Below are 72,089 nucleotides of genomic sequence, written 5' to 3'. Positions count from 1 at the left end.
GTTTCACATACTCTTGCGATTTTTTGATCATTATTGGCCACCACAATCTTGCTTGAAAATTTTCTTTGATGTGATGTCTCTTGAAAAATGACCACTAGATATTCCCTAATGTGCGTCCTGTAACACCACATTCTTCATGATCCGGCACACATCGACAAAGTACCTGGTCGATACCACTTTAGTACAATGCTCTAGCTATCATAAAAAATTGTTTACTTTTTAAGGCCAGTCTCCACCTTTGATCTATTTTCATGTTAGGAGGGAACACTCCATCCATCAAGAATCATATAGTCAACGACAATGCAGAAGATCACTCAACATATCCCGAATGATTGCATGGGAGAAGATTATGCCAAACATCAAATATGCCACATTTAGAGAGTGAAACATAGAATCAGGTTGCTCATTGTATATAAACGGAAGGCTAAATATGGAAAGACGACAATTGAAGCTTAGGGCACACTACAAAACATCTAGGAAATATAGTTCTCCTCTTTCAAGAAACATGCATCATTCTTATGCCATATCTTTCTCATTGATCTGATATATCAAAACATATTCCCAAAAGGTGCCAGTTGCACCTAACAATTGGTGTCTCCTCATATCCCTAACTATCATAGGTTTTGATTTTAGATTGGACTCTAGATATTGGCTTACTTATTTTATCCTTATACCACTTGCTACTAAGATGAAGGGCACATGATTTACAACATATGTCTTGTAGAAGCTTGTGTCATGAATGGCACTTATCTTCAGAGCTGGAACCAACCCAAAATTGTAGCATACATGAAATATAGACCAAGTGAATTCATGCATTTAGGGTGAAACCTTGACCAAAAAGTTTGGACCATATTATGCAATTGCATGTCATTGTAAGAGGATCAACTCGTGGGTAGGATCAGGTTATTTTATGGTAACTTTGCATTACAATTCTAGAAAAATGGTCCTAATTTTACAATAGGTTCACATCCTTTGTGCTTTCACAATTTTGAGAGGGCAACCACATGTGGGCTTGCCATGGAAAAACCAAAATTGTATGGAATATTATCAACTTTATTGAATATAGATGTACTGGATTGCCACACGCAAGTGAAGGGAATTACACATAGATATGATCTTATGCCTTTCATAATGATAACATGAAAAGAAATGATCTTACAGAATCTAGTTGGATACCATAGAATGCTTCCATTTATTTTGCTTCTCTAGTTGAAAGCTTTGGAGTAAAGAGCAAGAGTATATATATTTTTGCCTACTTATCATTATTTACTACATCTCAAAATTTTCACTATAATTCTTCATGGTTGATCATACACATGAGGACATTGATGCATTGTTTATTTGATTCCTGAGACACTTAGGGAAAACTATGTACTCACATTTCCTCACTTGATGCAAGCCTTTAATGAATGTGAATGTAGTTATCTATACCATTTGTCATACACAGAGGTCCCAACATCAAGGGGCTTCTTAAAGAGTATGCAAATGATGAAGAAGATTAGGTCATGGATCATTCCAAGCCATTGCAATTTTCTCTCTATCAATGGTATAGAAACATGGAAATATGATACAAATTGTAGACCGCTATAGGACAACAGAAAATTATTCTATCACATGAGTACTAAAATAAAAAGGACTAGTACTATCTAGATTGAGTAAGCGTGTGGAGTATGGAAGGTCTAGAGAAAGGGAAATGATGAGAGATTAGACAAGGCATATAAAACATGGACTGTTCTCATAATTAACTATTGGGACAAATAAATTTCTTGCATGAATATCTGACTATGATTCAAGAACAACTTTTCCATCCATTTTGGTTGAGAGCAACCATGTTGGATAATGCAAATGGTGCCAAAGAAGATCTTGAGCTCTTGGGCATTGATTACCTCGAAAATCGATATGCTAGACCAACCTATGATTCACTAAGAGAGGGATTTTATCCTCTTAAACATACAAATATGAAAAGTTTTGTTTTGGCAAGGCCATGCGATAATATACACCCCACTTGGATGGGTGTTTTTGTAGAGCGAAACACATTTTAAACAAACTATAAGAAAGTGAGCATAGTATTGTGCTTCTATAGGTAGAAGGCAATGCAGTGACATAGTTGGCTACAAGAAATGTTGAGCCAAGCAATGGTAATACAACAAGGAATTTGATCTAGCAAGGTGGAAACTTGTGCATTCAATTGTGTGGAGAGGACAAGAAAAAGCTCCCATTGAGAAGCGCAAGGTCAAAAAACCATGGATTCCTTGCAAGAAAGCACAATCAAACCTCTGACTAGCAAAGCATATAGAAGATGAGAAAGATTGCATTGATATAGATGATATTGTGTAGAGTTGAAATGGTAATTTTGTTGTTGCAATAAATGAATGAAAACAAGTTCTAATTTGGGTCACTAGCATTGTCTCCTTTTTTAACTATTAAAAGACATTTAATGTTATTTTAAAATTTATTATCAGTGTATTTTCATTAAGTTTAAATTAAATTAAATAATATATGAATAAATATTTTTCTTGGTAAAGAAAAATACTCTTTGTAAACAAACATTCAAACCAAAAAGAGGCATATTTTACGATTCCAATGCAATAGTGCATCAAAAGGACCTATCTTTGTAGTTCCACATTGTCATGCATACGCCCACATACAAGAAATAAAATTATATAATAAATTGTGGAAGATGATGAAGAATATCATCCTTCATTTACAACAAGCACTATACATTCAAATTGACCATTTTGGCCTTTTTAAGTTCTACATTGTCATGCATATGTCTATGTTTAAGAAATCAAATCATACAATAAATAGTGGAAGATGATGGATAGTAGCATCCTTCCTATACACGTCTGTAGACCATGAAAACGTAACATGTAACTAAAACACATTTAAAAAAAATGTAAGACTTAAGTTTTCAAACAAAAAACCAACCCTTAACTATTAGAAAAATTTGTGATGAAGGAAGATGAAAACCGCAATGAAGATACAAGTTCAACTATGCAATAATGAGGGAAGATAAAAGAGGTCTATTGATAAGTTGATAATCCCTATGATGGAAAAAATGTAGAAAAGCATTGCATGCACTCCTATCTCTAATATCCCTTTGTGTACACACCAACTACAACATTTATTGATTATTTGCAAAAAGTGTGACATACTGAGACAGTATATAGCAGATGATATCCCTCACCAAAATTGGGTGGTTGAAAGAAAGAATAGGACTATACTAGAATTTGTTTGAGCTTTACTCAAGGTATCCTAGATATGATTCATGAGGAGGCTTTCACTCGAAGGAAACTAGCAATTAAACATCTTAGGATCTTTGGGTGTAAAGCTTTTGCTCATGTTCCAGATGACAAGAAGAGGATTAAACCAGTCAAATGAATCTTTGTTGGTTATGCAAATGAACAGAGAGCATAGGTTATATGATATGCAAGCCAAGAAATTGATGATTAACAAGCATGTTTTTTTATGAATTGGATGATTCTCAACCTGGTATACCATAAAGCAACAACCAATTACTTTGTATATTGAAGAAGAAGAAAGACAATAAGAGGCTCAAAACAACCTAATAAGGGTAAAGGTAAGCTAGTAAAAATAAAAGAACATCTTTGTAAGTGTAAGGAGAAGATGATCGAGGAGGAACCTCCCCTTGCTATTCAAGGAAAGAAGCTTTCAAAATGATACATTGACTTAATAAAAGATTTTGATATACAACTCCAGAATCACTATCAAAGAGGCCTAGAAGATCTCACATGATGGCCTTAATCCTACTTTTATGATCGTGATGGGGGTGGTTTAAGCTACTCGAGTTCTATATTGCATGCATTGTTTTCCCTCAAGTGATCAAAGGAGGTCGCAAACACATCTATACGAAGAGTTGTCAAGATTTAGCTACACAAAAACATAGTTCTTAAGTGTGCATGAATCTCATTGGACTAGCAATTTGGAGCAGGAGGTAGATTGATTAGACAACAGAGGAAGGGGCTGATAATAAGATCCCACTATTTTACCAAGAGATTCTTTTCAAGAAAGGGTCAAATTTTCAAGGTCTAACTATGCAAAAACATAGTTCTAAAGTGTGTAAGGCATGAATCACCTTAGGCTGGTAATTTGGAACAAAGAGATAAATTGATCAAACAATGGAGGAAGGAGGCACTAATAGGTTGGCAACTAATGAGTAGTTGGTGGCTTACCAAGAGATTCTTTTCAAGGAAGAGTCGATTGGTTGCTCTTCTTAAGCTTTAAAATTCCTTGGATCTGGGTATGTGAAGTACTTCCACATTGTGCCATAATCCTCACGCATGTGGCTCACCTTTTCTTGAAGAAGTGTGGTATACATGTTCCAAATGGTGTTTAAATAAAGGTCTTACAGTGAATGAAGAGGCCAATGAATGTTATGTTAAATACAACCTCAAGTGCTTTATGTATTGGCTTCCTAGTATGCAAATTATTTGGTTTTTATTTAAATCCATCGAAACCACAAGACACACCCACTTGAAGCCATTCCACATGATGGTTCTCATCTTTAAATATGCTTGTTTGAATTTTGAATGCATATGTGTAAAATCACACGCATGTGATTCCCTACAAGTTGCATTTCACTATCCATGGCTCTATTTATTGAAAGAACAAGAAAGTAATACCACTCACAATTTTCTTCTTACTTTATTGGGCATTCCAAGTGAAGAATTAGAATTACGAGTGACCTAAAGTCCAAAACCGTGATTGGAACAGATCGACAAATCCAATCCTATGATTTGAGGTCCTCTGAGTATGTGATCACATCCACCTCTATAAGTAGCACCATGACAAGCTTTCAAGCTATCGTCTGACTTCCATGTCACCCAATGAATTGAGCTCCAACGTAGCGAATTCCAAGTTGGAACTCTACAAAGCATATAACTTTTGGGGGTGGAGCGCTCATCATTGTTTTTTTTTTTTTTTAATGCACTCGAAAGTGCCAAGAGCGTCTCATACAAGGTGTCCAAGATAGAATCGTGAGCTGCCCCTAGGCCTTACCAGCATATACAAACGCATACGTGGCTTGGACTCAGGACGCCTGGCATAAACAGAGCCACACTTTTTAGCAACCTAGTCTGAACGCTGTCATCTTTGGCATACATATATGGGAAGACACCTCAAATTGTAATATGACTACCATGAGCGTCCATGAGCGCATGCTCATCTGGTCTACAACTTCTCTATTCTCAAAGTCATTCAACCAGCCCAGCTTGGGCAGTGTGGCAAGCACGAAGCGGTCACGATATGGCAATGCCTTCCTAACCTTGCTGCAGATCTTTAACCACACAGGCAGTGGCCTTCAGAACGAGAACTATCTTATGGTGGCGTTGAGGATCCCTTATTACAGCGCTTGGGCTTGTACCCTGAAGTTCAGAGGAGGTCAAATGGTGGCGTATCTTGGCGGCTCTTGGGATAAAACGTAGCGCTAACTGCTATTACCCACCAAAGTGTTGCAAGTATAGTTTGTATTTTGCACCGCATGTATGTTCAGGTGAAGCGGGCCGGTAGGACAATTGGAAAGATGCAGCACCGATCAGGAATGAGGATGCAAGATCCGACGGAGAGATTGATAGAAATATTTGACGTTTTAGATAGACCAGGCAATGGGGCGGACTATAAAGATGTCCTGCAGGGATGCATCAACATGAAATCACCAGCAGAAGAAAAGCAAGTACATGCCCATATGCCAAAAGATTGCTGGAACACCCTTCTGAATATTTATGCCAAGTGCGGCAGTTTGGTCAAGGCCCGCCAAGTATTTGACGAAATGCCAAAACGGACTGTGGTCTCGTGGACTGCGATGATAGCAGCATATGGACGACATGGGCATGGAGAGGAAGCGTTAATACTCTTTTGGGAAATGCTGGCACAGGAAGGTGTGAAACCTAATGAGGTCACGTTCATTTGTGCGCTCAACGCATGCATTACTTTAGCAGCTCTGAAGCAGGGCAAGCAGGTCCATAGCTACTTCATAAAAGATGGGCTTGAATCAGATCTTCTCTCGGGCAACATGCTGGTGAAAATGTACTCTAAATGTGGAAGTTTGGAGGATGCAAAGCAAGTATTTGCTAATATGCATGAACGAGATATTGTATCATGGAGTGCGATGATTTCAGGGTATGCAGAGCATCAACAAGGTGTAGAGGCTATAAAACTCTTTCAGCGAATGCAGCAAAATGGTGTGGATCCAGATAATGTTATATTTGCCTGCGTCCTCAAGGCATGTGCCAGCGTGGCAGCTGCAGATTTTGGCAAGGAGATCCATAGGCACATTAAAAGAAGTGCATTTCAGTCGGATGTATTTGTGAGCAACAATCTGATTAACATGTATACAAAGTGTGGGAGTATAGCAGAAGCACGCCAAGTTTTTGACCAAATGCCTAAACGAGATCTGGCCTCATGGAATACGATGATTGCAGGGTATAACAAGCATGGGCTTGGCGAGGAAGCCTTGGAAATCTTCTGCAAAATGCAATGGGAAGGTTTCAAACCAAATAGTGTAACTTTAACCATGATGCTCAATGCATGTGGCAACCTTGGAAACCTGGAAAAGGGCAGGGAGATCCATTCTTGCATCATCAAACGTGGATTTGAATATAATATTGGAGTGGCGAATACTGTTCTCGACATGTACATCAAATGTAGGGCAGTAAAGGTAGCAAGGCAAGTGTTTGACAGACTGCCTAAACTAGATACAGTTTCTTGGAATGCAATGATTGTGGGATACACTCAGCATGGTCATGGTGAGCAAGCTTTAGGACTTTTTGGGCTGATGCAAGAACAAGGTTTGAAACCAAATGAGATTACTTTTACTAGCCTCCTTAATGCATGTGCTGGACTTCCTGCTTTAGAGCAGGGCAAGCAGATTCACAAACATATAGTCAAAAGTGGATATGAATCGAATCTGTTTGTAGGCAGTGCTCTTGTTGACATGTATGCCAAATGTGGCAGTATAGAGCATGCATATGAAGTGTTTGACAAAATGCCCAGACGAGATGTGGTCTCATGGAATGCAATGGTTACCGGCTTTGCACAGCTTGGGCATAATGAGGAGGCTCTGCAATTATTCTGGAGATTGCAGCAGGAAGACTTGAAACTAAGTAAAGTGACGTTTGTCAGTGCTCTCAATGCATGTGCCAACCTAGGAGCCGTCAAGCATGGTAAAGAGATCCATGTGGATGTTGTGGGACATGGATTTGAGAATGATTTGGTTGTTGCAAGCGCCCTAGTGGACATGTATGCTAAATGTGGGAGCCTAGATCATGCATTGCAAGTCTTCAACAAAATGCAGAGCAAAGGTGTAGTTCCATGGACCTCCATAATTGTTGGATATGCCCGGCATGGGCAGGGTGAGGAAGCCGTAAATCTGTTTCAATGCATGTTGAAAGGAAGTGTGAAACCGAATAAAGTTACATATATTGGTGTACTTATTGCATGTAGCCATGCAGGTCTAGTGGATGAAGGCCGGCAGTACTTCAATTCCATGAAAACCGAGCATGACATCACTCCAATTGCAGACCACTATGCTTGTATGGTGGATCTTCTTGGACGTGCAGGTTGCCTAGACGAGGCAGAAAATCTTATCCTGAAAATGCCATGTGAAGCGAACCCTACACTTTGGATGTCCTTACTGGGTGCCTCCAGGATTCATGGTAATTTGGAGCTAGCTAAACGTACTGCAGAAAGGATTCTCAAATTGGAACCGCATAATGCAGCAGCTGTTGTGCAATTGTCAAACTCTTATGCTGTGGCTGGTAGGTGGGATGATAAGGTGCAAGTGCGAAAATTGATTCAAGGATAGATTGCATGGGCGAAGATGCCTGGTAAAAAATTTTATTATTAGCAAGAGGCTTGAGTTGTGCTTCATGTGACATGGCTTCCCCCATTCCCGTACCCATTCAAAGATACGTTCCCATTCTTTCATATGCCACCTCTGTCAGGTGAATGAGTGGCATGCTAAGGGGTAGAGCGCGTACCTCTTGGTTGTGAGCCCCAATTGTGGGATAGTTGGACGGTTGTCGCAATTAGGATGTTGAGGTTGGAAGGTCAGGTGTTGCAGCATGGCGAGTCCTTAGGCAGCCGAACCAGCAGCCAGCAGTGCTGCCACACAAGTTGCTGTGCAACTGAGTTGCCATGTAGGCAGATGCGCTACTGTATGGCCACCACAGCAGAAGAGCAGCATTTTAGCAAGCAATCACCTAGCAGGTGACATGGCAGAAGGCACAAAAGGTAGCACCTGCAGCAGTTTGGAGCAGCCACATGGCAGCACTGCCATTTGGCATAGGGAAGACCACTGTTGGTGGAGTCATCTGGGAAGAGTCTGAACAGCCACAGCATGGAGGCAAGTCAGCCAAGAGGGGCCTGGCCATGTCAGCAAGGTCAGTTCTCCAGTCCGCCAACTTAAGAAGTATATATAACAGCCCCCTATGCCTATTGGGTTTGGGGATCAGAGGAGCACACCAAAATGCTCACCCTAGGAAAACCTTCTAACTGAGGAAAAAGTGTCCCAAGGGTGAGTTCACACCACATTAATAATCACACAAGTTCCTCTTGTAGCGGCAGTGTGAACAAGTACAAAGAAATCACCAAAAGGAAATAAATCTAAATGTCTATAGAAAGCTTTGAACTTGTCTTTGGGTAGTGCCTTGGTGTACAGATCAACAACATTGTCATGTATAGAGTAGTATGTCAATGTGATCTTCCTTGCATGAAGTCTTTCTTTGACATAATGATAGTGAATCTCAAGGTATGGCATGAAAAACCTACCGCGGCCATAACCCTCTTGACTATCAGTGAGAATGGAAGTGGGTATTTGTTAACACTCACAATGATCTACAAGTAACCTCATTAGTCGTACACAATGTACCATTGCAATGGAAGCTATCATGTACTCAGCCTTATAAGTAGAGGTGGCAACAATGAATTGACTTCTAACCAAGATATGTATGACTTGCCAAGGAAAAAACAATTGCCATTGGTCAACTATGGGGTATCATAATCACCTACCCAATCTGAATCACTGCATATAATTGCAAGTTGGCTGATGAATGGATTGGGACTACTCACCCTTAAAAACACCAACAAAGGTGGGTTGCTTAGAGCACACGTCACAGGCCTCTAGCTCTAGGAGGGCTTTGTTCTCCTTCCCTCAATCCTTCCCAGAGTTGGATTGTGGTGAGTTAGAATGTGCATGGTTTTCATGACCGAGTGCATCAAGCCCCAACAACTTATCGCTCTTTCTTCTACATCGTTGTACTCGGGATCATTTGCATTTTAAGTTTGTTCTTACCATTTTGTATTGTAATCATAGACAAACCCCAATCTTGCTTCACTCTGGCAGCTTTAAACCAAGGCCTACTCAACAACATGCGATAGCACACATCTTCTTCCTCCATCTGCAGGACTACGAAATTTTTGCGGAACATCGTGCCTTGCATACAAATTAACTGATTAAAGATTATGTCAATTGGCTTAATTCTCCTTTGATCTGCCATGTGAACTTGAAACGGGATAGGCTCCAAACCGGAAAGTCCCAATCTCTTGAACATGTACCACGGTAAGATGTTCGAGCAACACTCTTGCCAAGTTCTGGCCCTGGTATATCAAGAGATGTAATTTGCCCACTCTTACAAGGTGGTCTTGAGATTTAGTTCCTAGTAGGGTGTAAGTTTTGGCCCTGGTACATCAGGAGATGCAATTTGCCTACTCTTACAAGGTGGCCTTGAGATTTAGTTCCTAGTAGGGTGCAATTGTGGAATCTGCATCTCAATGGGATAATCCTTGGCTTTGGAGGTTTTTGACTAGGGAGACCTTATGGGGGCATCGCGGTGTGGATGGGTGTTTGGGTAGGGGATCCTTGTATTGGGATCCTTAACATTTATGCATTGACGTGTTACCAGCAAAGAGACTCTTTTTGGAAGTGGATTCTGAGATAATTAGACGAGACTTCAACAATTATGCCAGGGGGGCATCTTCGCTCAGATAGCTAGAAGATTATGAGTTGTGCACCATTTTCTACAATTAGCTTTTCCAAGCAAAGGAGGAGACTGTGCTTCTACAAGTAGCAACGTGTGGGTCTGCATTCCTTCAATGGTCTCTTTGCATGTGATGAGGTCCCTTGATACAGAAGTGCCTAAGGGAAATGGTCTCTCCCCACTCTTCTTCCGCACCTTTTGGGAGCATGTGGCCACCAACCTTTTAGGAGATTTTTGATTGAGGCCAGCTGCCTTAATCTGTCGCTTGCGGATGGATTTGTTTCATCCCAAAGGGAGGCGATTATCAGTGGTGCCCGCCTCTCTTAGACACTGCATACAACATCTTGGTGAGGGTCTTGAGTTTGTGGTTGCACCCATACTTGCCAAACATCATTCGCGCCACACAGACAGGCTTAGATTACATATTTGCTTTCTTGGAAGCACAAAGTGCAATGTCAGGAGGCTCAACGACTCGCGATTGTACTCTTAGACTTCAAGAACAAGGTGAATTTGACTTTTTTGGAGGGGACTAGGAGTGTGTGTGTGTGTGTGTGTGTGCGTGCGTGCACTCTCACACACGTACGTGCATATTAACACCTACACACGCATGCACATGCACACATACATACACGTGAGGGAAGAAGCTTTATGCACAACGACCTAATTGTCTCGTAACTCCATCTTCTGCAAAATAAAGACATTGCCATGAAGTGTAAGAAGAGAACAGAAGGATGTATCTCACAAATGTACAATGTTCTAAATTAAGCAAAGAGAAACAATATATACATTTGGGAACATTGGATGTGTTGTTTTACAGTTATCTATTGTGGCCAAAGCCTATATCCAATGGTTGATGTCACTTTGTGATCCTTAGATGTTGGTCTTGCGATTGACACTATCTCCTCGATGGGAAATGGATGGACTATGTGCACCATGTTGCAACATGATGCTCTACTAGGGATATTGAGACAGTTATGGTTATGAGTTTTATTTTCGGTTTTGATTTACATGTGTTTATTAGGGCACCTATAACTTTCATTATAGTTTTTTATCTTTGATAGTCTGCTCAACAACTTTGGTGATGATGGCAAGATAAATGGTACTTTATGGGAGTTTGATGAGTCCCATGTGTGATGAAATAATTAAGCATGATATCTATGTTACTTTAAGCTCCATACTCTACATGAAGGTAATGAAACTATTTCATGGATGGAGAGTTGATATCCTATTGGCATTTGGTTCTACGATGTCGGCCTAGCAAGCAATACTATTGCCGTGATGATTGCAATACTAATTTCACATTTTCACACACTTATTGACTACACTACTAATGGACCGGAGATATGATAAAATTCTAATTGCACCTACAATATCAACTCAACATTGTTTGTGCTACCTTATATGTATGGCAGAGAGCTATTTCCTTGATAGAGGATTGATACATGGAATACCTCAAGCACTAAGATCATACTCTACATGATGTTAAGGCAAAATGTCATTCCTTGGAATTTTGGTAGGTGATGATCAATATCCCTATATTGGATTGTCAATTTGCTTGTATAATATACTTTACAATGTTCCTTTTCTACTCTAATGTATTGGAAGCAATATAGGATCGGTGTAAAATGTTTATCGAACTTGACACTTCCTTGGTAACATTGCTAATCAGACGTTATACTGCCATTATGTTAGTATACCTTTACTCTCAGTAGCCATTAATTTCTTCTTTTATTTGGCTTAACCATAGTACTCTTCTACAAATATATGTTAATGAGGGGTGGTTGCAAAGCACCTCCTCAACCCTTCTTACCTTTTAATTAGCGTTTTGGTGAATTTATACCTTTAATTGTGGTTATCCTTAATCAATTTGTTATGTATGGATTCTTTTTAGTTTAAAATAGTTAATGGGACTTCCTAAGTAATTTTCTTAGCTGTTATTTGCTCTCTTAATGGTATTTATGAATTTCCATGAGTTCTTTTTTGTTTATGATACTATCTCTATCCACTTTAAGCATTGGATTGGCAAGTAATTAATGCATTTTATTTCGTCAGCGTAATTGCTTGCATTCTTGTTATGCATTTCTTCTATGTGAATGTAACTAATGCAATAATGTCATCTTTTAGCTTTTGTTAATATTGGAATCTTTCTTCCCATGGTTCTATTATTGTCTGTATGATATCATTTATACATGTCAAAAAATAATTAAGTTAAATGTAGGTTTGGGTTAGCATATGGTGGCCCTTAGAAAATTTTATTCATGAAGGGATTTCCCTACCATGATTTTGTTTTCAGAAGTATGGTAATCCGTACTCAAATAGACGTGCAGCATCGTACACACTTCACCTCCAACTTTTGAATCTAGAAGGAGGTTTGGTTCTTTGGTAAAAGCGACCTTGGCTTGTTTGTTTTACCTAGGAACATGCATAACCTTCTAGTTTCTAATGCATAAAAAGACTACTATCTGAAACCATTCATGGAGCATGTACTAGAGATAATTGCACGAAAAGAATCCTATATCTTTCTTGATGGATTCTCTGGTTAACAAGGTATCCATAGCCCTAGCGGATCAACATAAGATGGAATTTGCCATGGTATGGGGAGTCTATGCGTCAAGATTGATGCTCTTTGGACTCACTAATGCTCCCGCAACATTTCAAAGCTAATGATCACATCTTTACCACACCACATGTTGTCTCATCTTGGAAATACGTGAGGATTTCTAGATCCTTTCTCTACATCAATCCTCCCTTGAGTTGTTGGCTTAGTTGATTCAAAATTTTGGTGGCCAACTCTTCCATGTGTACGTCCTTCATAAGTAGAGTTATCTCCTTGGCTTCACCTATACTAGCAGTTGTAATGGTACTTTGGAACACTTTTAATGAAGCCCCATGGGGTTTCGAGTATACTAGTCTTGCTACACATCTCAAACAACCTACGGTTCATGGCAAATAGAAGGTCATGGAGTTTGGAGTCCCACAACCCTATAAGGAAACATGGCAAGAGTTGCACATCGCTCATCATTTTGTGTGGCTCGCACTGTGAATTTAGGGGCAATGTAGTCAGGGAAGGGACTCAATATCGTTATGCTTAAGTTCATATAATTGGTTATTAGGGCTCTATTTGGGACCACTGGGGAAAAACCCCACTATGAATGATCTTCATAGTGTGTCCCAATGAATTTTCTTATTAGGGTTTAGAGCCCTATACCATCGACTTGCCTTGCCATCAAGGCTCAACCCAAAGGTATTAACCTTATCTAGGTCTCCAATGTGCCCAAAGGTTTCACAAATTTACTCAAATCTTTCCATGTGGGACACTAGGTCTCCTTCATGTAAGAATTTGGTGATGAGTTTGGAGATTGTGATTGGTTTACTCGTAGAGGAGTTGGTGTCCCTCCCAATGAAGGTTGGTGGCATGGCCCCCGTTCCTAGTGCTTGCACTAGGATCCTCATGGCTTCATTAATATAAGCACCATTTGTGGGATAGGAGGACTTATTGGTGGGGAGGGTATTGTCCCATGGGCTATACTAGAGGTGGATTATAAATGGATGTTGGTTGGACAAAAGTGGGATTGGTGGCTCCTAACCCACTGGGTCTTAGGACTGGCATTCGAGGCAGGCTTGGATGTATCGGCTACACTGGTGGTGTCCTAGGCATAGGCACAATTAAATTGGGCATCAGTTTGTAGAGAGCAGTTGTCGGATAGATTTCGCCTATTCACCCATTTGTGCCATGGGATTTTGCGATCGATATCTATTTGGCATCCTTGGTTCAAAAGTGCTACTAAATGAGGGTTCTCCCTCATAGAAGCACGTATATGGTGCCATAGTGCTCATTTGTATGGTGGGTATCAGGGCACTCTACATGACTCCAGGCATAGTTGATGATGGTGGGCCCTGCAGCTCCACTGGCACATTGGTTTGCCTTGTGAATGGGTTTACCATGTTGGAGTCAGACCGCCCAAACCTCCCCATCATGTTGGAAATTTTTTCTTTGAGCCGTGAGGCATAGCTAGACTATGGTCTAGGGCATAAGAATGCTTAGCACACAAGAAGCCGCCTGAATACAATTAAAAGGAAATGGAAGAGGCTAATCAATTGCTTCATCTCATCATGGACATGGCAGATGATTCACATGGGCTAGTTAAATTAAGGTTGGAGTACATCCATGAATTTGCCTATGTAAACTTTGATGCCATTGACTTTGGGGAATCACATATACACTCCAACTCACAAATTTTAGATGGTAGGCATGCATAGAAATAAGCAAATCACTTTCTATTGTATTGTATCTCCAAGTGCATAGAACAATGCATAGCATTGATGCCATCAAGGCAAGTTTTGATTTCCCCATAATGACCGAACCATTTGTAAATGTGCACTACTTAGAGCCAAAGATTTCACCTTTGGTTGACTAGGATGGCCACAAGTAGAAGGGAGGAATTCCAAGCCTTCGTCAAACTGGCCCGAGTACTCCACTTTTTGACAAACGTGGATATGATCGACCACCATAATGTTGTCATGCCCAACCTACTATGCCTTCGACTAGATCCAGTGCAATACTACACAAATTGGGTAGATTATTTTAGAAAGAGCTCCATCTGCAGTGCCAAAAGCCAATGCAAAAAATTGGCAACCCAATGCTCTGTATGCGGATCACAAAACACATTTTGAAAGCAAAGTGGCCTACAAATTAGTACAGTATCACATATCACAACCCTTGTTGCCTCCAACCAACTCTAGTCATAGTTCCATCCCTCTCCACAATAGAAGAGCAAGCAGAGTACTGGCAGCAGCAAGAAATATTTCGAGCTACCTCTTGATAGGCCGAACATGTAGTGGAATGAGCTAAAGAGAAAGCAGTAAACGGCAGCCTGAAAAGGATTAACAATATCTCTCATTGCCACTCAAGTGGTCACCTCTCCTATCATGTCCACTCAAGTCTTGGACCAATAGCAGCAACAGTAGTAGACGAATCAATCAAGGCCAAACTCTACAATGATTTTCTTTTTGCCTTAAATGATCTTGATGGTCCCACTACTCAGACTTTGCTTCTTGACATCTCAAAGTAGATGGAGTCATTGCTCTCTTCATTCAAGGCCCCCATTCTTAAATCTATAGGTCCCTCTATGTAAGTTGGATAGATGTCTAGGAAGTACTCAGACACTGCACATCTCCCGCCTACAACTTGCTGACAATCAAAAAACTTAGGGAGTAAGAATTGGACAAAGTCGAGCTGATGGAGGATCAATTCATGGAGTTTTTCATGCAAGGCACAAAGATGGCCCACAATAACTTCAAGTAGCACCACGAGACACTCGTAGAGGTGGGCACCAAATACTCTCAAACTCGACAAAGAATTGAACAGCTCACTCAAGAGCTCAAGCTCAAGAAGGCAAAAGTAGCCAGTCTCCAAGCAATTGGAGAAGCATTCAAAGAAATAGTAAGAAAGGGGTGCTTATTTTTTGCGAGCTTTTTCATTTTTTTGCGAGCTTTTCTTGGGCTAAGCTCAAGGGACTTGATTCTTTTGGTCATTTTTAAGAACATTATATAACTAAACTCTTGGGGGACTTCACATAATATAAGACTCACATATGTTGAGCAACACTTATAACACAACCCTTGATCCGTGATCACTTGAGAAAGAAGGTTACTTGGCAACGTTCTAGGACATAGATTTAGAGGAGTGTGAGAGCTCAAGAAAAGAAGGTAAGGATTTCAAATGATAGATTATTGTGTGGTTTCATATTAAGAGTATTCTAAACATGCATTAATATTTGAAGTAATGTAGTGACTGGAAGCATTTGACTGATTGGACGCATGCACATCTTCAAAGCAATGCAATGATTGGAAGGATGTATTTTTTAATTAAAGGTAATCATTTCAAATTTGCATTTTTGAAAAAAACTTCAAATATTTGATCTTCAAACCAATGCAATGTCTAATTATAAGCATGCCTTCAAAGCATCTTTTTGGTCATGCATGAAAATTATCACGTATTTGAAGGCAAGCATTTGAAACTTGCATTCCATGCACGCACTACAACCAAGGCACACACATCAATAATATAATAGATCCTACTCTTAAAGACCTTTCATGTCTCTTTAATCACCAGTGTTGATGAGTGATAATATATGTAATCCTCAAACCATGTAACAAGAAAATCATGAAGATACTATTTGGGTCTCTTAAGGTCAATGAAAGATTTTACGCCAACAAGGTGTCCTAGCCCCACCTAGCTCTTTGGGCTCTCTGAATCATGACAATTATAACGATACTCTTTGAGGTCTCTATGGCCAATAAGGCCTCCTACTTCTAGTTAAAAGCTGCCAATTATAAGTGTTCAATAAAGAAGTTAAACAAAAACTTTTTAATTATATTGAACTTTGACACTCTAACACAAGAAATGGCTTTATTCATATCACACCGATCGTTTCGACTACAAACATGACCATGTTTGGAGTCATATTGACCAAGTTATAGCCAAAGTAAGACTGGCTGTCCAAGCCCCCCAAGCACTTGAAGGGCTGCGCTAGTGTAGCCCTTGGCCTTGCTTGGGAGGCTTGGACAGCCAGTCTTATTTTGGCCATAACTTGGTCACCAAACATGGTCATGTTTGTAGTCAAAATGATCGGTGTAATATGAGCAAATCCATTTATTATGTTATAGTGTCTAGATTCTACATCTTTAAAAAGTTTTTGTTGAAAATTCTTTGTTTCATAAGAGCTTGAACTTATCATGCTACACATGGACATAATGTTTTGGCAACCATCATTGTATATTAATAGTTTGAACATGTATACTTAGTGGTTATTAACAATGAATAATTTCAACAAGATCATAATCAATGATACTAAAAGGGCATCCTTTTAGCTTCATGTGAAGGGGAAGTTTGTCTTAAACAAAGACTAAAATGAGGATCACTAGAGCTTGGCCAAGGGCAATGCCAACACAATCCCTAGCTGAGCTCTAGGGTTTCCATCACACAAGTTCATGGTGACATGAATGTGATCCATAATTGATGTGCATAATTGGTGATCCATGCACAAAGTTCTTACTTTGAGGCTCAAATAAAGATAGTAAGAAAACCCTTAAGCTCACAAAGGTGTATGCTTTTAGTATTCCCTTTCATGTCTTTTCCATTCACAACTCAAAAAAAGCTCACAAAAAAATGAAAAAGCTCACATGCAAAGCTCGCAAAAAAATACCCCCCGTAAGAAAGGACTGGCGAGCTGCGGCCACATCCTTGCAAACAGATCATGGCTCTACAGCAAGATCTATCAGCAAAAACGGCATGCGTCGACAAGCTAGAGAATCAAAAGGGTAGAGGCCAACCAAAGTCTTGGGTAGTATTGAGCAACCACTGAGAAGCCCCAAGTTGCTTAGTAGAGGCAAAAAGACGCCCTCATCCTGGTAGCCAAAAGAGCTAGAAATGGAAAGCCAGTGAGAGGAAGAATACAGCAAGTCCTAGAGGCCCTAAGACCTAAGCACACACGATCTTAAACAGTGCACACTAGAAGACACCTTCCACTTCCACTATATTATTTTGAAAATTGCCTCCATCCAATACCATTTAGACCGCACTAACCCTCTCCACCCACCTACATATTTGAGCCGTTCTCCATGTCCACCCCATCCTATCCATGGATTCTTTTAGTAGAGACTTAAGATGTTTAGAGGACCAACTCCCACTTTACCCCATAATCCTCAATATTAGAAGTTGGTGTAGATGTATCATGGAGTCCTCTCTTTTTCTCGATGATATAAAAATCTTTCTGATAGTGCTATCGCTATTTCTCCCTCATACATATGAGCTTTTTGGTAATTCGTTCTCAACCTTGGTTGCTTTTTAAGCACTTTAATGGGCTATACACATGAAATGCCAAATTGGTATGGACCTTGTCAATACTTGTGTAACCATATATCTTTTTACATCGTCTTTTGTTCGTATGATGCGTAGATACATTGCTCTATGGTTAGAGTTGGGAGTCTCCCCTCCAATCTTGAGGTACTCAAGCATGTGAGGAGTTCTGCAAGCACATCCCTCCGTTTCTTTGAAATATTAAGTACCATTGAAACTTTTCGACCCAAAGCATTCACATAGGGTGAGGAGCTACCTTCCCATTTGGATGATTCCCCAGCATCCCTTGATGTTCTTTTCAAGCCCTTTCTTTCTTTATCATCCTCTTCTATTTCTTCCATCCATATGGGGTCTCTCCCCTCCATTGTAATGATGCCTTGTGTTGAGCCCATTCTCGCATTGAAGCCCCCTACCAAGATAATTGCATGCTCTTTGCAACACCTAGCTATGTCCTCCCCCCACTACATAAAAGGGTCTTCCTATGATAGATGACTATTGTGTATGTAGATTGGTGATCACCATGTTGCCATCCTGACGTTTCCCTCTTTTGCTGTTATTTCCAACCACATATATGCTTATATGTGTCTTCTTTGATGACCTTTGCTATTTTTTCGATTGCCATGTAGCATACTGTCGCACCAAATCCTCTCCCTCCTATGTGTGTTTTTTGTGTTCCATATTGAAGTTTTCAAAAATGCCTTTATTTTTGGAGATTCATCCCCCTAATATCCCCATGATTCCAAAATTATAAGTATATATGTTTTCGATATTTCATCTTTTAATGCTATGACCTTGTCTAAGTTCTGACCTCCCACATCCCATACTTCGATCCTGAGGGTCTCGAATCCCTATTTATGCTTCCCTTTTCCCTTTCTCTTTGGTGTAATTACTCCTTTCCCATCCTTCATGTATGCATTTTTCCCTTTGTATTTTTTATTATTTCTAGTTCTTTGGGCTTTTGGGAGTATTGATTCTATGTCAAATCTTCATTGACTCATATGGAGTGCTCCTTGAGATGATGCTTATGATTCACTTTGAGATGGGACTAGTTGTCTAGACTTTGACAATGATTTTCCTTAGTTCGTCCCCCTTTCTTCCACTCTAAAGGCCTCCTACCATTTAGTGGCTGAGATGTGCATTGTTTTTCAAAAAGACATTGGTTAGAACCTTTTCTATATGCTCATCCTCTCTCTTTTACTCCCACAATCCAAAGATTAATTTGCCTTGTCCAACTCCTCCTACTCAAAGTGAATGTGTTTCATCCATTTTACTTTTCACTATATCTTCAATAGTGTTGATGTCTTATGTTTGTTGCATCTAAGAGCCTTACATTTAGTCCTTCCCTTGCCCTTTCTAAACTTGTTTTTTTTTCTCCATTTGTTCCATGTTGATAACCTTAGCTTACCCTTTTAACATTTGATGTCCATTATCTATTCTATTTGACATATCCCTATCCTATTTTGCTATCCGTATCTAGCATTTTATGTGCCATCTCATTCATATTATCCTGTAATTGCTTGACCTCTTGTATTAGCATGTTGTTTCATTTTGCATCATGGCATTGCCTCGTACATTTGTCTTTTGGAGGTCTTGTAGAAATTGGAATAGGGAGGCAAAATGCTTACAAAATTAATGCTCAAAAGTATTTAATAGGTGAACATTTCTACAGATGTGCTTCTTCCATAGTTCACTCATTGTGTCAATGATGCTTCTTTTAGTCTCTAAGTCACCTGCTCAATCATTGTGTGAGGGATGCTTCTTTTAGTTTCTAAATTCACCTTTTTTTATAGTAATAGATGATCCTCTGATTGGTGTAATCATCTTAACATTGTACGCTTCTATTGACAGCCTTGGTGTGCCACATGAAGTGCATTGGTAGGCACCTAACCATCACACTTAAATAGTAGCTTTTGTGTTGCTTTTGGTCATGAATTTAGTGACAAGTTTTCTACTACCTATCAGATTTTTCCTTGTGTGCTACAATTGAACGAACAATAAAGGCATCCACTTTATCCAATCACCCGCTCTACTTTGCAAAGGTGCTATCCTCATCTAACAGGGACATGTCATTAAATTTGAGAGCCACAGATGCATGATGCAGAGAGGCATGGAATTTACGATAAGGAAACTTTGGGTGTGATTTCTTCCCTAAGAGTGTGGAAACATTATGTTTGAGGGGCTGAATTCACAATCAAAATAGACAAAGTTTGACATACTTTCTTACGATAAGCATATGCATATGGCAAATTTTCTATAAATTAACCTCAAGTGATGACTTCTCTGTGATTCCCTAGAGGCAAAGGCAATAATACCCAAATATTCAATAATCAAGCCAAGGGAAACACTTCTCATAGCCATGGCAAATAATCTTCATCCTCTTCAGGTCACCAAAACTAATACCGTGGTCTTACTACTCAAAGGGAAACATGGAGTTCTAAAGGTAGAGGGAAACCTGTGGAAGAGAAGGAAACCAATCTAGTACTCCTAAGAGAACACGTAACTATAAGTACTGTCATATCCCATGCCTTTGAGAACCAGAATGCAAGAAGAAACACAAAGACTATGCCAATGGCAAGAATTACAGAGCATTAGGCTATCGACATAGACGATCTACACATTATGTCTATGATCAAGGTGACTCACCATTACTATTAGCACAAGGTTCGCATCCCTTTATATGCTCTTTAAGAGAAGCCAACTACTCAGAGTCACAAGATGAGGAAGGAATAGGTCTTCATAAATCTTCTCTAACAAAAATCCTCAAGAGCAACATTGTAATATGTGATTGCACACCTCACTAAGATAGAATAAATTGGAAACATATCTCTACATAGTGATGTAGGCACTTCGGAGAGCATATGGTATGCATTCTACATCATTGCCAAAGGTGCCAAGATTGGTTGTATGCTCAAACTATCTTAAGCAGTCCCAATTTAGAGAGCCCTAGCATCTCATCATCAAATCAAGATGCATATCTAAGTAAATGCCAATTATTTGTGCTTGTCATGAGGCATTGCATCAAGAAATGTACCCTTAGCCAAATAATCTATCACTCGGCATATTCATGCTCACAAAAGTAAACTACAAAGAGTTCAACATTTCAAAGTTCAACGGTAACTCCCTGGGGGCATATCCCACCACAAGATAGCAAAATACTAACATTACTATTTCTTTTTTATCATCATATGTATAGATAAGTCCAAATACTTACATGGAAGTTAGTAACTACAAGGGCAATGCCTATGCATAGAGTCGCAACTATTTTTATTCATATTTAGATGATGTTGGAAGTGTTTCTAGTATTCCAAAGTTTTGAATGTCTAAAGTTATTTGTTTATCTATCCTAATGTTACTATTTCAAGATCTGTTGGTGTGCTTAGCCACTTCATGCAAAACCCCAAGAAGACTCACCACATTGAAGCAAAAAAGAGTACTCAGATACCTGCATGGTATCAGATTATGGGCTGCACTATACCAAGTCATCCGACTTACAAATCCATGGATATATCAATACCAATTGGACTGGTAGTATAAATGACACAAGATCCACCAAAATGGATACACCTTCAATCTTGACTCTGCATCTTTATCATGGCAAAATAAGAAGCAACCAAGAGTGGCCTTGTCTTCACTAAAGCAAAGTACACAAGATACACCAATGTAACATGTGAAGCAATTTGGTTCAAAAGACTTCTATAAAAGATTGAGATTACGCTATGGCATTCTATTCTAACAATATGAGCACCATTCAATTGACAAAGAACCATGTATTTCATGCCAAAGCACAACACATTGAAATGCATCATTACTTCATTTGTGAAAAAGTCCTCGTTGAAGACAGCCCTGGCTCATTGTCCAACACAACAGATTGAAAATTATATTGACCAAACCACTTTCCCTTGTCAAGTTCTAACACTCATTAGTTTGATCTTTGCCAATTGCAACTTAAGAGGAAGTAGTGCGGAATAAGTTGTATAAGATGTATTCCACCTAAAAACTTATGTTGTATAGTCACTTTGTCCAACACATTCTACTCTGGTCTTTTCGGCTTTTTTCTTTTTCAGCTTTGGTTGCTATCATATGCACCAAAAAGATACCTTGTACATGCACCCTCTAATTATGTAGTGCAATTTAAGAGGAGGTGTAAATTGCAATATCCTAGAGAGGATTAAAAGGTCATATGGACATAAGAGCAATTCATAACCCTAACCCTAAGAGAAAAAGATGTATGCATTCATCATGTATAGTTACATACCATGTACACTCCTCTTTCCCCTACTTTCTCCACAATTAATACAAGAAGTTGATTAATACTAGCTAGAGCAAAACTAACACCTACACATACTTGTAGCAAAGTAACTCATGCATACTAACTTACAACAACATGTAGGTCTTTACATTCCTTGTACCATGTAATAGGCCCATATATAGTCATCTACAACTTCTAAAAGCCTTTTAAGCAATGCATTTGGATTTTTGTTTAGAGATCTATTTCATGATAGTTGCTCATGATTTTAAAGTGTAGTGCACTATGTGCCAAGAGATTGAACTTGTTTATTTGATTTTAGCTCATTTTTAAGGATCTGCATGGCCCTATAAGTGCCTATATTAGTTAGTACTTGTTCCAGCTAGTATAGTCAAATATAGAATCTTAGTATTTGTTAGTTTAAATATATGGAATATTATTAGTGTGGGATCTTAGTATTTGTATAAGCTAGTTACTACTAACTATGTAAGGACCAATATGGCCCCTTCGCATACAATGAATTATGACTGAGGCCTGTACTTTATATGATTCAAAAAATAAAGTGACTCAGTTATGATAACTGCAAAAGAAGCTTAAATTCAATTAGGTGCAGAAGAAATAGCTTGATCCAGATCTGCAATCAAATCATCAATATCTTCAATGCCAACCTGGAAAAAGTAATAGGACGATCTGTAAGCCCAAGCATGAACTTTACAAACCATGTCAAGAGTAAAAGGCTCAACTTCCATTGACAATTTCCCAAGAGTTACTTACTGATAGGCGTATCAAATCTTCATTCAGCCCACGAGCCCGTCTTACATCAGCTGGTATACTTGCATGAGACATGAAGCATGGCAAACTTATCAAAGAGTTCACACTCCCTGCAGGCAACATGGAGTAAATATTGAGGATATGCCCGCTACTCCAGATAAGAATAACATGGTAATCTGGTTCCCAATAGACATTTCGTCATACAGCAAGGCACATGATAGATGCCAAAAATATTTAAACATTTTAACATGTTCTCAGCTTTTGATTCTGTGGAATCAATCGTCAATGCATATTGTCAAGAAGACTTTCTGTCATAAGTTTATGTTAATTTTTACTCCAAGTTATGTGAAACACACTAATTCTTGGTAGATCTGGTACACATGCTACGAATAATTACCTCTGGTGCAAAAAATGTTCCCTTGGTAGCATCATGAACATGCATAAGAATCAAAGAAGAGCATTGCCCTGATGGATAATGCATTAATCCTAATGATGAGAGCCAATATATCCACATTAAATCCTCTAGAAGACAATTTTGGACAAACTTTCTCAAAGTCTACATATTCTCCAATCCTGAACGAAATTTTTTATTGAAACAACAGGATGCAATTGTCTTGACTTCAAGATAAATACAATGATATGACTTTAACCATGGTATAAATCCATATCATATACTTTTCTTCTACTCTTGGACATGGATCAATCCAAAGCACAGCCCACGAAGAAACACACGACATAGCCTCCCTTATATATACCTTCATAAGAATAGGATATTAAAAATCATATACCTAGATGAGTCCAGAAATATATCTTTGTAAGAATAGGATATATAAAATCATACAAATTAAACCTCTTTGGAAAGAATGAAAGAAGAATGAGAGAGAGAGAGAGAGAGACTTGGGGGAAGGGGGGAGAGAAAGAGATACAAAGCGAAGGTGGGACACTAAACAAATTGAAAATAGAATGAAAAAGCAAAGCTATGCTCAATAACCCAAGCATAAGCTAGCAGACCACCTTTAAACCGTTTTCCAAAGTGTATGCGCATGCACCACAGAGACGAAAAGAGAGTTTATGGTTAAAGAAATGTAGACACCAGATTGGGTCCCTGTACCCACTGAGCGAGCCCTTCCCCAAACAGGAAAGAATTTTCTTTATACTACGAGAACTGTGAAATAAAAATAACACTTCTTTAAAGAGCACCGAATGCAGCTCCAAGGTTGACCCTTTGACACTGAGAGCTGACCCACGAATGCCTGAGAAACAACCCAATCTCGACCAAGGCCAATGCTGCCCACACCATCAATGTAGACCACTATGCAAGGCTACAGAAGAGGCATGCAGCAGAGCTGTGTGAGTGAGAGGTATGAAGGGAGGACGGAAATCTGAGAGCTATGGAGCTTGAGAGAACTGTGTGAAAGCTGAGAGATGTGGAGCTAAAGAGAGCTGAGAAAGAGCTATAAAAGAGCTGCAACTGGAAAAGAAAGCTACTCAAACAAAACCCCAAACCTCTAATCCGAGCCCGGGCTATGGTGCTGCATAGGCACCCTCCTGGAATCACAAAAGGGCTGCTGAGTTTGCTGCTGTCCTGCAGGGGATTTTTGGAGGGGCTAGAGGCTGCTCTGGTGTAGGAGGCTGAACTCTGAGGGTAGCTGGATGAGATATGAGGGCAGCAAGCCCCCCTTTATACAGGGGTGCTGGAGGGCCTAGTTGGCTGGCCCCAACCAGCACAAAACAGGCGACCAGCCAGTCAACCAGTTGGCTGGCTGGTTGGGCCTTAAATGTCAGCCCTACTAGCTGCCAAGGGAGGGGAGAAGGGCAGCCTATAAAAGATGCCCTCCCCATCCTTTCTCCTATGCTTGGAGCTTCCTCAGAGGGCCCTTCTTGGGCTTCTACCTTGGCAGCTCCTGTCCCCTTCTCTTGGTCCAGCCCTTTGGGGCTCTTCTGGGCTCCTACCCTAAGCTGAGACCCAGACTTAGCTAAACCCTAAGATGGACACTAACGTACTATTCTCCAGTGGGTACTAGTGAACATGGACTTGAATTCTAACTTGACTTAAGGCTGAGAGATTGACCTACGTAGCTCATGCCTAATTGTCCCTGGACTAGGGCTCACAATGGGGTCAAGGCATACGACAAAATAAACCTAGAATAGGGATCTACTTCCACTTGTCGAGGTAGCCAGTTGTCACCTTGCACCCAAGTGCACGGGTGCATGTGGCATTCCCTCCTTAACTTGGCGTTAATTGCATGGCCTCCAAGTAGTCCATCAATATCTGTGGGAACTGCTGGAAAAAACTTTTATCTAGCCAAACCACTTCATGGGTCCCTTGATCTCGAAACTTCGTGTGAATTCGTGGATACTACTTCAACCACGCGACGTGAAAGACGTTATGTATTGTCCAACTGTCTGGTGACCCCAACTTCATAGAGACGTCATTGATCTTCTTAATGATGGGGAATGGTTCAAAACTTCTGAAGGAGAGCTTGGGGCATCACTTGCCCGCGTGCTTTAACCTTTTCTTAATAATCATTAGATAAATCCAATCACCCTCTTTATAGTTGACATCTTGACTGGACTTAATGGCTTGGCACATGTATGCTGCTTGTGCTTTGGCGAGGCAGTCTTTAACTAACTCCGTAATATATGCCATGGATTCTGTATTTATCGGCTTCGAGAGACGGAGATATCATCCTCGTGAGGAGTGAACCAAACCTCCTGCCAAAAGCTGCTTCATATTGTGTACGACCCACACTCGATGACTATGTATCGCTCAATATGGCCTATACGAGTGAAAGATATTGCTCCGACTTTGACTGCGCATCATGACAATAAGAATTTAGTACGTCAAATGCCAATTGATTATATACCTCTGATTGCCCGTCAGTTTGCGGATGAAATGCAATGGACATCTGGAGCTTGGTGCCAAAGTTTTGGAGTAGAGCCCTCCAGAGATGCGAGGTGAATTTGGAATCCCTATCCATGGTAATGGTCCGTGGCAATCCTCCAATCGGGTACCAATACTTGATAAATAAGCGGGTTTTGTCTCCTCCACTAGCAGTCTTCTTGTTGGGAATAAGCATGCAAAATTTGCTAAAACGATCAACAGTGGTTAGACATTCAATGTTTCTCATACCTGCACATGCAAGAAGGGGTCCCACGAAATCCATCGTGTTGTCCTGAAAAGGACCTTTTGGGATCAATAAGGACTGAAGCATCCTACCGTTTTCTAATGGGACACTTCTACTTTTTGGCAAATTTGGCATCTCTACACATAACTAACACATCCTTCTGCATTTTTAGCCAGTAAAAATAGCCCTCTAGTTTCTCCAATGTACTATTGATGCCTCTATGGCCCCCTGTGAGGGCATCGTGGGCATCATGGAGCAGAGCCTGCCACTTGTCTTTGAGCACACAAAGTTTATGCTTATAGAATAGCCATAGATATTAGATTGAATAATGGCTGGAAGCGAGAATCAAAGCGAACTGATATTGAGTGCCAAACTCTATTGAATCCACATACTGTGTTTTCATAGAGTCAAGGTCTTAGCACATTGGCCCTTTCTATTGTCTGAACTGCTTAGAGCATCGACGATGGGGTTATTCTTTCTTAGGACATATTCGATCATGCCCCTGAAATATTTGACTCCATCGGGATTATTGATCGAGTTGGGCATTGTCTGAAGCCACTTTAAGGCTTCACAGTCTGTTCCACTATGAAGGTCCATTCATAGAGGAACAGCTTCTAGGGCTTTAATGCTTGGATCACGTCAAATAATTCTCTAGCATAGATCAAGTAATTCTTTTCGGCATCATTGAGCTTTTTGCTATAGTACACCATGGGTCTTTCTTCTTGCTGTAAAACTACCTCAATGCTGCATTGCTTGCATCTATAATGATCAGGAATGAATCATTCCAAGATGCTATTTCCGTAACAGGAGCAGAAGTGGTCGATTGTTGTAACATAGTTTCCACGAGTCTCGAAAACAAAGAAAATGGAATACGGCAGCAAACGGCATTTCATAGTTTCGGCCATAGGAAGAAACGATGGAAATGGAGAACACACACACACATGTTTAAAGCAAGGGCTGAGAGGAGAACAAGGAGGAGAGGAGGGCAAGGGCTGAGGAGAGCAAGGAGAAGAGGGCAAGGACTGAAGAGAGAAAGGAGAGGAGAGGGCAAGGGCTGAGGAGAGCAAGAAGGAGAGGAGAGGAGAGCAAGGAGGAGAGGTTGGAGAGGAAAGCAAGGAGGAGAGGAGAGGGACAAGGCTGAGGAGAGCAAAGAGGAGAGGAGAGGGCAAGGAGGAGAGGAGAGGAGAGGAGAGCAAGGAGGAGAGGTTGGAGACGAGAGCAAGGAGGAGGGCTGAGAGGGGGGTTGTAGGCTAAGCAGAGCAAGGAGGAGAGGTTGGAGGCTGAGAGGGTGAGGAGGCAAAATTGCCCTGCCCAAAATGCTGTTTCGTGTTTCGAAAACACTGCCGTAACGGAGAATCTTTTCAGGTGCCCAGAAACGCCGTTTCTAAATACTATGCGCTGTAAGTCGTGGAAGCCTTGCCCATACCGGAAATCTTTTGTTGGCGTGTCTTAACTCTTTTTAGCAGATCTGTTAAGGGTGTTGAAATGGCAGAGAATCCGAGCATGTGAGAGCTATAGGCTTGGCAAAGCCCTACAAAGGATCGGATCTCCTAAGCCATTGTGGGGCAGCCCAACTTGTCATTTGCTTCAAGCAAATGCCATCTGCACTCATGATATAACCCAGATATTGGATTTCCATCAGACTGAACTCACTCTTTTTGGCATTTAGATATAACTGACCATCGCACAAAAGCTAGAGAGCTTTCCCAACATCCTGTAAGTGTTGCTCCACTGTGACTGAGAAGATCAAGATAACATTTAAAAATATGAACAGACACTCTCCTATATGCTCAGCGAACACCCACGACATCATTTTATTGACGCTGATGGTGCATTTTTAAGACTGAGCAGCATGACTATGAACTCATAATGAGCTCGCTCTATCCTAAACGTTGTCTTTGGGATGTCAAATGCGGACGTGATGATAACCACTCTTAAGATCTATCTTAGAAAAATATTTGGCACTGTTCAAGCGCTCTAAGATGTACTCTATGTGGGACATGCTTCTGCCCCTGCAGATAATGGCCAGCTCGAGTAGTCCTTTGACAATTGAGAAGGAATCATGTCGCCAATCCGGCACAGGTGGCTATTCTCGAAACCACTCGATCCCTAGTATCATGTCGCATCCTAATAATGGTGTGAAGATGGAGTCCCGCTGAAAAGACGCCTTCTAAACTATGAAAGAAATTTTTTTGGCCTCGTGTGTGATCTGAGTGCATAGCTTGGATGTGAATCCATCGACCGCAAGCTCATGAGATACTAAAGTGCACCCATCTTTTTGGCAATCCGAGGGGATATAGCATCTTCTAAACTCCCCATGTCAAACAAGACAGCAAACCATTGCCCTTTAGCTGTGCCGTAGACTCTGATGACGGCCTTCTTTTGCTCGTCGAGCATGCCCTCCTCCTTACCTTCAACGACCACTTATGGAACGGTGTTCAAAGCAGGTAGAATTGCGTTTTTAGCTGAGGTGGTCGGCACTCACAAAGCCAAATCAATGGCGACAGTAGCTTTTGCAAGCTTTTCGGCTAACCACTTTGGACAATTTTTCTTTCCATGCCTGGCAATATGGTGGGAATGGGAACATCGATGCTCCACATGGTACCACTTCTATAACGTGGGGTTGTAAGTAACTTCCCGTGATGCACGCTTAAGCTCTTTCATCCGGAGTCGTCTTGGGCTTAGACTCCTTCTAACCAGCAGACTGTTGGTTGTCTTTCTTCTGGAAGCTATTGTCCTTTTGCAGAGGGCCTTTACCATGCTGGGGTTGAAGACTGTTGTGGGGCTTTGGCTCCTGGTTGGACCTAGCTTTCCCCCGTTCAGCATCATTTCTTGATTTTGAGCCAAGGTAAGTGCATGTCCGTAGGTAAGCGAGTCAAAGTTTCGAACATGGAAGCGATTATTGGAGTCCAACCCCCTAATGAATTGTTTTAGCTTATTGGTATAGGTTAATATACCAGCAGACCGTTCTCGGCTAGACGAGAAAATTCATCTTCTAGATTCACCGAATACTGAGGTGGTAGAAATCGAGCTTTGAGGTTGGACACAAACGTATTTCATTTGAAACTCGTGACATGCGTGGTTGGGTCCGTATAAATACTGGACCAATGCTACCACAAGGTGCCCACCTCACAGGTCAGATGAGGGATGTCTAGATAAATTGTCTTATTTGTCCTAAATGCATGCTAACAAAAAGCGAGCAGCAAACTGACGAACGAATTGCAACATAGCTGAGTGGTCGCACTTACTGTCATATTTCACGAAGTTTGGTGTGGACCGAGTAAGTGGAGTAATCTTTGCTTATGTAGAACCCGGTGCAGAAGCGGTGCTCATGCTAGCCTGCATAGTGGCCAACATCTATTGTGTGCTGGAGCAATATGGCTTCCCGCTAGAGTCGGTACTACTCCGCTTCGGCCATCTCATCACGTTGAAGTGCCACCTCTTGTTTGCGTTCCTCGTGCATCAACAAGAGCAGTTTTTCAAAAATCTAAGATTCCCTTGCTTTCTTCAAGTTTTTCTTCCTTTGTTCTTTTACACTTCGATCTTTTTTGTCTCTCCTCCAGCTGCTTGCCTTTTTCACCCAGCAGCCATGAAGTTTCTTCGAGCTGGGCTAGGAAGATTCGATTATGTTCCATGAGCTTCTCTAACATTTCTTGAGTGTTGGGCAAAAGCATACTTTCTTTGTCTTCTTGGTAGTGAGACCTTTAAACCATTTTGCGAAGCATATGCGTATGCACCACAAAGAGGAAGATTCAAGAGAAAGAAAGAAAGTTGTATTAACGTCTTCGGGAGGCCTCACGGGCCTATGAGACAAAGTACAATCAACAAAATATCTCATACAAGCCGCCATGGGCTGAAGCAAAGGGCTTGCTAAGGCCCTTGCTGAGTGCTAAACTAAGCTGATAATCTCAAAACGCAGAAACACACTTAATGCTCTCAAAAGACTCCGGTGGGAGTACAATCAACAAAATATCTCATACAAGCCGCCATGGGCTGAAGCAAAGGGCTCGCTAAGGCCCTTGCTGAGTGCTAAACTAAGCTGATAATCTCAAAACGTAGAAACACACTTTCAAGAGACTCCGGTGGGTAGTGCGAAAGCTTCGAGGACATATCCCAAGAGTCGTGGTCTCTCTCCGATAGGAAGCAAAGATGTCACGTATCTATAGCTATCGAGCCGCCTACTGCCGTGGCGGGGGTCCTGGTCTTCGGCATCTCTGTATCCAATGGGCAGCATCAAGGTGACACCTCGGGTCGGTTGGTCTCCTCTAAGCAAGGTGGCAATGGGTAGAACCTCAATCATGCGTGCTCTGGTCCTCCTCCATGGCGCCATCTCCTCTACCCTATGTCGTCTCTGCCCACTAATCCAATCTGCTCTCATGTCGGCTATCTCCTAATCCTCTACTCCAATGTGTCCCGGGGCTGACTCAAAGGCATAAAAATCAGAGAGAGAGAGAGAGAGAGATTAGGATTAGAAAAATGTAGACGACACTAGATTGGGCCCATGTACCAGCTGAGGGCCCGGGCCCATGTACCAGCTGAGGGCCCCCTTCTCCAAATAGGGAAGAATTTGCTTTATGCTTCCAGAACTGCGAAATAAAAATAACACTCCTTCAAAAAGAAAGAAAGAAAGAAAGTCAATTTAACGTCCACGGAAGACCAAGAGGTCTATGGGACAGCACAGAATCAACTAATACATCAGTTTAGGGAGGGCACATGGCAGCTCCCATAGAGTGCAACTCTAAGAAACCCTTTGACACTAAGAGCTGACCCACGAACGCCTGAGAAACAACCCAATCTCGCCACCAAGGCCGACGCTGCCCACACCGTTGATGTAGACGACTATGCACAGCTATAGAGGCTTGTGCTGTCCCCGGGCATGTAGCGGAGCTGCGTGAGTAAGAAAGGTGACGGGAGGATGGAAATCTGAGAGCTATGGAGCTTGAGAGAACTGTGTGAAAGCTAAAGAGAGCTGAGAAAGAGCGAAGAAAAAAGCTGAAAACTGGAAAAGAAGCTAGTGAAACAAAACCCCAAACCTCTACTCCGAGCCGGGGCTATAGTGCTGCGTAGGCACCCTCCTGGAATCACCAAAGGGTTGCCGAGTTTGCTGCTGTCCTGCAGAGGATTTTTGGAGGTGCCAGAGGCTGCTCTGGGGGCTGAACTGTGCTGGAGGGCCTGGTTGGCTGGCCCAAACCAGCACAAAACAGCCGACCAGCCAGTCGGCTGGTTGGCTGGCTGGTTGGGCCTTTAATGCCAGCCCTACTAGATGCCTAGGGAGGGGAGAAGGGAAGCCTATAAAAGATGCCCTCCCCATCCCTTTCTCCTATGCTTGGAGCTGCCTCAGAGGGCCCTTCTGGGGCTCCTACCTTGGTGCTCCTGTCTCCTTCTCTTGGTCCAGCCCTTGGGGGGCCTTTTGGGCTCGCTCCTACCCTAGGCTGAAACCTAGACCTAGCTAAATCCTAAGATGGAAACACTAACCTACTGTTGGCCAGTGGGTACTACTGAACATGGACTTGAATTTTGACTTGACCTAAGGCTGAGAGACTGACCTACATAGCTCGTGCGTGACTGTCCCTGGTCTAGGGCTCACAATGGGGTCACGGCATACGACAAAAAAAACCTAGATTAGTGATCTACTTGCACTTGTCGATGTAGACAGTTGTCGACTTGCACTCAAGTGGAGGGGTGCATGTGACATTTGTGCTACACAAAAATCATTCATTATCTCCCCACCTGATAGTACAATTCTTACAAGCATCCCTGTAGAATTTTCCAAAAGGCCCTTTACTACACAATAAATATCAGGTCCTGGAAATCCTCAGTTTAGAGTCTTCACTATCTTGATTACCTCTTCTCAGAGACCATCTCAACAAGTCCTCTTACCAGAATGGATATCAGATCCTGTTACTCTTTGTGCCCAACCCAAATCTAGTTCCTATAAAGCTGAGCTTGCACTTGCTTAAGATCATTCTCCAGGATAATTGCAGTAGATGGCCATTCCAAGCGCAGGCACATATAGTGCTTCACGATCCATCAACCTATCTCAATAAAATTAGCTTTCCTGTCAATAAGCAGACCCTTAGGAGATTACGTGACTTCTATAAAGTAGCATATAATGATACCAAGATATGTTTAATGATTCCATATGTTGCTCTTATTATATGCCAAACTAAGAACAAGTTGGGTGTATTGGTACTTGAGCCATGGTTGCTTACCTTTTCAAATCCTGTGAATTCCTAACCTAAACTCTAACACCTGTTGAACAACCTCCAAACTGATCTCATTGATTGACAGTCCTTGAACAAGTGACCTTCAGCTCTTATGCACAAAGTGCAAATCCATGATGATCACATAGCAGCCCTACCTTGGGTGTTCACATGGAGCACAACTGCCCAGCTCACGACAAGGCTTCCCAATTTAAGCCCGGAATCACCTCTCCCGCCCACATCATAAGGCCTATCATACAGCATGAAAAAGCATGAGTCATGCCAGTACCTACGTGGTATTTCTCTCTCTTACCTGAGGCTGAGGTTTGGAACATGGTGGCTAGCATCACAGCCTTGCCTGTTGGAGCCTCGTGACAGCCAGCCTGCAGATCCTTGCAGCAACCACCTTTGGTAGCATCTGGTTGGACATCATGTATACCCTGCGATTGATATGGCAGCAGCAGCAGGAGGAGGGTTCGTGACAGACTTTTGACTGCCACGCATACTTCGGCAAGGCCTGGCTTGCATGAACTTTCTAAATTCTTGTAGATGGAGGGACTGTCAGCTGTATAGTCCCCCTAACTGGCTATTAGCATCTGCTCCAGGGTTACCTCTAGGCAGTGAATCTTGGAAAGGCAAAACGCAAAGAGCTCATCTTTCTCACAGCACTCTGAAGCATAGCTGATCCTGTATCATTTTCAAGCATAATATGAGTGATTGGATCCTTCTAACGATAGAGCGACCAGGGGGCGGGGAAGAGAGGAGATGATAGTTTGACCGATTGCATCCCAGATGTACATTCTCATGGTCATCCTAAAGACCTCTTACAGACCAGCTTAGTCTTGGAGCTATATCTGTATTTTAACAAGACCACTCTTACATATACCAATGTTTCTTGTTTGTGGTAACTATTATTCATATAAAACAGGTCTCCAGTACACATTATAACCTATATTAGATAAGCCCTACTCTATGAAATCTTTATCCTCAAAACTCATGTAAATAGCACTATAGCACTTATACCTAGATGAATCCAGGAACATTCCCAAACTCATCCTCTATGCTCTCACACATACAAATCCACACACCCACACATACTTGAGCATCCATTTATACATAGTCTTCGTACTGAATTTCTGTCGGCACTCCGGAGGTGAAGGGCAAACTCAGCCATGACGAAGGCTAGCACTGCTTCGCATGCTCCCACAATGCCTGATTTTCCTCATCGGGCCTCATCAAACACAAAGAGAGAGTCTGTTACAAGGGGCAATATGTACCAAAGCTTACGGTGATGCTGAAGAGTTTTGTCTTCTCTGTGATATGCTTGGAGACTGCCAAAGATCCTGTTGTAAAACTTAGAACAGAACCTGCTCCTTTAGCCTGCCAAAAAACCACCACCTGTCAACAAGTTCCCTGACAGGGTGAATGTGAGCTCAACCCTATATGACCCTTTCTTTAAATCTTAATATCACCATATAACCTTAATCCTATATTCCATTGTCCGCTACCTCTTCATAACAGTACTCCGAACACAATCCATGATATCAATTCACTTGCCTGTGATAAATGTAAATCCCGGCCAGGATGCCCAGGAAGTCCAGCGTAGTTCACTCTCTCTACCCGAGGATGAGAAGAGAGGTATTCTGCAATTTTTTGTGCATTGGACTGGAGAAAATCATAATTCAAGGTAAAGATAGCCCTACTATCAATTAACCAGAGACAGACAACTCCTTCATTAGAAATGAAAAAAATGTTACAGCTAATAGAATTAGAACATATCAGAAAAAGGTATGCCTCCCTCAGCATTGACTTTTTACGCAGAGATGCCTCCACAGTCTGCTGACAATTAATCTATCAAGCCACTGTTTTCCTACAATAGAATGCTGCATGCCTAAAAGACACCATTATACAATGAAAGCAGATCCAGACTTACGAATTGAGAAAGAGAGGGCCAGGAAGAGGGGAGTTTTTGGGTGGAGGCTGGGGGAGGGAGAGTGGTCCCTTAAAGGTAGAGCCAACCGGTCTTTTAAAAAATGCTTGCCTCTCATACATGGATAACAACATCAGGCATCTCTTCTTGTTGGACTTAGAAGACATACCTGCTGCTTTTCAATTCGAAGAGCCATGGTTTTGACTCCACGCAAACAAAGCCAGCAATCAAAGGGAGCTAAGCCAGTACCCTCTGCATTTTGCAAAAAGTATATGTCCTTTGCCAAGCTGCATTATGTACACCAAGGACACCATAGCCAAACTCACAAATATTTTCCTTCCCTTTAGTGCAATCAATTAAACTTTGAGTTTGCAATTATCAAAATGAAATATGATAGAAGCTGAACTTGGAACTATCTATCCATTTAAAAAAATCAACCTTTCCCCCTTGACTGCCAGGACTCCAGCCATCAGATCACTGTGTCCTGAAATGAACTTAGTTGCAGAATGCATCACAATATCTGACCGATGCAAAAAATTAAAACAAGGCTCATGACGGAGCTGACTAAAACATAATACTTTAAACAGGTGTGACACCTATGGAAACAACCAGCTTTGCCTGACAGCCAAACTTGCCATCAAGAATCAAAACAACTTACCTGCCCCTAGTTCAAGAGGCCTTGAAAGGACTGGAGACATTATGCTGTTATCAACCATCACCAGGGCACCATATTCATGAGCAATTCTTGATATTTCCTGAAATTAATCATTTTTTAGAAACACCTCTGCACAGCTTTCAAAACTTCTTGGAACCAGATATGAACAGATTTTGCCCCTACATCAATGGGCCTTGAAAGGATTATGCTGTTATCAACCGTCACCAGGGCACCATATTCATGAGCAATTGTTAATATTTCCTGAAATTAATCACCTTCAGAACAAATCTGCATAGCTTTCAGAACATATTGGAACCAGATACAAGCACATTTGTTGCCAAAAGAATAGCAGATCCATTTATTTGATTTCTATGGACTAACTTCTAGGACACCAGTCAAAGCGGTGTTCAAAGTGAGGAAAGGAGAGAAGAAGGGATGCTTTGTAGAAAGACTTTGAAAGAAAGGAGGCAGAGGTCTCAAGGTAGTCTAATGAGTACAGTGCTCACTTGTGTAATCTCGGCTCTTGATGCTAGATATAGTCTGTTAAAGGTTAGTGCTTGGTTAAACTCGTACTGACCAAATCTGATGGTGGCTGCCATCGATATCTGTGTTAAAAGTAATATTGTTCAATCTCGGTAGTCGATACACAACCAATGGTATCATCTTTCTTTTTCTTCAATATTACTGAAGGCAAAGAAAAAGGCGAGAAACTGGGTTGAATCTGCCCCAGCAAGAGTATTCTTCCAATTACCTACACTCCTCAACTTCTTCTGTAAAGCTCAGCCTCTCAGACAGTCTATTCACAGGTTCTGCCGTTGGAATAAGTTCAATCTTATGTTGAACATTTCTTTCCAAAAGTAGTCTCTAAAATAATCAGAAAACCCACTGAGTATCTAATACGCTAATAAGGCAATCTCCCCATCTTGGGTAGCCAAGGAATCTGTCCATGCATCCATGCATGACTCCACACATGCACAACAAATAAATAAAACCTCACCTAGTGTTTTATGAACCTCCATAGTTGAGATCAAAGCACCCCGAGGAAGTTCTTGCCTTGAAGAATATAGAACAAACCATCAAAATTACATTTCTAGATGTGCTTCTATCAATCCACCTACAAGATTTTTCTTCATGTGCCACGCCCATTCCAACTTCTACATCTACGTGAGCAAGCCTAGTAATTTCAAAATCCAGCTTCTCCACACAGTCTTGGATGCGTAGCTCCAACTGACCCTCTGCTCCCACGCCTCAGTTGGACTCCCATCCTCCATCCGAACTGCATAAGCATAGTCATATGGACACGTTTTCAGCTTCAGCCTCTTTACCAGTTTGAAATTATTAACATTGTGCAGCGAACAACACAGTAACATCGTGCTCAGCAACTTGCCCCTTCATCTCTAAAAATTCCATACCGGCAAAATATGAGTACCCCAGGCTACAAGTTTTCACAAGATGTTATTCGGTGCATTCTTAATCGTTTTAGCAGCAGAAACACATAATAAGTCCCTTTCTAACCTGAGAGAAGGTCCAACTAGCTGAATCTGTTTTTTGTCAGCCTTGAGATTCTCCTCCATTTTCGTATCGCATTCTAAGACCCTCATCTCAGCCATGCGACAATTCTTGGTCTTCAAGCAGTCCTTCCACAAATGTGGCAGAAGGCACCCGAAACATAGTCCTTTGTTCCTTTTGCTCAAAGTCAAGGAGGACTTTGACTGCCATAGGGGATACGTTTCCTTTCACCCCTATGGTGGTACTTGGTCGTGATGTACTGCCAATTATCTTAGCCTACTTGGCTTGATTACTAGCTTGTGGCACTATAACTCTTCTCACAAACTTTCTCTCGAAAGTCAACTTTTTCGAGAACTCATAGTGAGTTCTAAGGCATGCAAAACCACCCCTTGCATCCTCTTAGTTCAATGCAATTGCTATTTGCGTCATCCAACGTTTTATCGTACTTTCCTCTGACTTCCATTTCGATAATGTCGTAAAATATATAATCTTTGACTTGAGCAAACTACACTAACGGTATTTTCATCACAATTTCTCAGTATACTCCGCTACTGAAAATTTTCTCCTACCCAAGCTCTAGAAGCTTCGTCGGGGTAGAAACCGTTTCCTGAACTCCCGTTTAAAGCTTTTTCAAGTAACTAGAGCTACATTATCTTTTCTTTTTTGGTTTCATCCCACCACCTATCTGTAGCTTCTGTGAAATCCTTAATTTCTTCCCCTTTCTCTTCCCTCAAGAGTCTACCTGCCCGAGTATGAATGGCTTTGCATAATTCTTCATGCCCATCATTGGCATACAACTGTTGTAAGGCATCCTCTAGATTTCCAATCCTAACATTCAATGGGCAGAGGTTCGCGTGCAATGGGATGCTATACTTGCTGTATCGAGGAAGCTCTCAATGCTACGGGATTCACACAAGAGATATCGTCCTCTATAGACCATTTATACTCTATAGACCATTTATAGGTGGTCATTCCCTTCCATATCCACCGGGTTGTGGCTTTTCTTGTGTTGGCTGGTTGGTTGGGTTGGGTTTTTTTTTGTGCTAAAACCAAAACCTCATTTCTTTCCCCTATTCCAGGGGAACCAGTGCAAACTTTCAAAGCTGAAAATCAACAAACTAAAAACTAGTGCCCTAAAATACAACTGAATAAACTGCAACCCTAAAACAAAATATACTAGAACGCAACCAAAGTTGAATTCACAGAGAAAAGAAAACTCCTTGGTCAAAACATCCCATACACAGCCTCCATGTCACCAAACTAGTTGCGGGTTACTCACAAGTCTTTGACTCTTTGCTCTGTGACCAGTTGTCCAACTGTGAATCTCTCCTTTTCAACCAAAATATTCACAAATCGTGAAACTATGTATTCACCAACGTGACTATCCTCCCAATGCCAATGAAGATAATAGAGGCTGCTGCCCAAATGTGTAGACATCGGTCCTTTGTCTTCTAAGCTGAACAAACATAGCACATAACAGTTCTAGCCGGTCTACCCTTTTAGAATTTTGACAGAGGCAACGTGGATTCCACACAAACTCTTTGAACAGTCAATGAGCCAATTGTGCCTTTGTTGCAGTAAGCCTTTGTTGCAATATTTGTCATTGCAGTACCAGCGATATTCAACAATATCAATTAGTCACAAGCCCCAGGTGCACTTGCATGACACCGAACGCCTCACTATGCCACATCCATCTGTGCCAATCTACACCATACTCCTTCCAAAACCTAATGCACCAAATCCTCCAAACCTACACGAAGGAGTGGCGCCACTCCTGATGACTCCCAGACCAATTTCCCCTTGCATCACTCAGTTCAAATTCCCTTGTGCACAACCAGTTTCACAAATCCCAAACTCATCGGAGCATTAGCTATCCGTCAACCTGTTCATCAAAATCTCCAATTTTGATATTATTACTGGTAATCTGCCCCGAACATCAAACAGGCGCACACCCTTGGAGAAATTCACTACCCTGCTACATCACTTCTCGCATCACTTCAATTGGAGTATACAAACATTAAATTAATTGCGATCTTCTGCGCACGTAGTCGTCAGAACGGAACCTGCAAATTCCCTCAATCTTCGTCATCATTGTAAAATCCTTTTGTTCTTTGTGCGTCTATCATTTGAAATTTCTATAACTAAAAGTCCTTCACATATCAACGCTTGTAGACCTTCTTCACACTTTTCACTCCACTCTAATACCAAATGTTATATTCTAATTTTCACTTAGCCTACATAGAAGACTTGCAAGACTCTAAGACTAGAATCTCCACTCAGCCCAAATACATAGAGCGTCAACACAATTGCTGATACACCTTGGGTGTTCTCATTTTAATTATCCATATCCTAACTATTTGCCTCGTAGCATGTAGACCCAATATGCCCCCATCTCCCTTGAAAGCCCCTTACTATTCCTAGCCTTTGATAGGTTCTAACCCTTGTAACCACTTAAGCCCCTTTGGGTCTCTAACTAATATTCTTGCCCCTAGGTACTTTGTCCCTACTTGGCAAACGAGCTAACCGGCATTAATGTGCATGAAGGTCTCAGGGACTTCTAGTCGTCCCAGAGTCCGATCATCAAAGACCTTAACAGTGACAACTAAATCATTGATCAATCCCTTTTAATACAATTAAGCCACTTTATATTTACATTTATGTACATTACCATTGGTCTCTCTAAGGACTTTCTATCACCTACTTATCCAAGGTCATGGTACATCATCCTTATGATCCACAAGCTTCACCTCCACTCCTGGTTATCTCCCTCCCGCAATGCACGTGCAAACGAGTAAATCTTCCAAATCTAATAGTTGTCACCATCGAATAATTTTTTCGTGCCAAAATTTGGAATGGGCATGCGGAACACCATGACGTACTATGAGATTTATTGTTAAGAGAACTCCCTCTTACAAGCACACTGACCTTCCTATCACACCTTCACTAAGAAAAGGTCGACTTACTCTTTCAGGTGTTAAAGTCGATCTCTGAATGGATGGCTTGATCACCAAGGAATACACCTCCTAGCTTCAAATCTCACCTTCCTTTGGAAGCCTAGCTCTTAGATCTTTCTTCCATGCACACCACTATGTCTCTATGACACAACAGCAATCCAAATAGACAGCATACCATGTTAGAGATATCTAGTCGGCTATTGTATATGCAAAAGAATCTCAAGAACCAAAGGAAACACTGTAGTCCAACTTCAAATAATATGTGTGCACAAGTAGATGGAAGCACTTCATATCTAAAGAAAGTACACACATATGTACAGCCAAAAGAGACATATAAAAGGTGACAATTGCAAGTATAAAACCTGCCTAGAGCTGTACCAACACCTGCCGCATAAATGCACTAAGGGAGGCCCCAAATCTGGCACTATTTACTGTTGCATCACTTATTATAGCTCCTTCGAGACCACCATGTGCCTCCCACAAGCTTCCGTAGCTGCTCCAAGATGAGTGCTCCTGCTCACTATGCTCTCCAACTCACTGTTCCCATGCACTCTAGTGTACCCTCAGAGCTGTCTTTGGCTGACAGCTAAGACCAATTGCAAAATGGACTAATTTGCCTCTCCCCACCTCCCTCTACAGAATGCCAACTAGGCAGCCTCTGCTTCCTAAAAATGCACTACATCGCAGGTGCCTTGTGCCAATTGTAACCCAGCCCATCTGCGCATCATATGGGAGCTGCCCTCCACTGAGCATCACACTATCATTGCATTCTAACCTTGGTTGGCATTAGCATCCTCTATGGCATTGGCAGCTCAAGATGATCAGAGATGTTGGTATGCACACACATGCAGATGGTTTGAGAGATTGGGCTTCCATATAAACAGGCTGTCTCCCTTTTAGTACATCATTGATGCCCCATCTCTCCCATTTCGGGGCAACGAGTTCAACCCGATCATCCGAGAGGATCTCTTACAGCTACACACATTCAAAACCATAGCTTCTTGTGAAGCTCAACTTCTCTAGAGACCACTACCTGCACATTTCTGAGAAGGGTTTCATTATCCCACCAGGGTACACCTAGATTCATCTACCACACTCACTCAGGATCACTTTGTGATCAGCATGAGGTGGAATCAGAGGAGCATTCCATCTTTTGTTGCCCAGTCTACTATGACATCCATGACGATACCACTGCCTTCAGAAACGGATTCGAGGGCCTATAAATTTGTTTTTCTACCTCCTCTATTTCTATCATGTCCATCCGGTACGGGGCTCTACATGGAGGAGAAGCTCCTGGCTCTAAGTCTATGGCATGATCATCTTTTCTCTCCATAGGCAATTCAAATGAGTCATCTCTTGAAAATCAATCCTCATAAGCTCTAAGGAATTCATTTATCTCATGATCTTCTTTTGAGATATGAAGATCTCGTGAGTCCCGTATATACAAGATTACAATCTATCCCTCTTTTTACCAATCTTTTTGCTTGGATAGGAGTAATCAATGGAATTGTATGCACGCCTCGATCCCCTATGATCCTTATGTTTTCATCCTTATGTACAAAGCAACAATGATGAGTATGAGGATGAATAGCAAGGTTAAAATCATAACGCCATGGTTTACCTAGAATCATGTCAACGTCTTGTAAAGGATCTACTAGAAAATCCCTTCGATCTCTATATTTTTGTATACGAAAAGGAATATTCCGTACTATGGATGTGTCTGCTTCATTATGTCTCCTAAAAGCTCTCGAGACTCACATGTTTTTTATAGGTTATGGTTTAAGATGGAGTAATTTTACCAATCTATCACTCACTAAGTCATAATTACATCCATCGTCTAGGAGAACCACTATTCTATGTCCATTCACGAATCCATAAACCTTAAAAAGATCATGAGGCCCAAAGGTATTGGCATTCACTATTGGCTCAATAGTCATGGTAGATTTCGAGGGTGACAAGTTAGAAGCCTCACCCTCCTGCTTGGATGCCTTGGCTTTCCCTTTTACTGAATTCATCTTGGCAATTTTAGCCAAGAGAACGGGACACTCATGACATATGTGCCCTGGCTTATGTTTCTTACACCCGAAACATTTTCCTTCCTTAATCAACTTCTTCTTCTCTTCATCCGTCATAGAAGTAAATGGCACCCATCTAGGACGTGATTGGCTGTTCACATTCCTTACAAGAGCTTTACCCTTCCCTTTATTAGTCTTAAACTGGTTTGGTTTCCTAAAAGTGGATATGTTGTTGGTCTTAGATTTTGACCCACTCTCCTTATTGAAGCGTTTATGAGGATTCAATTTCCTCTCGGCTATTTCAGCCAGCTTAGTGAGGTCCTTAAGTGTGACCGGCTTAAACATTTCAACCTCGTATCTTACTTTTGGGCTTAAGGCTGCTAAATACTTCTTTCTCCTATCTTCCTCACTCTTTTCAGGTAAATCTAGAGACGATTTCCAAAACCTGGCTGTAAAATCTGCATTACTCTCATTATCGAACTGCCTAAATCTCTCCCAACGCAAGGTTAGGTTCTCTTCATGCCTCAGTGGCATGAAAGTGGCTTCAGTTGCTCCACAAACTTAGCCCATTCATAAATAGGCTCTTTTCATGTTTGTGACAAAGACCACCACATTAGAGCATCCTTTTGCAGATGCAATGTGGCAAGAGCAAGCTTCTCTTACTCGGTCTTGTCTTAATGGGCAAACTATAGCTCAAAATAGCGAATCCAATTAAGGATTTTGTCAACCTCTCTTGCCCCATCATATTTAAGGAACTCGATTCTCTCTCGGGGTTGGAATGGGATCTCTTAGAAGGGGTACTCAACTCTTCATCCTCAAAGTTAAGAGCCCTCTTAGTCCCTAATCTTGTCATAATGGACTGTTCAATCATATTGCTAAGCTGAAAATCAGCTTATCCACAAGAGTCTCCTCTCTTCCTCTTGCACTTGGATTACAATCCATGTGTGTTGGATTTCAAGTTGAAGGCCTATACAAGAGAGAAAATGACTTGCTGTAATTCCAGAAAAGGGGTTTATTTTACAGCAAAAGTGAAGTGTTGTAAAGTTGGTGGTACTTATCCGACTCCCGCTTTGCTTGTGTCCAAGAACCACTTTAAATGACCTCTTCTTCCCTCTCTTTTAGGCTTTTGTTCTTGTATTTCTGCTGTAAACTGGTACACTCCGTTTGGGCTAATTATTTTGAGTGGATTGGAGCTCTAGATACCGTTATAGGGGGTATTTGGTGGGTGGATCACCCCCTTCAAATCTTGTTCCAATCCGACTTTCCGTTTGGGAGAACGGGGGGGGGTCTCTTTTCCTCACGGTTTAACGATTTTAAGGGTGCATTCACTGGGCCGGGGGGGGGGGGTTCACCCTGTTAGGACACCCCGTTCCTCGTCCAAGAGCTACAAATTTCAAAGAGAGCCCTTACCCTCAGAACCTCTGAATTTCAGACTTTGGAGGACAGAAGAGTTTGTTTGTAGCGCAATGTGCGAGCCTTCCTAGAAAGACAGTTTGCAAGAAGGAAAGGCTGCTTGCAGGAAATACATATCAGAGAGCATTTCTTCCCTGATTCGTCGCACCATCACGTTTTCAGATTGCTGTCACTAGTCGTCGCTTGTCGTTGTGTCGTCGCACGCCGTGCCTTCTTCCACGCGTGTCTTTCCGCCTTCCCATTCGTCGACCTTTGTCATGCCGCACTCTCCTCCGTCGTGCCGGCCTTTGCCCTCCTCTCTTCTTGCTCGTCCCAATCGTGGACTGTCACCGCTTTGATACCAAATGTGAAGAACCAGACTTTTTGAGAATGCAAATGTGTGCAATGCATGCAGAATTTGAATGCCAATTGGCCCTCCAATGGGGAAGAGCGCCCTTGTGAGAGTACTTGTTTCTATTTCGACCTACATGCAAGGTGGGAGAGAGAAGGCTACGTGAGATTCACAATGAAGGGTGATGCCCTTTCATTAATGTCCCTTGAAATCACTTAAGTTACATCTTCCCATTTACACCTATCCTTATCCTACGACCCATGCACCTACCATTCAATGCACTCTGATGCACCCTTCCCTTTCCTATTGCCCCTAGGACCTAGACACGTGTGTGCACATCTTTATTACTAATCATTGGCCAACGTTACATAGTTTGGCGGTACTATTTACACCGCTTGATCGATCATAAATACAAACATATAACCGCACCATCAAATTGGCGCCTAACAATAATAAGGTTCTAATGACTATTAATCAACTAAATAATCATTTCTCTTGTCATGACAAGATTGATGCAGCATCTCCCTACAAGATATTCTCCTTCTTGGCCTACGCAGCCAGTCATGCCAAATGAGGCCACATCTGGAGCCTATAGTGGATACCCACCCAAAGAACACACTAGGAGACTTGTATCATCACATTATCAGCCTCCGCCCAAGGAAGATTTCATACTTCTTCATTCTGATGGCCCACAGCTGGAGCAAATGAGGAGAGATGGGACCATTCATTATTGCCAATCGGAGACCTAGAGACAATAGCTCACTGCCTGTGGAGCTGGCCCCTAGCCCAAAGGATTTGATCATGCTCTCTCAAGATTGTAACTAGGATGCACAGGTTTCCACCAAGTTTTCACCTTACGTATGGTGGCTTGGGTGGGGAGGCAAGCTTCTTTCATAGAGATGATTCGTTGGCATATTTGATAGATGAAGAGCAAGTAATCAACCAAAATTCTTAAACTCGTTGGATTCCTAAACTCGCACCAGAGGAAAACGTTTGGGGCAATTGCCATCCTAGACTATCTCGATGTGGCCTTGTGATGGGAAGGCAGCAGATTCGACCTGCACGTACCTCGTCAACAGCGGAAGCATTTTTGCAAGACGACATGGCTTGTAGACATTTTCCACATTTTCATGAATCGAGATATCCACTGGTTGAATAACCCCCTACATTGATTGTTGGCACCTACTTCCAGGGTACCTTAGGAGCGGTGTGCTGGGACCTTGACAGGCAAGTTGCAGAAAAACCAGTTTTCCTGCTTCAGCGCCTCATGGATTGCTTATATTTTGTATCAATTTCAAAGCTTCTAATAGACGACCGGGCCGGGGGGGGGGCCCACCACACCACCCCCCCCCCCCCCAAAAAAAAGGAGTTGGAAGAGTTGAATGTGGGATGAACAGAGGGCAGGAGCTGAGTATTGCAAGGACCTTTGTGTTAGCCTCTTCCTGAGCAAAAGGGTTGTGAACTGATTGCTCAAAGCCAAGATGGCAACTTCTGGCAGAGGGAGTCGGTTGCTCCATAAGATACTAAGCGGAACTCCACATAAGTCAACCTTCTTAATTTAAGTGCAGCCTCCATATATGAAGGTACATTGGTTTGAGTAATATTGACCTTGGAATATTTACAAAAATATTAAAATTTTGGTGGCTTCTAAATAGAACTATACCAACATCCATCCTTGAGAGTCAAGAAAGAGGGAGCCACCATGAAAATCGTAGGTCACAATGCTGCATTTCTTTTCCCCCACTTCTACACACAAAGAGATGGACCTTTCAATACATCCATTAAGTAATTTGGATCCACATTACACAACATACCATGACATCAATCTCTTGGCTCTTCAAAAGAAACATGCAATGATAATACTCTTTAACTACATTTCATGCTAGTAATTTGGACCTTTCAATACATCCACCAAGTAATTTGGATCCACATTACACAACATACCATGACATCAATCTCTTGGCTCTTCAAAAGAAACATGCAATGATAATACTCTTTAACTACATTTCATGCTAGAGATTGTGCTGGAACAGTCATCTTGGGATCCAAAGATTCACAATAGGCTGCCCACACTTTGTATTATGGTCCATTTGTGTTAACATTCCAATTACCTCCAACAAACCCAACAACAGAGAGGCCAAAAGAAACTCAAAATCTCCAACACTTGAAAAAACAATGACAATAACAAGGCCCCGTATGCAACTCACCCTTATGTCAGATATCATGAGGCGAGGATTAGTAGGGCTTTCCAGCCATACTATTTTAGTTTTAGGACCAATAGCAGTTCGGACCTCCTGCAAATTAGTGGTATCAACACGTCTGCATTCAAAATGTGAAGCACTTGTCAGACATTGTGAGCAAAAGATACAAAGTTTTATCTCTATTAAGAGGATTCTCCCACCCATCCATTAAAACTTTCTATCCACCCACTCAGAGCATGAAACCATATGCTATGAAACCACCAATAACATGAAAATTCTAATGCCAATATGCTATGAAACCATAACATGAAAAAACAAAATAACACAAAAACTTAAGATTCCACACTCACGATAAGAGCATGGAACATGGTAAAACATACGATGGCACAATGGAACACTATATAACAAAGGCATGCAGACAATCATGTAGACGTCCCATATAATGAAGATACTTTCACGTGTAAAGCATGAATTCCATTGCAGATACCTTGTTAAAGCCATCAACTAAGTGTTGTGTAGGCCCAAACTTGCTAAACAGATCATCCTTTGTTAAGAATGACATTCAAAGGGACCTATTTTGTAACACATACCAACTTATGTAACATGAGCCTTAGTGTGTCTTAAGGCTTTATGAGGTCATTTGTTTTTTGTTAAAAAAGGATTGGCTTGATACCCTCATTATGAAGGTCTAGTCAACCTCTAACATACAAACGACTATTCTCTTTTGGCTCCTTCTCTTCATTTGTAGGTAAGTACACCTAGGCATTCAGCTCAAATATAAGATGTGGGACCTCTTGGAGTTGGTACTTATGACTTCCATGCTACATAATAGAACATGGATCTATCCACACTCAGAATTTTTCATCTTTGCTTTGCCCAAGACTATGATGGTCTAGTTGTAGCACTATCTTTAGTATTTGTTAGAGCTATTTATATTTCCTAAGGCAGTGCCAAATGTTATGTAATAGGGGGACACGGCCACATTTCCCTTTATTAAGGTTTTTTATCCCTAACCTCAGTTAGAGGTTGGAGTTAGTCTTTTGACCCAGTTAGGGTCCATCCTAGGGTTTTATCTCTATGACTACCCTAGCTTTGTACTTCATTTGTGTTGCTGCAATTTCATTCCAGCATGCTTCAACTCCATCCTCTTGCATTCTCTCTTTTCCATTTCCAACAATTAGTATCAGAGCAAAGTGTCCTTCGCTCCCGTATCACTCCCCCTGCTTCCGATTCTGCTGTGGACTTCGATTTCATCGCAAAAACTTGCAGCGGCCAGGCTGTCTTCAACTTCAGCAACACCAAGAGCACATCTAGAGAGGGGTGACTTGTCATGGAACCAAGTTGCCTTATCTCGGGGCTGTTTTGAGTTAAGACGACCTGTCTGGAGCTGATTTCGGAGCTGGTCGTCCCATTTCACTGCTGTTCTTCCTTGTTTTGGAGCTTTTGGTGAACTTGCCTTGCTCCTGGAAGGCTCTTGAAGCTGGGTGAATACTTTTGTGTACCTGGGGCAAACTAGGAGCATTTCAACTTGTATTTTGTACGTTTTTGGACTGATTTTTACAAAATAATGATAAAGCCAGAATTAAAGCGTGGAGAATGATTTTCAACCTGCTGATCAGCTTTGTAGGTGGCTCATTTGCTATATTCAGTAGTTTTTTCTATATTCACTAGTTTTGGCAGTGAATCCCACTATTGGTAGAACCATACAACCAAAAGCCACTCCCACCCTTACTTCATCATGCATCAGGCCAGCTCCCATCTTGCGTTTACATCCTTGAGAGACCATTGGGCTTTGTAATAGGGTGTTTAGTTTGGACCAGAGGTGATTTCCGGTTGGGTGTATGCCATTATTTTATGCCTTGTTGAGCCAAGCATTAGCTAATTTTTTAGAGAATTCTGGAATTGCAATACATATACCAGCACAGGACTTTTCTGGCAGATTTCAGGTGCATCCTCAAGCCTAATATAGTAGGCTTGGGCAGTGATTTTTCTTGCTTGAGCAGAGTGTTCACAGCAAGCGAGCTTTGCTGAGATTTTTTTGCCTCTTTTTGGTTGCTCAATGGCACCCCAAAATTCAAATAATGCCTTTCAGATTCTTGCCCAAAAGGATAGGTTGGATGGCACCAACTTTTCTCTCTGGAGTTTTATGGTGTGGAATCTTTTGGTTGTCAAGAATTTATGTGACTATGTCAAAGGTGTGAAGCCTGTCCTCATCAGATTGCCCCAGCCTCCACAGGGGGTCAAGGTCGTGTTGGTGGTGCATGGGGGAGGCAATAAGGGCAACAACAAGCTGCTCCCATTGCCCAAGCACAAGCACCTAGCGATGTTACTCCTGAGCAAAAGAGGTGGAATACTCGTGATGCCCAAGCGTTATCTTTGATTTCACCAAATGTGAAGAGGTTCGTATCCCTCACATCAGAACCTGCTAGGCTTCTAAAGCTGCCTGGGATATTTTGGAGAATATGTATCAAGCTCGTAATGTGGCTAGAGTCTCATACTTGCGTAGACAGCTCGATAGCATGCACATGGATGAGTATGCAGGATCATATCACACCAAGATTCAAGATTTGGGAGAGCAACTCTTGAACATTCATGAAGTCAGTCTAGACTCACAACTTGTTACCATTACTTTGAACTCCTTGCCGAAGTCTTATCTTTTTTTTCATACATCTCTCAACCTTTCAATGCGAGGGAATCAAAATCGCCTCACTTTTCAAGAGTTGGTAGCACTCTTGTGGTGGCAAGAGGAGCAAATGCAAAAGGATATGGCTTCACATTGTCATACTAGGGAACATACTTTTTCAGCAAAGGAGAAGGTCAAAAAGAAAGTTCAGCCACGTCATGCCTCTATCAATGGTCCCTTTTTTTTTTTTGCAAAGAAAGGAGCCTTCTATTAATGCTTGAACAACTTCATACAAAACAGCAGCCCCCAAGGTTCTGAGTATGGGAAAAAATGATAAAGGCTGAAAGAAGAAACCAGCCTATTCTAGAGAAACCCAACTCACTGCCTCGGGAATCTCTGGTACAAGGGCTAACAGCCAAGTGGGGGACTATACAACCAGCGAATCTCTCGCAAAATGAATATGTAGAAAACACCTGCAGGCCAAGCCTTGCAGAAACATGTGTGCCTCACAATAATCACCCTAGAGCCCGGGGTCCCACGCTCCCAGATGGACCGCATGGTGTAGATGATATCTACCAGATGGCGACCAAGGTAGCCGAGGGTGGAACCGGATGCTCACCCATCACCAGACTACAGCGAGCAACCCAAATGTTCCACACCATGATACAAGCAACGTCCTTCCACACGCTATCCTCCAGAGGGGAATGAGGATTTGGGCTAGCAGGAGGAACCGCCTCATGGAGCCCTATCCTTTGAATGCTCTGACCCTGTGTCCGGTAAGCTAGAGAGACCACATCAATTTGGAACGCGTGACCTCCCTCAGTCAACCATTCTACCATCCCCCACGTGTAGTCCCTCTGAAGGCTCTGCATGCGGGTCATAGTCCTGAGGGCTCCCATCCAGATCCTTGCTACACTACAACATCCCCAAAGATAGTGAGGGATCGTCTCTAAAACTCCAACAGAGCAGTAGTGACACTCATCTACTCCAACCACGAGCCTATGGGCAAGCCTCCTTGGGCAGCTAGCTAGAAGTAGTAGGAGATCTTCCTCAACCGCCAACTAGACCATAGACATGTCCAAAACCTGGAACGAACCTCCTGGGGCACCCTCTGGGCCACCCAGTGCCTATCTCTCGAAGGGGTCAATGTCAAATAGTCCATCTCAAGACTCCTGCCAATCCATGTGGTATAGGAAAAGAAGGACACCTCATCCACCTGCTCCGTGAGGCCGACCCTGGAAAGCCAAAACCACTCTCCCGGATCCCACTGGACCTCCCTAAGGGGCCTACCTTCCCAAAGCCAAAGGCACCATCTGGAGCATCCTGCTCTAGAATACTAGGGGGATCAACGTGCCACTCCTTCCCCAATCAGCCCACAACTCTACTCATATGCCAATGAATCCCATCCAGACTCCCGTCCATCTGTGGGTCTCTCTCAGTGAGTGCCTGAAGCAAGCCTCTGAGCCCTACATGGAAAAAACCGTGCTTGTTGCCTTGCTGGATCATCATTCTCAAGGTGACCCTAGCCCAAGAAAATCGACCCAACCAACTCCTGTCCATCCACATGCGGAGTCCCTCCCACCAAGACTCGAGGATGCAAGGTCAATCTGCCTCATCCGCTATCCTTCCCCTCGCATATGCGCTATGGCTCCAAACCCCGCCTCTGCCTCCATGGGTAATCTATTACATCTGCCAAAGAAGCAAGCCGAGCCACTATCCCACTCTGCCCATCCAATGTGAGTCCGTTGTTCGAGCATACGTCCATCCTGATCCCTCATCTCCGGGTGCCAAATGAGGGGCTCACGCTCGAACTCCTCTCTACAAAAAGGCTAAGCTCAGATGAGGCCACCTGCTAATCTTTGCCAAACCCTATGTAGGCTCCTCATCATGGGGAAACCCTTCCCCGTAAGGGGGACCTCTGAGAAGATCCATCTGTGTGATTGCAGCCACTGCCCCCCCCCCCCCCCCCGTGCGTGGGGTGTTCTTGAGAATCCCTCGCTGTAAGAGGAGCTTCCAGGGCTCTGCACCAGGGGTGAGGTCGTACACAACCACCTTGCCCAAGAGGACTCTGCTCTGCATCTCCGGATGAATGATACCCAAGCCTCCCAATGCCTGGGGCATGATCACTGTCTGCCAAGCGACCCGGTCTATGGTATTCCTTGTGCCGTCTGATCCTGCCCAAAGGAAATTCCGAACCAAACGTCGGAGCTGTCCAATGCACCCTGTGTGAAAGCACCAGTAGGAGGCAATGTACCAAGCCGTGGCAAGAAGGACCTAGTTTGCTACTAAGGCACGGCCTACTAGGGAGAGTTTCGAGCTCCAGTAGAGAAGCTTGCGCCAAACACTCTCAAGAACAGAGGCAATCTGCTGCTCTGCTGTAATATCAACACCCACCTGGCACCCGAGGTATCTTGCTGTTTGGCCCCGCAGTATCCAACAGAAGCCAAAGGCACTCCCCCACTCTCGAATCTTATGTGTCTCCTCGAATCCTATGAAGAAACTGATGGATCTTGTCTGGTTGATCTGTGCACCTAAGGCCTCATAGTAAATAGCCAAGGCTCCCCGGACTCTCTCCAAGCTCATTGGGGTACCCTTTACATATAGGACTGTGTCATCTGCAAACTCGGAATCTAGTAGCTCCTCCTGTCTGATTGGGAGCGTCAACCCCGTGAGGCCCGTCACCTGCGATCTCAAGTAGTAGCCCAATGCCTTTGCCACAAAAATGAAAAGAAAGGGAGCTAGGGGACAGCCTTGGCAGACTGAGCGAGAGAGAGCAAAGGCCTCGCCCATGTGTCCACCAATAAGCATCTGACTAGAGCTCCCTGCATAAAGCGCCGAGACTCCTCTAATCCATCTGTGTGAGAAACCCAACCTCTGTACAGTGCCCTCCGGGAAAGACCACTCCACCCCTGTCGTAAGCCTTCTCAAAATCCAAGAGAAGGATGGCCAAAGGCTGTGACTTCTCCCTGGCCCAATCAACTGCCTCCCAGAATGTGAAAATGTTGTCCAGGATGCTACGCTCCTGTACAAAGCTAATCTGTGTATCATGGATGATGTCGGTGAGATAAGGTCGCAACCACAAACTCAAGACCTTAGCGAGGATCTTGTATGCGGTGTCAAGCAGGGTAATTAGTCTCCACTGCTGGATGTCTAACCTATCTCCCCCTTTTGGGATCAACAAATCCACCCTTGCTCAGGGACTGAGGAAGGGAGCCCGCGTAGAAGATCTCCTGGCAGGCTGAGCAAAAAGGGGTAGAAATGATCTCCCAGAAGTTACGAAAGAAGGCCAGAGTCAAGCCATCTTCGCCAGGACACTTCTGGGTCGGAAGGACCTTGAGGGCTTCCCATAGCTCCTTATCTGTGAAAGGAACCGTAACGGCTGTGGGATTCAAGGGTGCTGCCATAGAGCCCCTCTGGCCAGACCAAGGGTCACCACCAAGATTTTCTTTCTCCAAACAAGCAAAAAAACTCCTGCTGCGAAGAAGGGGAAAAGAAAAAGGAAAAAGCCACTTGGAAGGTGGGCAAGAAAGCTGCCTCACCCCCAAGAAAGGTTAGGAGCCCTTAAAAAAGAGGCACCTCGAAGAAGCCCCTGCGACCCAAACCCGAACACACCCAAGGCCCGAGGGTCGATGGAGGAGATGAGAAAGGGCTGAAGGGCTGCAATGAGGTCCTTTGAAAACAAAGTGGGAGGAGAGAGGAGGAGGGAACGGGGGAGAGGAAGGCGGTGAAAGAGCCGGAGAAGGGGCCAAGAAGGAGGCGGGGGAGGAGGCGGAAGGAGAGGCGGAGAAGGAGGCGGAGAAAGGGGAAGGAGAAGGGGAAGGAGGCGGGGGAGGAAGTGGAAGGAAAGGCGACAGAAGGGGAGTCGGGGAGGGAGACGGAGAGAGGGCGGGATGGACGCAGGGAAGGAGGCGGAGGGGGAGGCGGAGATGGAGACAGGGAAGGAAGTGGAGGTGGAAGCGAGGAGGGAGGCAAAGGTGGAGGTGGGATGGAGGCGGAGAGGAGGCGGGGATGGAGGTGGGAGATGCTGGGGGAGGAAGGAGGCGGAGGGGGGCTGGAGGGAGGAGGGAGACGGCGTGTAGGGCAGGTAGCGAGAGCAGCACTCTCCTCCTCCTCTACTATATCACTGGTCCTGCACATGCACATGTAGGTGGGAAAGATAAAAAGGATGCCTCAAAGCCTTTCAAGAAAGGCAAGTGCCATTATTGCAAAAAGCATGTTCATCACATCAGTGAATGCCCCAAGAGGCTTGCAAAAGAGAACAAGAAAAAGTCTGGTATGGCAGTTTCAGGCTCAGCTCATCATGCAGGTTCCGATGATGATTGGGCCTTCTTTACTTAGGCTATGATTTTTCTTGGGAGTCACGCATTATCAATGTGAATGAGACGGCAAAGACATGATACTTTGATTGCGGTGTTTCCCGCCATATGACCTCACATAAATATATCTTTGCTAAGTTATCCAGTGCACCAATTGGCACGTCCTTGTGCCAACGATTCTTCTTATCCAACTAAAGGGATTGACTCACAACCGTGGATGGTTCAGATCCTTGCATCCATGATGTTTTATAGGTCCCTGGGATCTCAAAGAGCTTACCAAGTCCTCTTTGAAGATGACCAATGTATGGTCCGAGACAAGGAGGGAGACTATGCCTTGGTTTTCACAAGCACATTCTATCACAGGTTATTCCAGCTTGATGCATATGAGGAAAAAGCATGGGTGCTCCGATTGTGCTCTCAATCCAATCTGATAGGCCTCCAGGGGCACGTACTCAACATATCCTTTCGTGAGAACTCACAAATAGGATCCGCATGACATAGGGCATGTTTGGGAAAATTGCTAGCACCATCAAGCATAGATCCAGTTGTTTCCTACACTTTTAGAACTTAACATCGATGAGCAGCATCCTCCATGATACTTTAGGTGGGGACGGCACAAATAGCTGTCCCCATCATGATATATGCAACTGATCTAATACTAATGTCCCAAGGTCAGCAAGACTCAGCTGAAGTATTAGTTGAGTCCAGTGTTTACATTCTAAAGCCAGCCTATGGGTGTGACTAGACGTATTATTCCCTTGCTGTGGAGCATTATTAAAGCCCCACAAATAAAAGCATGCCGTCTTTAGGGACACTACTACGTGGCCTGCCAAATCAATGCTCTCCCCTTGTACAAGGCATTACATAATAATCCATCTACCTTTCCGATCATTAAGAGCCACAACAAGCTGAAGAGCATGTTTCACTAGAACAACTACACCAAAGAATGAGCGATCTCCTGCATTAAAAAACTCCTAGCTAGTAGCAAAACAAGAAGGGAAGTGGAATGCCTATAGAGTTGGCAAAGTGATTATTTTAAAGAGAGCAAAAAGGGCAAAAAGGGAAGACAAGGATGTGGACAACACACGACAGTGTTGGGCCTATGGGACGGGGCATGACCCAAGGGGTTTCTGAGAGACTTACACTGACAAAAATGTGGTTTTCTATACCAAGACACATGTGAACCCAGAGAAAGGGCTTAGCCACAGTGACAAGATAACTTGGGAGTAGGCTCACAAGAAAATGAGGAGAGACACTGGGATCCAAGGCTTAGAAGGCTGCTCTTTTGAGCTCACACCTGAGACTCCTCATATCTATGACACAAAAGGAGGAGCATGCACGACAGATGACACGAAAGGAGGAGCATGCACGACAGATGTGGATACAAGTTCAATTGCTTGACACATGGTCGATTTTCATTGCATTATGCTACTTCCCCCACATACATCATCCTATGCTCACCACAAAGAGTCACAACCTATACGAGACGATATATGGTAATATCATGGAGTTTTCTAGGCAAGGGGTGATCCTCCTCTGAGGTGATTTCAATGTGTGTATGAGGACCAGAAGGGTGGGTCTACTGCCTTTGGATTAAACCCCCTTAGAGTACCAAAGATAGACCCAGCAATGCTTGGGATAGTGAGGCACTTAGAGGATGCACCACATGTGATAAGAGTATGACACTTATACAAGATGGGAGCAGTACGTGACTTGATCATATATAACAGTCTTTAGAGATGGCCGTTATCCAAAGGGCTCACTTGTTTCCCACATGAGGGGAAACAAGTACCATAGACTACTTAATGGGTTTCCCGGCCTTTGTGTCACGAGTACATGACTTTATTGTCCCTCCCCCCTAACTCGCCGCTAATCATTCCTATCTGACATTCAGCATCTACGAGTACCATGCTAGCCGTAGAATGGGACCCTCCTACCCCCACCCATGTCCAAATATACTTTGACCATGCACTTGGTGCGGTCTATATGAGCCACTTGTCTCATGAGCTACCGATCTATGGTGCCGACCTCGATACTCTTGCATCAAAGGTTCGGGATGTCGCCAATAGATCCTTACCCATGACTTGATCCGCAAACGCGTCCCCAACTGGGAAGATGCCCCAGAACCCATGATTTGATGATGAGTGCCGAGAGAAGATCTATACCAACAATTGGACTGTGGTAACAGATGGCATATAGTACCACTACCAGACCAGAGGAGTATACCTAGCACATGTGGCCTGGGAGCAACAGTTCCAAGTTTCCAGTGATCGCACTAAGGCGGTTCGCATCAAGAGGGGGCTTCTTCGACAGTACCTGTGGCGCTCTTGAGCGATGGAGTATCACACGATGGATTCCTCCAGTTGCTCCAACGGCACACCTAGCTCCCTGGCGTCTCTATTCCATCTAGGAGCTGAGAGGGATGTTGGAGGTTAACATCTCATGATGTCACATGTCACGGCCTCCCTCTTGCTTGGAGTACCACCACCATCGTGCCAATACACAAAGCAAGGGATCCCATAGACACAGTGAACTACTGCACTCTCATGATTGGTCACACATTGGCCAAGATTTTACGTATCAGAGAGAGATTAGCTCCTACACAAAGGCACTCTCATGATTAGTCACACATTGGCCAAGACTTACAATTCGATACTAGAGAGAGAGATTAGCACGTGGACAACGGGCTTTGGGGCAGGTGAGGTTCCGAAGGCAGCATTCTACTCTTGATCACATCTTCTCTCTGCAGGTTCTCGTCGAGGAGGCAAGATCGAGATCCGAGAAAGTCCATGTTTGCTTTGCAAACTTTCGAAAGGCCTTTCACAAAGCCCCACGATTCCGCATGATTAGGAGACTTCAAAAGATGCAAATCCCACGAGACATGATTTGGAGGGTGATGAGACTATATGAGTCAATTAGAGGAATGGAAAGAATTACATGCCTTACTTCCTAGCTATAATTTTCAGCATAATGCAGTCTACATACCGGACACGATTGGATCGTTGGTATATAGTTAATGTGCATCAATATGATGCCCTGACTTGCCAATCGTCGGTGGACTATGCATTTCCGCACTCGCATCATGCTCCACTTTGGTTAAAGCTCTCTTTTCATGAGATGCAGATTGATAGACTTTCAGATGAAAGGCCTCTTATAGTAAATAACAATTACCTGCAACATGATGCATCTACGAACATGACCCATGATGCCATTGCACCTCTTTGGGCAGAAACTCTGATTGATATTGATTATGCATGGACTGCCTTTTCCACTTGAATGGAGTATGTAATTTGTGAGTGCACCAAGAATTACATGCATGACTTAACGAAGGCAATTGTTAAGGCCAAAACCACTTGTCAGGGTTTGATAGACATAGTCACATTCGGGATTTGTTGGGATAAGTATGATCAAGGGCTTGCTCTATGGTGCATGTGTGCATCTAGGGGAGTCACATGTGTGCTTGTGTGTGTTGTAAAGGCACATCAAGTGCTATGATGTGTCTAGTGTGTGACCTAAGTAATGATGTAAGACAAAGGCAATCCCACTGATGTAGGGATTGATTCCCACTAATGTAGGGGCTGATTGCCACTATGTAGGGAAGGTATTATCTTCTCCCAAGAGAGTCTTCTCTCTCACAATCAATATAGAGATTTCATTGTGCTCTCACACCTCTTTCAAGATGCATCTATTCTATCCTACGGGATTCTACATTTGGTATCAAAGCTTTAAGTTCTAGATCTAGCCTAGCCTAGCATTAGATGCTATCTCAAGCATAAACTACAAGTTTCTTCATCTTCTCCATTTTCCTCCTCCTTCCCAAAATCTTTGAGAGCTCTGTTCTCTGCCTACAAACGACCATTGCCCAAACCCTCTGAGCTGCAAACTCCTCTTGTATGGGCGAACTTCCAACTGCAAGCTTTTGGTGAAATTTCGACTGTATGTGAAACGCCAACACTCACACTCTCTAACGAAATTTTGTGCAATGCCGCCTCTGTGCTTATCCTTCTGTCAATTAAGGAATTGACAGAAGGATAAGCACAGAGGCGGAAGGGAACCTGCTGTTGAAATCTAAGCTCATTTGGACAAGGAATGGAGGCGCAACAAACGAAAAACCAGTCGATCTTCTCAAGCTTGGCTATGGCAACCTGACGCAACATTGCACCTCTCCTTGCTGGTAGCCCTTCTCTGGTATAAGGCCCTTCTTCCTGCATAAAAATCCCCTTGAATAGAGCTATGAGCTGTGAGAATTGCACCCTCCAAGTTCAGGTCTCTGTTCTGGACAGTTTTGACAATGTTGTGAGTTTGATGCTACTTTAGCATTTCTGATGTTTTACAGTATTGAATAGCTTCTGTACAACTATGGCTACAGCTTTGCTTTAAGTTGCTACACCTGGATTTGCTTGGAATGCTTTCATTTAGCCACCTCTATGAAGCATGCAAGTTAAAACATCATTTCCATTATGTTTTGTAGTATGGAATTTGGTTGCTTGTATTTTGAAGCTCTTCAATTTTTTCTAGCCTTGTAAGAGAGTAGACACTGCCCATTCTGGGTTAGACCCTCTCATGGCTACCATCTTGAATATGGATAAGTTCAATGGTAAAGGCTTTCACACATGGCAAATGAAGGTTAAGTTTGCATTGATGGGGGAAAACCTCTGGGGGCTTGTCAAACCTGCTTCAACTACTTCTTCAACAGCCTCTAATGCTGGAGAATCCTCAGCTCCGACACATCCGGCAAGAGATCCTGCTAGAGAGGAGAAAGCCTATGGCATCATTGCTCTTGGCTTAGGAGATGACTATATTCATCACATTTCTGATTCAGAAGCTTGACATTATTTTTGGTGCTAGATCTCACATCTCAAAATTGTCACTTAAGATTGCTTTCTTTGAATTGAAGATGGCTAGTGGCACTCCTTTGGCTGCCCATGTCAATTATATGCGGAGTCTCATGACTCAACTTGCTTCTATCAACTCTCCAATCACTACAGATGATGCAATGGCAGTGTTGCTCAAAAGTATGCCTGAAGATTATGATCATGTTGTTACCACTTTGAAAAATCTTCCTAATCCTACTCTTAAAGGTCTTATTACTGCTCTTCAAGAAGAAGAAAGGCACATGGAACTCCAAACAGGCAATGACACAGCCTATGCCATAAAAACTCAAAAGGGGAAGTTTTCACCTTGCAAACATTGTGGGAAGGCTAATCACCTCTCAAAAGATTGCTTCAAGATCAATCCTTGCAAACATTGTGGCAAAAACAATCACCATGAAAAGTATTGTAAAGCCAAAAAGGAAGCAACTACAAAGTCAGAAACTGCCAATCTACTTTCAGTTGATGTGCCTCCACAAGATGAGGCCTCCTATGAAGACTATGCTTTTTAAGCACTTTTTTGTTTATCATCACTTGGTCAAATTTTGAGGTTCTCTACCTGCAGTAGTACTCCAAAAAGAATATGTTATGTAAATCACCTCTGGTCACCATATGATATAGACCATGTGATATGTGTTTTGTCTATCCCATTTTTGTGAACCTCACACCCTTGGGAACCCTTGCTAGCATGAGATCCTAGCCATAGATTTATCCTTGACCACCATGAGATGGCATGAGAAACTATGAGACTAGATGTATCCTTGACACTGCAAGAGGCAAACCCTTGAGGGAGGGTATGTTGGGATAAGTATGATCAAGGGCTTGCTCTATGGTGCATGTGTGCATCTAGGGGAGTCACATGTGTGTTTATGTGTGTTGTAAAGGCACATCAAGTGCTATGATGTGTCTAGTGTGTGACCTAAGTGATGATGTAAGACAAAGGCAATCCCACTGATGTAGGGATTGATTCCCACTGATGTAGGGGCTGATTGCCACTATGTAGGAAAGGTATTACCTTCTCCCCCTTTTTATAAAAGAGAGTCTTCTCTCTCACAATCAATATAGAGATTTCATTGTGCTCTCACACCTCTTTCAAGATGCATCTATTCTATCCTACGGGATTCTACAGGATTTGTCCCTGACTGATAGTGCATGCCTATGTCAGGCTAAGCATTTCATGCAATGCAACGACCATAGGAAAATTGAAAAAGGGAAACTAAGGCAAGGCAAAGGCCTTCCTTGATAAGGGTTGTTGATCTAAGGACTTCTTCAAAGGTTTGAACTTTGCACTATAAGAGACAATCTGAAAACATTTGTGACTCCACCTCCTCCTCCTCTATTCCTCCTGTGCTGCCACTCCTTCCTGGGTTGGCTGCTTAACTCCATGGCCCAGGCCAAGGGGTTAGATATCAAGTTGGACTCTCCAACAAGTTGATCCTATACAAAAGAACCCTAGGATGTGAGGAGTGCATAGGAACTGAACAAAAATGGAAAGAGGGAGCAAACCACACGAACTGAACTGGAAAGGAGAGAAAGAAACAAGAGAGACTGCAAGGGATCTCAGGACAAAACCCCACAACTGCTGGGGGAATACCTCTGCTCAATGATGCACAAGATGCTCCACACTGAGATGCAACAAGTGAGGGAAGGGGGGCCTATACATAGGCAGCCACAAGTTACAACCCCCCCCCCCAGTCAGCTGGTCATATGGGCCGACCCCCTCCAGCACAAGATGCTCCACACTGACATGCAACAAGTGAGGGAAGGGGGGCCTATATATAGACAGCCACAAGTTACAACCCCCCCCCCAGTCAGCTGGTCATATGGGCCGACCCCCTCCAGCACAATAGGGCTGGCACACAGCCCTATAAAGGGGCTGATCCCTTGCCCCAAACAGTCCGGCTGAGGGCTCCACAGGGCCCACCCCCTCCTGCCCTAGCATGGACTGCCACGCAGCCATATAAGAGGGCTGACCCCCCCTGCCTACAGGCTGACCAGCAGGTCGGCCAGCCTATAAGAGGCCTCAAAAGGGGCCGGTCTGCAGATCCATGGGCGACCACGCAGGCCCCCAGCACTGCCCAGCATAATGCACAACAGCAGGCTTGCCATGTGGCAACCAGCAGGCCAAAGAGGAGCCCTAAACAAAGACGAACCCTCCAGGGAGCCCTAGCAGCAGTGTGCCACCATCGCAGCCCCATCGGGCCCCGAGCCTCCTCACAGCAGATCTGCCCTACTCTACACTAGGCTAACCTCACGGGGGGGCAAGCACACCCACAACAAGGCCCTCGCTCATGACCTGGCCTAACCATGTGACATCAGGAGATGGTCCAACATCCCCTCTCAGCTCCTGGATGGAACATGATCTCCAAGGAGCTGGGTGTGCCACCAGAACAACCTGGAGGAATCCATCGTGTGATACTCCTTGCTGAAGACCGCCTCAAGTACAGTTGAAGAGCCCTTCTTGGCACGCACCGTCTCAACACGATCACTAGAAACATGCTACTAATGCACCTCCTGAGTCGATCCCGCGAGATGAGATCAACCGTATCACACGGTTAGACCTCCTCCAACTTCACACATCCCGGACTTTGGGGGGGGGGGGGGGGGGGGCAGGAGCTTCCCACCAAGACCCAATTTTATCGCGACCACATCCTGAGAGTATCACAGGAGGGATTCATTATCAAACCCCAGTATCTCGAGGATAGAGGAGTATCTCAGGCACTGAGGATTGCCATTGGTCAGATGCAGGTTTCATCCCATCAGCTGAGGATTGAGGCAGGGAGAGCAGCGGATATACCTAGAGAGCAGCAGGTCTGCACGCTATGTACGCTGGAGGTGGTTGAGACAGAGGAGCATTTTCTTTGTGTTTGCCCAGCCTGCTACAAGATTCCGGGACGCTACCACTGTCTCTACCTAGAGGGGAGTGGCTTCGGTCCTTTGTCACAACTGATCCATTTCCATGACCAGGTCTGTATCGACTTTATCTGATGGAGATGCGGCGACACAGGGAGGCGCTTCTACGACAGATCAGAGAGCAACAAGGGACCGGGCACAACGGCACGTCACAAACTTCTATACATTTGAGTCAACCCCGGACACAGTGGAGTGGAGGAAGAGGAGCTAGCTGATATAAGAGCAGTCTGGATGAGCAGCCGGCACAGTACCACCGAGAGAGAGGCGCAGAGGCCACATGTGCGACAGAGAGCCCCCAGAGTACACTCTATTGAGGTCCGACCTATCACAGCTTTCCTCAGGGGAGACCGACAAAGACAAGGGGTCACTCTAGACATAGCCCAGAGACTCCAAAGAGCGAGGAGACTACATCCCCCACCGCAGTGCGAGACAGCTCAACAGACACAAATACAAGACATTTTTGCAGCCCACCAGAGAGCCATCACTGTACCAGGCTTCCATTTCGTCCCAGCACCTGGATAGATTGATTGATATAATTATGATTATGATTATAATTCTGTTAGCATAGACTAGTATTCAATAGTACTCAGCAAGGGTCCTAGCATACCCTTTGCTTCAGCCCACTGAGGCTTGTATGAGTTCGCTTTTCTGTGCACTTTGTCCCATAGGCCCGCGCGGCGCGAGGTCTCCTGTGGACGTTAATCTCTCTCTCTCTCTCTCTCTCTCTCTCTCTCTCTCTCTCTCTCTCCATCCATCCATCCATCCATACACATACATACATACATATATAGTGACCAGTTCCAGCGCAAGCTGGGTGCCAAAGCCACATCCACTAAATATATACCATGATTTTCCAAGCCAAGAATTTGAATTTTCCTGCCACCCCTTCTTTTCTTTCAAAATCAAGGCTCTATAAGCCTCTTTTGCCGACGCCTTGGACAGAGGAATCTTACCATCAATTCTTCATTGCCTCCCCCACCAATCCGTGGACAGAATAACATTTGAGGGCCAACCCGACAGTATTTCCTGCATAACTGCTTGTAGTAATGTCCTCTCCGACTCATGTAATCTGTACCAGTTCCACAAGTTCGATAGTGGCTTCCAATCTGCCCTTCTGGTATCCCATATTACAAAATGCAAACTGTGCACCATGCACATACATGTGTGAACTGTTTCAATAGCACTTCTGCCCTGGGTACGTGACAGTTGTTAGAGGTCAACATCTCCTAATGTCACCTAGAGAGAGAGGGCCTTGCTTGTGGGTGTGCCCCAGTGCCTCTTGCAGGCCCATGCCATGCCACGGTGGCCATGGAGTTTCCTAGGAAGGGTGTGGAGGAGTGTGGCCAGATCTGCCCTGAGGGGCTGCCATGGATGTGCCCTTATAGGCACCCCACGTGAGGGCTGGAGAGCAGAGGGTGGGCCGACCTGCAGGTCGGCCACCTTGACTGGATACAGCCCCTATTTCGGGGCGGTGTGTGCCCTCTTTATAAGGCCATGTGCAGCCCTAGTGGTGGGTCAGTCCACCTAGGCTGGTCAGCCCTACTACTAGGGGTCGGAGCTCTTCTTGCATAGCCGACAAGACAGGGGGGTCTGCCTATACATAGGCCCCACATTCCACTTGTTGTGCATCACCTGAAGGAGCAGCATTGACTTTGAAAGGTTTTTTCAAATCAGAGAAGAGGTATTCCCAAGGGACGGATAGCGAGGTGTGAAGGTACATTGGGTTGTCAGCCCCTTCATCCTCTTTCCCAGCCCTCTCCTTTCTTCAACCCTCTGTTCCTTTCTATCCCATCCACCTTCTCTTTTAGATCAGCTGTCTCCTCGACATGGCGACCTTGCCCAAGATGGCAGAGAACAAGACTAGAATTCCAGTGTTGCCCACGTTACCAGTTGACCAGTAGTTGGATGGGCTCAATTACAGTGTGTCTGGCAGGTGATGAAGGAGTCTGTGTTACAAGAGTTTGTGTTACAATCATATGATCTGGCAGATTTCATCTTGATAGGTCTGGCCAGACCAAATCCCCTTGCGAACGACCTTGGCATCCTGGAGTAGAAAGAGGCTGAGACCTTGTCCCAACTCTGGGACTGTGTTAATGCAAGGGTATGATCATTCATTTTCCTTAACTGTACTCCTCAGGTGATTAATCACGTGAAGCACATGACAATGGCCAAGAGTATATGGGAGCATTTGGCATTCATGTATAATCGAACCACTCCCATGAAGAGGGTTTCCTTGGAAGGCCAGATGCGGTTGTTGGATTCCAAGAAGTCTTCATCAATGCAGGACCACATCAACAAGTTATAGGAGCTTCAGCAGGAGATCCTCCAGGCAGGGAAGCAGATATCATCCGAGGGCATGACCATAACTCTGTTGTCCCAGTTATCCTCTCTGTACGGGGCCTTCTATTCATCCTTGATCACCAGTGGTAGGATGAATGAGTTGACCTGGGAGGAATTGGTCCCCATGGTGCTTGACCAAGAGCAGCGCTTTGTCAATGAGAGTCAACCTGAGGCTTTGGCAGCTGAGTAGAAAGGCAGAAAGCAGTTGACAGCTGAGGAAAAAGAAGCTCTCAAGGCATCCCATACGTGTAACCGATGTGGCCAGAAAGGTCATTATTGGCCTCAGTGTCCCCAAAGGAGCATTGAGGGGTCCAGTAACCAATTGGCCAATAGTGTTACTGCTGCGACAACGTATACTCCAGTCTTCTAGTAGCACGAGGCAGGCGCTGCCAACAGGCTTTCCGGATCTAGATGGAGGATCGTGTGCTTGTTTGCGGCAGCAAGACTTGCTGATCAGGAGCACCAAGCAGGGAGTCATTTATCGAGGCAAGCTTTCAGGCAAGATCTCGCGCCACGAGGTGTTGTTCCCGCTGACTCAGGTGGCAGTTAGTTTGTACTGTTTGGACATTATGACCTGGCAAATCTAGAGGGGGTCTCGTCATGTTCTGGTGCAGCTATTTCGGATGCTGCTGGAGATCCAGATGGGTCAATAGATTGCCTTTGCAGGAAACCAGACACAGCTGATTGATCCTTGTGAGCTGTTATATGCCCATTGTCATTGGAGCACTGAAGTTCATCAATCTGGTGACAGTGTACCAGTTTGGACTTGAGAGGGGGCTTCAGCGTGGGCTATCTAGCTCTGTGATACACGTACCCATGCAGGGAAGCAGACCTTGCACCGGTGGCAGTATCAGTTGGATTATTGTTCCAGTATCTTCTATTGGCGTCATGTACTAGTACCACGATTGGATTGTTGTACTAGATGACCCAGTGTACCATTACCAGACCAGAGGGGTGGTCCTAGCACTTATGGCCTGGGAGCAACAGTTCCAGGTTTCCAGTGATCGTGCTGAGGCGGTTCGAGCAAGAGGGGGCTTCTTCGACAGTGTGGCGGTCTTAAGCGGTGGAGTATCACACGATGGAATCCCTCCAGTTGTTCAAGTGGCATACCCAACTCCCAGGAGTCTCTGTTCAATCCAGAAGCTGAGAGGGGTGTTAGAGGTCAACATCTGCTGATGTCACCTAGAGAGAGAGGGCCTTGCTTGTGGGGGTGTCCGCCCAGTGAGGGTAGCGTAGAGAGAGAGGGCATGTGTTGTGGGTGTGCCGGCCCCTGTGAGAGTAGGTTTGTGTGCCTTTCCAGTGCCTCTTGCAGGCCCATGCCCTGACACGGTGGCCATGGAGGTTCCCAGGAGGGGTGTGGCAAGATCTTCCCTGAAGGGCTGCCATGGATGTGCCCTTATAGGCATCCCAGGCGAGGGCTGGAGGACAGAGGGGCCAATCTGCAGGTCGGCCACCTTGGCTGGATACAGCCCCTATTTTGGGGGGGGGGGGGGGGGGGGGGGGTGCCCTCTTTATAGGGCCATGTGCAGCCCTAGTGTTAGGTCGGCCCACGTAGGCTGGTCGGCCCTACTACTAGGGGTCGGCCCTCTTCTTGCATAGCCGACTAGGCAGGGGGGGCTGCCTATATATAGGCCCCCCATTCCATTTGTTGTGCATCACATAGCATAGGACTGCAGTCCAGTGCCTTGTGGAGCTGCATAGTCTGCCTTGTTGAGCAGTCCTAGGACAAAGGTGTGGAGCAGTTCACCCACTCTCTGTGCCTCCGCTTTTCGTGGTTGTTGAGCTGTCCAGTTGAGCTCTCAAGCAGACTGTTTGTTCAGAGGTTTTCTCCCAGTTGTAGCGGGGTTTTCTCTAGAGATCACTTGCAGTTCTCTTGTGCCTCTCTCTCCTTCTCGGTGTGGTGTGTGTGAGGCGTGCTCTCTTTCTCTCTCCCATTCATTTCGGCTGCACTTCTTACAACAGTTGCATATAACTCTAGTACTCATAAAATCAGGATTCACGACCCATCAATTGCAAGCGTACACAGAGGTAGACATTCAGATTTCAAGAAGACTAGAGTATACACGGGCTCCCTTTCATCCGCCTCTTGACTGCTCACAATGTTTCCTACAAATTCTGTTGCAAGCCTTTCTAACTTCCATCTATAATACTTCATTGCATTCACAATCTTGTGATGTTTTTCTTAAAAAAATTGTGCACACCTCCCCGATACTATTAATACAGATATTTTGAAAAGTTGGATGGATCTTTTAGGGATTCCGTTTCTGACTATCTCTATAGTCCTTGTCATCATCTCATCAAGGCTAAAGTACACTTGAAAGATTTGTTTAACAACATGCTCAAGTCAAAGTCTTGGAAGTTGGAATGGCTGTTGATGGAAACAAAATCTCTGCTGATATGCAGAGCACAGATTGCTATGGCAATCGAGCGCATCAGAGAATTCGAAGTTTGCACACTCTGCATTATCTCCAGTACAGTGATACTTTCTTATGTAATAAATTATGGTAGACACGTAACAAAGTTCGCAAACCTTACTAGAAAATACAATCTATGGAAATGTCTACCAATGTTACTTTATCTCCTTACTTCACTATAATCCCTGCCCTAGGTGTCACTTTGGAAAGCAGCCGGTCAGAACCTCCGTATATGTCATCCCCAGCAACGATCTCTTGCCCTGCAAATTGCTACACATAACAAATCAGCCACAAAAAGTATCGGGAAAAAAAATTAACTCAGGATACAGGTTAAATAAGAATAGAAGTGCTCTATAAGCATACACCTGTGCCTGCAAGGTGAGTAATTGTGGTTAAGGCAGCCATGCCACTGCTGAAACAGAACGCCCTGTCAGCACCTTCCAGCTTTGCAAGCAATCTGCATAATAATAGAGAACAACAAAGTATCTCAGTATAAACTCATATTTTTATATGTTGACAGTAAGCTTCCTTCTAGATTAACCCAAGAAACAATGACCTTTGCAGTGGGTACATAAACAGAGCTTAAACAGGCCCTTGTGTTCCAGTTCTTCTGCGGATGTATCCTCAGCAACATTGATCACTTTTCATCCCTTAAACAAAATTTAATAGCATTAGGGATCCAGAGAAGCATGAAATTACGTTTCAAGAGCATTTCGAGTGGGATTCCCACTTCTTGTGTAGTCATAGGGACCATACTCTGTAGCAGAAGGCTGCAACAAGAAAAGGTCTCCAAGATTTAGTTGATGAACCAACATTGAAAGTAAACAATCGAAAATAACCATGCAAGAGCCCTTCATCAAACAATGTATAGAGTAGCAGAGAGGAAATTTAAAGATTACATTCACACGTGCAGGAGCATATTTCCAAGATGAAAGAAAATGCCGTTCAAAAAGCACACCTGTTTAAAGGTTGCTGTTTGATAGAGAGGAGTGCTCAGAGCACCAAAAGGATCAAAGGTATTTGTATAGTTCAGAATTGTAGTCGCCACCCCCATGTCCTGAGATACTGCATTACTCGAAACATTACAGAAAATATCTGGTCAGCAGAAGGCAAGCAAGTTCTCTCAAAACTGCACAGATAGGCAGGCAATAATTAGACTTGGATGCAAGAATACCTGATGATGTTACCAAAACTTTAAGAGTAATGACATCTGAAATGGAACAAGAATGCCCTTCCAATGGATAATAGAATTCAGAGTAGACAGGAGGCACAAAATGATAAGCAAGTATCAAAGAAGCCAGGATCTGGCTGCCAAGTCAGGGACGGAGTCCATGTGAGAGAAGAACATGGGGGTGAGAGAGAGGGGTGAAGGTGACTGACGATAGAAAATACATTATATACATGCTCATTTTGGGTTACGGTTCCACTGAGCCTTTTAGCGCCCTCCCAGACCACGCATTATTGCAATGCAGTTTATACTATTCTCAACACCCCTCTTAAATTTCCTTAGAGAAGCATTCAATATTTCCAACATATCAGCGTGAACACTACAAAACAATGTAACTGTCCATATGAACAGTAGCACAGAAGGGGCCATTATTAACTCTCCAAGGAACTCTAAACAGCCACTTGTTTCCCAAAATGGGAACACGTTGGACCGTTCTAAAAGTTCCATAATGTATCCAAATTCTTAAAATATATATCTACCCATGAGTCGTCAGGGTCAGGGCCTATTTTGTACATTCTTCATCTGAGTGCTTCTCTCATCCCACTTCAACAAGTGCATCAACTTGCGGTAAATGTTTTCCTTCAAGATTTAACTTGATTGCCAAAATGTATGCAATCATTTAGATATGGTCACTTCGCTAGGATCTACACTTCGCTAGGAACTAGCATTTCAGGGTGGACCCCCATTGCAGAGGTTATAGGCATTAATATCCCACAAATTTTTATATGTACCTCACTGGGGGGAAAGGCCACACCCCACCTGAGTACCCATAGCAAGGACAAATCAGATGCATAGATGTAAACCCCAGCAACATTTCATAGTAGTGCCTAGGGTATGGGCCTGTACCAGGAAGAGATAAGGAGATAAAAACCAGCATGGCAGACTCAATAGGCCTTGATAAATTAATGTAATTAAAGAACAAGTGGGCTAAATACCTTAGACCCATGGCACTAGCACCCTTGAAACATGGCGTAATATGTGGCATCACTTGACACATGGCAGGATGCCTTGTGACACTTGGCCACATGCTTACCACTCCTCCTAAGATGTGCCATCACACGTCACATCTATTACATGTAGCAGCCCAGAGAGTTTCACATGCAGCCCATTGCACACGCATCTAAGAATCACCATTAAAAATACACTCCAAAAGCATCTATCCTTTCCTTCAAAACTCATCCAAAGTCCTCCCCTCTTTAACCTACAAGAGGGAAGAGCCCTCACAGTTCACAGCAGGCTGTCCTCACTCCCCACAAGCTCCTATTTTGCTCCCTGTCAGTCTACAAGATGCATATTGCTCCACTAAAATTCCCTTGCATGCTGTAACCTTAATTTGCCTTCCCTTACTGCTGGCTCAGGCATTAAATCAAGCCTTTGTCACAACTGAGTCTCCTCGAAAGCCTCACCAAGGGGAACACATCCCAGGTTCTCTTCGAAATACAAAACTCACTGCACAATTTTGGCAATCGGTATTCCAAAAGTTTCAGCCAACTCTTAGCATGAGTTCTTCGGATCATCCTAAGTCAAATGGTCAAACTATGGAAGATATGCTGAGAGAATATGTCCCCAATGTTTTCAGAAGACAATGTAGTGGGATAGGTACCTTCCGCTAATAGGGTTTGGTTATGGTAGCAATAAGCACTTTTATGCCCATGCATGGCTATAAATGGAGATCCCTGTTGCCAAGTAGTCCAGGTGTCGTAGTAGATGCACCACGGTGCAGGGTCCCAATCCCTGTCCCATAGCCACACTGCACCCCAGAGCCGCAGGAGGGATACACTGGAGGGACTTCTAATGGATTTCGAAATGAAGCAGGGGAATTAAGGGAAGCCAGATGGATTTCCGTATGGCCATCACAAGCAACAATCTAGTAGGTTCAACAAGCTACCTAGCATGTAGACTACATAAAAGCAGCCAATTTCGCCAGTCTAATTACTTCCTCAACAAAGGTCAGGATGAAGCTGGAATTTTACTAGCCAATACTCTTTATGACCTATCCTTAGTAGTCACCAAAGCACGCACTATAATTCTCATTGTGGCTGTGATTAAAAACGGCTCTCAGGAACAGTCCAACAGTTGAAAAACATGGATACTTGCACAAAGCCAGCTTGAAATGTGACCAAACTGCAGCAGCTTGGTAGTCTATACCAGTGTGTGTGCACCCCAAAGCATTTGTCTCCAAGCAAAAAATTATGCTGCTGCCATTTGTCGGGCATGCTGGCAATTTATGATTTATTTTTACTCACGAAAGTACAATGTCGACCTGAAACTTTGCTATGGAACACTTCCAAGAAACGTAATCTTCCACATACTAGCTTGCTCTTCCTTTCATTCCTTTTTCTTCCCTTATGGCATGAGACCCACAACATGGGCAAATAGACTACTATCACTCATGCAACATTGGAAATGACAAGTGAGGTTCCTCGCAACACGTGCGTCAATAAAACTAGTAACCTCAATCCGCTCATGAGGAGCTTCAATCCCTATTCATAAGCCATGCCACCATGCGTAAGTTGTCAGGATGCATGTAGTAAAGAGCTTATGTTGACCAGGGTAAAGCCAACGACATCCTAGCTAATGGTCAAACCTCGCATAGTTCAAATGACAAACTCTACTTCTTACGTCGACAAGCTTCAAAACATCGGTTCCATTAAGTTCCAAGTCTTACACTTGTACCAGAGACTCGACATAAAACTCTGTCCACGTTGGATCTCATAAACGCAGGCACATTGCCAAGTATGGTTTTGTTACAAGGGAAGCATCTTCGGGAGCGCATTGTTACTGACCATGCGACGAAGTAGACTGTGGATCTTGCTCTACGAAATTCTGGTCGCTCCCTCGGAAAGAAGAAGCGCCCATGTCACTCATCACGCCGCTGATTTGTTCAGACGCTTTTCTCGTGCAGCTAACGCCCCCACGTCGATTGACACCTGAGAAGAGAAGGCTGGGTCTCCTAGAACTGTGATCGTGGCTGGTGAAGGTCTGAGAACATGTCTGAAGACACTTGATGATCAAAAATCAATCTTTGAAACATACCGAGGGTGATGGAATCTGCAAATGCTGCAAGGGAAAATGGCGAAACCTTGTCCGTCAAGAAAGAGGGCGTTTGAAGAGCTTCCAAGCTGTGCAAAGCCATAGCCCCAACCACAAAGAAACGACTAGCTTCCTTGGGAAATGCTGAAGATTCGCATTCTCGTGCTCTTGCGCTCTTCAACACATTTTCGGCATGCCAAAGGCAAATGCCGAAGCGTTGCCTTTCTCTATCTTTGGGGATTCTTATAGGCTCTCAATTTCAATTGGGTCTCAAGGTGGGATGTATCGGCTCTCAATTTCAATTGGGTCTCAATTGTAGATGGGCTTTCCATCTTTGTATGCCATTTGTGTTTCACTTAATGCACATTTTTAATCAGACGGTTGTTCGATTTACAACCCAAGCTAAGAGAAGGCGAAAACCCACTCAAAGAGATAGAGAGAGATGGGGGGAGGGGATTTTGGTTTATAGAGAGAGAGAGATTATATATATACATATACATGTGTGTACGTGTATACATATTTATGTATGTATGTATGTAACAAAATAACGTTTAATTGCAAGCAACATACTTTAACAAAAAATCCACTCTACAAATAGTTGTACTTCAAAATGTTACATCAAACAATAGAGTCATATCTGCCATGATGTAATATCTAGATGATCCCCCTGATGAAGTGGCTACATAAACCTTCCTAATCAAAAAGTCTATACCTATGTACTATCCCACGCATGCATCGGTGATCGGTGTATCCCGCTATACCAATAACTAGATTTGTATTTGCACAAGACGAAAAATCATTCTAAGAATTTCAATTATTGAACCAAACGACTTTTATAATTGTACGTATACAATATCTAACTCATTATTTAGAATACTTACTATCAAGCATAAAAGTGTGGAAAAGCTGCAAAAAGCTAAATGTATAATCGTCATTTGTCCCTCGAGAAAAAACCTCCCAGTCCACATGCTCTCGTATTTTTAGGACATACAGATGCTATGTGGTCTAGTGATCCTAGCAACGTGTTAAGGAACCACATCATAAATCCTATGTATATCTATCCCCCAAAAGTAGCTTTTGGGTCCCTCATTGCAGACATGGAGATTTACTACAAGTGAAATTGCTAGCATCGAAAATCCAACATTTGCCAACCTAAACACTAAACCACCTAAGCATCTCTCTCTCTCTCTCTCTCTCTCTCTCTCTCTCTCTCTCTCTCTCTTTCTCCCCCCAACCCTTCTAAAGCCCACATGATGATGGTTTATAGTTGCAAATCCATTCATGGCAAGATAATACAAATGGAAAAAGCAGAGAGTCTTCCACAAGATATCCTACTCGTACTATGCTTTGGCAATAAGGTGTGGGAGGTAGGCAAGACTTAAGAAGCTAAAAAGTTTTAGAGATGTCTCTCAAGGAATCTTCCATGTCCATATTGATGCTTCAAATTTTGCAATATGGTGCATGTTGGCATAGCTGGGTGAGGCATCAACTTGGACTGTCCGATATACTTTGAAGTTGCCAAGTAAACAATGCCGAAATGAATTATACTACAACTGAATGTGGAGGACTTGCCACAGTATATGCAGTCAAAAAGTTTAGGCATTACTTGTTAGCAATCAAGTTTGTCTTCTTTGTGGATCACTAGGCTCTCCTTTATTTGATTAACAAACCATGCATGACTGGATGCATCACACGGTGGATGCTATTCTTTTAGAATTAGATTTCATTATTGTTGCTAAACGAAAGGGATGTACACATTTCATGGCTGATCAAATGTCCCAATTTCCCAATGGAGAACCAAGGAAGGAAGATTGATGATCTTCCAAATGCCCCGTTATTTCTCATTGATCTAGTTCTAGAATGGGAACAAGAGATCGGACACTTCTTAGCTAATGGATTCCCCTAGGACAAGACATTCAACATGGATAGGGTCGGATATTGATCAAGCATGTAGCCCCATATCAATTAATAGCCGGACAACTTTACCGGATGGGAAAGGATGGCATTATGCGCACCACTATGTATGAGAAGATGAATTCGTGGAGGTTTTGGATGAAGCTCATTCAAGCATTGTAGGTGGTCACTTGTGAGAGAGCTTACAACCCATAAGGTATTGCAAGTCGGATTATGGTGGCCAACGCTCTTCGCGGATGCAACCAAATTCATCAAGAACTGTGATCCCTACCAATGAGTCTCCATACCTCAAGAGTATATGCATGTAACTAGAGTTCTCATTGATGAGCCCTTCAAGAAGTAGGGAATGGACTCTATAGGTCCAATTAGTCCAGCCATAAAGGGGACCTAGGCTCATTACATTATAGTGACCACCACAGATTATGTCACCAAGTGGGCAGAGGTAGGATAACCATTAAGCTCCTATATGAGAATGTGATATCCCATGAGGACAACCCCACTAAGTTCTTATATGAGAATGTGATATCCTACTTTGGTCTTCCACTAGAATTTGTGAATGACAGAGGGATGCACTTTGTAAATGACACGATTCATATATTGATGAGTGAGTTCCTCTTTGTGCATCCAAAGTCCACACCCTATTAGGAATGGTCAAGCTGAAAGCTCAAATATGATCGTGTGCTGCACAATGATGTGCACGGTTACTCCCCATGGTCAAGGCTAGTCATAATGACTAGGAGCACAAACTCACCAATGCACTATGGGCATATCAAACGGCATATAGGGGCGCTACAAACTGCACACCCTTTAGCCTAGCGGTTGGAGAAGAGGCAATCATGCCAATGGAGTTCATTGTTCCAAGCCTCAAAGTAGCAGTTAGAGATTAAATATCAGATGGGGCAATCCCTGAAAGGTTGATCAAGCTTGAAAAGCTTGATAAAAAGAGATTGAGGGTGGCCTATGGCATCAAAAATGAGAACCTACGTGCAAGAAATGGCTTGACCACAACCTTCAAAACAAGGACTTGAGGGAAGGTGATCTTGCACTCTTATAGAATTTAAGAAACACCAAGCGTAAGCTGAAATATCAAGGGATGGGTTTGTATCGGGTTGTAGAAATCACACCTCAAGGGTCATACAAAATCATGACCCTTGATGGCACCAAAATGGATGGTTACATTAATGGTAGCAAGCTTAAGCGCTACTACGGACCATTAACACTTCAA

At 43.4% G+C, this 72,089-nt stretch overlaps 2 protein-coding genes across 3 annotated transcripts; one reads left to right on the top strand and one right to left on the bottom strand.

The window, feature by feature from the left end:
• The first annotated feature begins 5,076 nt into the window (after positions 1-5,076).
• Positions 5,077-8,599, top strand: LOC147897143 (putative pentatricopeptide repeat-containing protein At3g01580). Its single transcript, XM_087381533.1, has one exon. It carries the CDS (start codon positions 5,501-5,503, stop codon positions 7,820-7,822), a length of 2,322 nt encoding a protein of 773 aa, XP_087237659.1. The 5' UTR covers positions 5,077-5,500; the 3' UTR covers positions 7,823-8,599.
• Positions 8,600-22,485: 13,886 nt separating this feature from the next.
• CBL (cystathionine beta-lyase) lies at positions 22,486-69,194 on the bottom strand. 2 transcript variants are annotated; one of them, XM_087381025.1, is made up of 14 exons: positions 69,000-69,194; positions 68,704-68,911; positions 65,648-65,754; positions 65,389-65,459; positions 65,055-65,146; positions 64,862-64,949; positions 45,219-45,330; positions 34,793-34,889; positions 34,573-34,654; positions 34,304-34,421; positions 33,762-33,869; positions 33,482-33,584; positions 22,877-22,983; positions 22,486-22,770 (listed from the first exon to the last, which is right to left on the bottom strand). In XM_087381025.1, exons 1-14 carry the CDS (start codon positions 69,051-69,053, stop codon positions 22,702-22,704), a joined length of 1,416 nt encoding a protein of 471 aa, XP_087237151.1. In that variant the 5' UTR covers positions 69,054-69,194; the 3' UTR covers positions 22,486-22,701. The 2 variants fall into 2 exon arrangements, with proteins under 2 accessions (XP_087237151.1, XP_087237152.1); XM_087381026.1 differs by having other exon boundaries at positions 68,704-68,899.
• Positions 69,195-72,089: the final 2,895 nt, after the last annotated feature.

Source organism: Dipteris shenzhenensis, chromosome 11 (assembly GCF_047967505.1).
Source record: "Dipteris shenzhenensis isolate YYH24624 ecotype China chromosome 11, Dip_SZ_1.0, whole genome shotgun sequence".
Taxonomy (NCBI): Eukaryota; Viridiplantae; Streptophyta; class Polypodiopsida; order Gleicheniales; family Dipteridaceae; genus Dipteris; species Dipteris shenzhenensis.
This window is presented reverse-complemented; position numbering and strand designations above follow the sequence as displayed.

What these genes read in the sequence shown, in the direction of transcription:
- LOC147897143 (XM_087381533.1), top strand. Translation starts at nt 5,501, where the DNA reads ATGTATGTTCAGGTGAAGCGGGCCGGTAGGACAATTGGAAAGATGCAG.
- CBL (XM_087381025.1), bottom strand. Translation starts at nt 69,053, where the DNA reads ATGGCTTTGCACAGCTTGGAAGCTCTTCAAACGCCCTCTTTCTTGACG. An exon ending in CTGGCAGTCAAGGGGGAAAG is followed by an intron (nt 34,422 to 34,572) that starts GTTGATTTTTTT and finishes TACATAATGCAG; the next exon opens with CTTGGCAAAGGACATATACT. An exon ending in TTCGAATTGAAAAGCAGCAG is followed by an intron (nt 33,870 to 34,303) that starts GTATGTCTTCTA and finishes GATTTTCTCCAG; the next exon opens with TCCAATGCACAAAAAATTGC.